Genomic DNA, 58,628 nt, shown 5'->3' on the forward strand with positions numbered 1-58,628 from the left:
CACTGACGTTCCGTTTCTCATCCCTCACGGTTTGTCTACAACAAATCTGATAAAATCAGCAAAGATATCAGGGAAACATGAGCTTGAGTCACAAGACAAGCATAACGCCCTCCCTCCCTCACTCCCTCTCTCTCCCCCTTCCTCCCTCCCTCTCTCTTTCTTTTTCTCCTCTCTCACACACACTCTCTCTGTCTTCATTTGGATCATATCTTTGAAGATCCATTTTATATGTTGAAAGTCAGTCTATTCTGTTTTTAATCTACCACTATTTATTACATTTCCTATTTTATAAAATTTACTAATTTCATTGTTGGCATAATTATGCTTTTCCTATGTCATTTCTTCTATACAACAACTTTCTTAATCATTGTGGAAATAAGTTATTGGCTTACTCAATTATATACAGGAATAGTAAATATCTAACTAGAAAAAGTAAATAATATAACTTCTATTACTATTTTTAACTTAATTTCTTAAAATACAATAAAATCAACAAATGTCATTATATTTTGTATTTTCAACAATTAAATAGTATTCCTCTTTTAAAAAGATGTACCATAAATTTTGTCTCCTTGTATTACTAGAGACTGACTGTAAATTTCCAACCTGCATAATTGATCTGTGAAATAAGGAGACTCTTGTTATTAAATCCAATTAAAGTAGTAATTTTTGTTGAATTGCTAAAAATGTTTTTGAAATTTACTTAAGCATCAAACATCAACAACAGAATATATCTTTACATTATATAATAATAATTCATGTATGACAACATTGAAATATACAGACATTTTAATGTGCTGTTTAGAATTCTCTTAAACAATTATATCAGTTACATGAACTTAACTTGTTCAGTCTAAATACTGGATGTTCAAATATGAAGATAATGAACTATATTTTCTACATTTAATGGCTAGAATGTTTCATTTAATAAAAATTTAAGTTGGAAATTTTTCAAGTTAACTCATATATATCAGATAACATGAAATATATATTAGTTATATATATGTGTGTGTGTAAAACATATAAATTGAACTGAGTGAGAAGACAGTTAAAAAGCTGAAATAATGTACAGAAATAATTTAAAATACCATTTAAAGTATTAATAGTTAAAGTGAGACAATGAACACAGAGTACTATGCTTAGTTCTCTTAAACCAAAATCTATACCATGGTCCTACAGAACAAAGAGAAGTCACAGCTTATGTCTCTCCCCCACATAGCTGAGCTCCTCAACACAACCCTGATGTTTAATATCAAAACATACAGTGAAACATTTTTTCATGTGTTTTCTAATATCATGCAACATCAAGGATCCTGACATATTCCTTACATTGTGTTAACAATACAGCTATAGATGGGAGGGTTTTTTGCTATAAAACTATTCAGATTATTCCAATATTTCCCAAAGGGATATTACCAATACGTTTTACCAGGAAAAAATTAACAACACTTATTCTATATTTATGACACATAACTTCAAAAATAGTCTGCAAAGTGTGGGAAAGCATAATGACTTTTGGGATAAATAATAATAGGACACTGATGTAAACAATTAGAAGATTACTTCCAGAAATCATATTTAATTGGTTGATTATATGACCCATATCCCAGGAGATTGCAAAACGTATCTGCAAGGAGTTAGCTAGGCATTTGTGAAGGGATGAGATCTAAGAACAAAAAACGGTTAATTTCTCACATTGATTTTTACATGGCAATGTTGAAACTAGGCTACATCCATATAAGTTACTCCATATTCTGTGAAACAGCAGTGGAATTCTTTAGTTTCTGCCTTGCCCTGAGAGACTCCATTTCACAAGCATTCATTACTCCATCTTGATGGTGGAGAACAATTGTGGCATAGTGACACAGAACTTGTGTTACCCTCAACACAAGGAGATATCAGTTTAAAAGAGGAAAGCAAAAGTACTGTAGAGTTCCACTGAAAACATAATGCAGGCCTTGAGCCTGACATACAGCCAAGGATTGAACTTATTTTCCTACCCTCGCCACCCAGGTGCTGGGACCATATGCGGGACCACCATGTATTGTTCAGTGTATGTATCCACAGTTTGTCATGGTTGCTTTTACATAAATATTAACTAAATGATAGTTCATTCTATTTTTACTGAGAATTTGTGGTAAATGATATATTTTGAGATTCTTCAAGTATTTTACTGATATGACATTTTTAAAGGAAAACATGATACATTATGTCACCAAGTTTCCCCCAAATCAGATGTCTTTTTTGTTCCACTTTCATTTTTATAGTACAAGATTGTGTTTTAAAGAGGCACACATTGTGTAATTTATAGAGACTGTAGGATAGTACTAAGTGAATCATTTATGCAAACATTGACACTATAAGTGATTGGATTATGTATCTGAGGTTTAAAATAAGACATTAAAACCCTATGAATGACCTGCCTGCACAGCACTGAGAAGTCTATTTGAACATTTTATTTCATAGTTAAAATACATATTCAGGTTATCAGTTATATTATGGTTACCGATTGCACATTTGCTTTGCCCTGAAAACTGTTTTCTATGAAACATATTTTTATTTAAATTAGAAACAAGCTTGTTTTACAGGCCAATCACAGTTTTCTCTCCCTCTACTCCTCCACTGCCTTCAACTAACCCTCTATCCCATCCCCTTTTTGCTCCCCAGGGAGGATGAGGCCTTCCATGGGGGATCTTGGAACTCTATCACATCATTTGGGTCAGCCCTAGGTCCTCCCCTGTGTGTCTAGGCTTGGAGAGTATCACTCTATGTGGAATGGGCTCCCAAAGTCCATTCTTTGCTAGGGACAAATACTTAACTACTACCAGAGACCTCATAGATTGCTGAGGTCTCCAAACTGACACCCACGTTCAGGGGGTTTGGAACAGAACTATGCTGGTTTTCCAGCTATCAGTCTGGGGTCCATGAGCTCCCCGTTGTTCAGGTCAGGTGTTTCTGTGGGTTTCTCCAGCCTGGTAATAACCTCTTTGCTCATCACTCCTCTTTGAAACTGGATTCTAGGAGTCCTGCTCAGTATTTAGCTGTGGGTGTCTGCTTCTGCTTAATTCAGTTTCTGGATGAAGGCTCTAGGATGGCATACAAGTTAGTCATCAGGTAGCCTCTCCACTATTGCTTAGATTGTTAGTTGATGTCATGCTTGTAGATATCTGAAAATTTCCCTAGTGCCATATTTCTCATTAAAACTATGGTTCACTCTATTATGATGTCTCTTATCTTGCTTTCTTCTATTTTTCCCCTACTCAAACTTCCTCCTCCCTTATGTCCTCCTCTCCTGTCCTCTCCCCTTCTCTTTCTCCCAGCTCTCTCTCCCCTACATTCATGCTCCCAATTTGCTCAGAAGATCTTGCTCTTTCCCCTTCTTGGGAGTACCATGTATGTCTCTCTTACGGTACTCCTTGATTCCTAGCATATCTGGCATTATGGATTGTGGGCTGGCAATTCTTCACTCTACGTCTAGAATCCACATATGAGTAAGTACATACCATGTTACGTCTTTTTGTGATTGGGTTACCTCACTCAGGATAGTTTCTTCTAATGCGATCTATTTGCCTGTGAATTTCAGGATTTCATTTTTTTTCTCGCTGAGTAATACTCCATTGTGTGAATGTATCACATTTTCTCTATTCATTCTTCAGTTGAGGGTTATGTACATTGCTTCCAGGTTCTGGCTATTACAAATAATGCTTCTTAGAACATAGTGAAACAGATGTCCTTGTATGAATGTGCATCTTTTGGGTATATGCCTAAGAGTGGAATTGCTGGATCTTGTGGTGGACTGATTCCCATTTTCCTGAGGAATCTCTATACTGATTCCCAAAGTGGCTGTGTAAGTTGGCACTCCCACCACCAGTGGAGGAGTGTTCCTCTTTCTCCACATCCTCTCCAGGATAAACTGTTGTTGGTATTTCCTCGTGTGGGCACCTAGTGCTATGATCGTTCCTCTTAGCACATTTTCAAAGTGTCCCATAAGTTTGGGTATGTTGTGTCTCTGTTCTTGTTGAATTATGGGAAGTAGTTAATTTTTTTTTATTTCTTCCTTGGCCCAGGAATGGTGCAAGTGTGCATTGCTCAATTTCCATGGGTTTATAGGGCTTCTAAAATTTGTTTTCTTGTTGAATTCTAACGTTAAACCATGGTGGGCCAATAGGATATTGGGGATTGTTCCATTGTTTGTATATGTTGAGGTTTACTATGTTGTAGATTATGTGGTCAATTTTAGAGAAGGTTCCATGTAGTGCTAAGAAGAAGTTATATTCTTTTGTGTTTGGATGGAATTTCTATAGATGTCTGTTAATCCCAATTGTGTCATAACTTCTATTAGTTCCTTTTGTTTCTTTGTTAAGTTTCTGTCTGGTAGTCCTGTTTAGTGATGAGAGTGGGGTACTAAATTCTCTCAGTATATGTTTGTGAAGTTTTATATGTGATTTAAGTTTTAGTAATGTTTCTTTTATCAATGTGGGTGCCTTCATTCAGAATTAAGACTTCATCTTGATGGACTTTTCCTATGATGAATACGAAATTACCTTCTTCATCCCTTTTTATTGATTTCATTTAGAAGCCTCATTTGTTACATATTGGAATTGCTGCACCATCTTGCTTCTGGGGTCCATTTGATTGGAAAATCTTTTCCAAACCCTTTACTCTGAGGTAAAACCTGTCTTTGACAATGAGATATGTTTCTTGTATGCTTCGGAAGGATGGATTCCATCTTCATGTCCATTCTGTTAGCCTGTGTCTTTTTATAGGCAAGTGAAGACCATTGACATTGAGGGATATTAACGACCATTAATTGCTAATTCTTGTTTGTTTTGGGTTTATTGGCGTTGGTAATACTGCGTGTGGATTCCCCCCTTTTTCTTTTGGTGTTTGGTATTGTGGGATTATTTATTGCCTATGTTTTTGTGAGTGTAGTTATCTTCCTTGGGTTGGAGTTTTCCTTCCAGTCCTTTCTGTAGGGCTGGATTTTTGTACATGTATTGATTAAACCTGGTTTTGTCATGAAATATCTTGTTTTTGTCATCTATAGTGCTTAAAAGCTTTGCTGGGTATAGTAGTTGGCCTGGCATCCTTGTTACTTTAGCATTTGTAGGACATCTATCCAGGACCTTCTGTCTTTCAGAGTTTCCATAGAGAAGTCAGGTGTATTTCTGACAGGCCTGCCTTTACATGTTACTTCACCTATTTCCTTTGCTGCTCTTAATATATTTTCTTTTTTATGTAACCCTGGTGTTTTGATTATTATGTGGTGAAGGGACTTCATTTTGTGGCCCAGTCTATTTGGTGTTCTGTAAGCTTCTTGTACTTTGATAGGCATATCTTTCTTTAAGTTGAAAAACTTGTCATCTGTTATTTTGTTGATTATGTTCCCTGTACCCTTGAGCTATATTTCGTCACCTTCTTCTATACATATTATTCTTAGGTTTGGCTTTTTCATGGTGTCCCATATTTCCTGTATATTTTGTGTTAGGATTTGTTGGATTTGAGGTTTTCTTTGGTTGATGACGGTGTTTCCTCTAGTGAGTCCTTTCTGCCAGAGTAAGTTCACTCTAGGTGCAGAGCAGACCCAGAAAGATTCAAGTACAGGAATGTAAGGAGTTGGGGCCCCAAGCAAAACCCATGCTTACCTCAAGCAAAGGGCAGAGGGACAAGACTGAAGTGTTGGAAAACTCAGGGAAAAAATATATTTTTATAGAGAAAGTCACTATGGGCTTAGAGACAAATCTGGTGCTAGGGTAACTCCCAAGAATCCACAAGGAGGATTTGAGCTAAACTCCTAGCAATAGTAGAAAAGATACCTGAACTGACCTACACATGTAATCAGATTGATGAATACTACAAGTATCGTCATAGGACCTCATCTAGTAGTTAATGGAATCAGGCACAGATATCCACAACCAAGAACCAGGCCAAGTTCTGGGAATTCAGGTGAAGAGAGGGAGGATGGAACATATTAACATGGAAGTTCAAGATCATGATGGAGAAATCTACAGAGAGCTGAACCAAGATCTTGGAACCTCGAAAATTCTAGACCTACAACTGTGGAGACTCCAAGGGACTGAACTAGGCCCTCCACATGTGGGAGACAGTTATGAAGCTTGAACTATCAGAGGGGCCTCTAAAAATAGACCATCATAAAAACCTGGTACATATTCCCTATGGTGGGATGCCATGCTCGGCCTTAACACATGTGAGAGGGGCTAGGTCCTTCCTTAACCTATTGCTCCAGACTGTGTTGACTCCTCATGGGAACCCTTACATGTAAGGAGGAGTGGACTGGGGGTCTGTTGGGGGGGAGACAAGAGGGGTTTAAGGAGGGGCGAGAGGGAGAACTGTGGTTGGAATGCAAAATGAAATAAAAAAGTAAAATAAAATAACTGTTTCTTTTATTTTATATACTACTTGTCATTGATATGGTCTTAGTTCATAAACATGAAATTTTATTATGCATCTTTTGCATTTCCTTTTAATGTGTATATGTGTAAGTGTGCTCCTGTGTGCACACACAAAAAATGTGGAGGATTGAGCACAAACTCCAGCAGTCAGCTCTCTCCACAACCACAGGGTTATGGGAATGGAACCCAAGTCATGAGAGCTAATGGAGAGCATATTTACATGCTAAGCCATTACTATCCTATAGTGCTTTAATAAAAGCATATTTTTTGTCCTTGGGGTCTCTTTCCAAACCTAGAGCTCCCTGACTTCACTCAGATATGATTACTGGTCCATGAGTCCCAGGGATTCACCTGTCTCTCCTTCCCAGATAATCAAAAGTCTCTTAGAAATTTATTACCAAAGATTTCTATAAACCTTGGGTTAGCTTGCCAATTGGTGTCATCCCTTTTTGCAAGCTAAGCAATAGTTTAGAGACCACCCAGAATGCCCATTCCTGATAATGAACTTGATGTCTATAACCATCCTGGACCCTTCATCCTGTGACTGATGGAAGCAGAGGCAAACACACAATCACTGAACTGAACCCAAGGAACCCAGCGACAGAGAGAGAGGAGCGATGAGCAAATTGGCAAAGAATGGGCTGGCAAAACCAGCCGAGAATGCTGATCCGAACAGGGGAGAGCTCTTGGACCACAGACCGACAGCGGGGAGGCCAGCATGGGACTGATCTGGACCCCCGAATGTGAGTGTCAGTGAGGAGGCCTGGGCAACCAACCTATGGGGTCCTGAGCAGTGGATCAGTGTTTATCCCTCGAATACTAACAGACATCGTGTGTCCATAACATAAAGAGGGATGCTCTCTCAGCCTGGACTTTAGGGGAGTGCCGGGACCCTACCCTGAGTGAAATGACAGACTCTAGATATCCACTTTGTGGAAGGAATTGGCAATAGGTTGGGAGGATGGAGGGGATGGTGTGGGGGTGCGGAAGGAGGGGAAGGATAGGGAACTGGGATTGACATGTAAAACAAGCTACTTAAAATTAAAATATAATAACAAAAAACAAAAAAACCTTGGGTTAGTTTTTAGTGACTTCCTGAGATACTTATTCCTGATCTCATATTTTATTTACTTGATGGTAAAATTGTATGTAAAAATATAAAGACACTGAATTATCCCTGCCAAGTTTGCTGCTGTGCTGTACTTTAGAGGTGATCTTCTCCAGGCCAGAAGCATCAGCCCCTTACAATCTCTTTATTTATCATGGATATGTAGCAAAGACTGAGTTCCCTGTCATGTCAGGCAGCATGGAACTCCAGCTTTCATGCTTGTGAACCCCATGGGCATTTGCATACACATGCAAACACCCCGACACAGGCGCATAGTAAAAAAAATAGATAAAATCCTTAAAAAGTGGTCCATTTGCATAGAAGATCATTTTTTCAAAGCTATGCTTCTTTATGTACATTCTGACTATCTCATTATACACAAAAGAGAATAAAAGTAAAGTAGAAACTGAGCCCTTTCTTTTCTGTTTTTTCTACTTTGAGAATATGAGATGATATATATTGATCATATTCTTCACCCTTCCCCAACCCTTACCAGACATCCAATTCCATCTTCTTTTCTCTCTTTAAAACAAAACAAAACCAAACACAGAAAACAGAAAAGCAGGGTCCAAACACTGCTGGCAACCAATAGGCCTGCCCAGAGCAGTAAGTGATAAAGCCAGTGTCACTCTGTTGATGAAAACAGACTTTCCCTGTCTTTGGAGGTTTGAAACAAAATGGTTTCCAAAGAGAGTATTTGCCAAATACCAGATTCATGAACCATTCCCTGTGCTTTTATGTTTTTATACATAAAATGTACAATATGTGCAGTATAATACATCCCAACCTAAAATAAGTATGAAACAGATTATATCATGAGACTGAAATACATTTCATGATAAAATTGTCATTAGAAAATTCTATGCACTATTTTATGATTTTCAGATCTGTTTTGTACACTGACCTTTGAATGGCAAAAAAAACATTGGTTAAATTGACTTAAAAAAACATAAGCATAAACTTTTCACACCCCAGAGTAGTATCCTTTTAAATAAGTACAGTGTATTTGTGGAAGTTGGTGGGTATGTACACATGTATACAGTAAATGAAAATTTTAAAATACACAAATGAGATTTATATGGCTACACATTAAGTTCAAAAATTTTTAAATGTTTTATAATTAAGTACAGTTTGACATTTCATTAAACTCAAGAACACTAATTTTAATTACCAAATATTTTGAAAAGAAATAAAAGACAAATCATAAAAGTTACTGTTAGCATATGATTTTGGGATAATAGTGCCTTACAGAAATTTGTGGAATTGCTTTATTCCTAAAATTCTAAACAAGTTGTAGAAATTTGCACAGTTACAGAAGGCTTCAGGTGTGAGACAGAGAAAAATTTTAACTGGATTGTGTACAACCAACAATTTATTCAAAGAATTTCCTATTTCTTTGGTTTAAAACAATTATACATTTTATAATATAGATGTACTCAGAAAAGAATTTAAAAGTGCTAGTTTTTATGGAAAAATGATATGGTGTTTTCTTAGAATAATTATTTGTGTTTTCTCTTAATTGCATCAGACTTTTGACCACTTAGAATCCTAAACCCAGCCAGGCAGTGGTGACGCACATATTTAATCCCAGCACTCAGGAGGCAGAGGCAGGCAGATCTCTGTGAGTTCGAGGCCGGGTGGACCCACAGCCTCCAAAACAATACAGAGAAACCCTGTCTCGTAAAAACAAAAAACAGAAAAACCAAAAAAAAAAACACAAAACAAAAAAAAAGAAACCTAAACCCTACCATCAGGACTCATCTAAATATCTATTTTGGTTAAATGAGTACTATATGTCTCTAGTTAAATAGAACTATCACATACAGGAGATACATATTTACATCAGAAAAATTAGTCTATCTATGGTTGCTAATACTGTCATCTAAATTTTCACCATGTCTAAAACTTTAGATTTCTATATCCTACATTATGTTTTATAAGTAAAAGCTAATTTAGCTCTAAAACAATGAGAAACTTTGAGAAATCCCAAGATGGGGATTTTAAAAAAGAGTTTTAATCTCCTTGTTCAAAAAAGTAACTTCCAAGAGTTTGGTGGCCTAGCACAAAAACACATTTTTTCCCTTAGATTTTGTTTCCTCTTCATAGAAACTGAAACATTCTTACAGGTAAAACAGAGATAAATTGAGAATATTTTTCTTTCCAGTTCAAACCCAAACTGCAAACAAATCCATTTCCTTACATTAATCATTATTGCCCAGGCTCTCAGTAAACCATCAGGCAATATACTCACAGCTCAAGTTACTAGGTGAGAAAATTACAGTAACATATAAAAGAATATTAGAAAATACACTTGAATGCAGAAGGTCTCTTGTAAGAGAGCTTTTTAAATGACTGCAAATCTTTAGGCAGGCTGTTTAGTTTTGACTTCCATTCACCACTGTTCCTATGCTGTTTCCCTTCTTTTTAGCATTTGCCCCTCACTGAAGTACTAGTTAATTTACCTCCCTATTATGTTGGCTGTTTCCTAGTTACTAGAAGCAAGCTCTGTAAGATCTGGGATCTCATGTGCGTTATTGTTTCCTATATGTCTACTGCCTAGAAACAAGTTTTATACATATTGGTGGGTTATTCATGAGTTCAGAAAAATCAGCGCTCCTTTGATGGCAGTAACCTTTTGGTGAAGTCCTTGAATGCCTGCTTGACTTGTTGGTTCCTTAGGGTGTAAATAAAGGGATTCAACATGGGAGCTACAGAGGTGTTGAGCACAGCAACCCCTTTGCTTAGTGCCACACCTTCTTTAGCAGATGTTTTCACATACATAAAAATGCAGCTTCCATATGAAATGGAAACCACAATCATGTGTGAAGAACAAGTGGAAAAGGCCTTTTTCCTTTGCTGTGCAGAAGGAATTTTCAGAATTGTTCTAAGGATGAGTGTGTAGGAGAGAATCACCAAGGCCAAAGTTACAATGAGAGTGAATACTGCTAAGAAAAACGCCATCAACTCTAGAATCTTTGTATCTGTGCAAGCAATCTGCAGCATGGGAGAAGAGTCACAGGTGAAGTGATCGATGATGTTAGAGTCACAGAATTCCAGCTGGAGGCCCATTATCACTGGGGGGAAAACAATGAGGAAGCCAGCTGACCAGGAGGCAATTACAAGTTGGTTGCAGACTTTGATGCTAATGATCGCTGTGTAGTGCAGAGGTTTGCAGATGGCCACATAGCGATCATAGGACATTGCAGCCAGTAGAAAAAATTCTGTCGCTCCCAGAAGGATCAAAAAAAATACTTGTGCCATGCAAGCATTATAGGAAATAGCTGTGTTCCCTGTAGCAATACTGATCAGAAACCTCGGGATGCAGACTGTGGTAAATGAGATTTCTAAGAAAGAGAAATTCCTGAGAAAGAAATACATGGGGGTTTTCAAGTGAACATTTGACAGTGTCAATGTAATGATAGTCATGTTTCCACTTACACTCAGTAGGTATGTGACCAGCAAAAAGGAGAATATCACAATTTGTAATTCTGGGTCATCTGTAAGTCCAAGAAGAATAAATTCTGTGATTGATGTCTTATTTGGCATGGCTCAGTTCTGAATTTGGGTAGATCTATGGATAAAAGGAATAATGTCAACACCTGATATGGTTTCTACGTCAAAAAAGGCTGTACTTAATACCTTGGGAAATAGCAAAAAGCTCTACACCAAAACTAAAAGTTTATATTGTGTCTTGTGAAGGAAAGAGTTTGTTTCATTGTTCTTGATGAACATTAAACATATTATCAAAATGCATACATTGTAATTTCAAAACCATAATGACCATAATTTACAGTTTATAGTTTTCACTAGGAAGCTTATTTCAAGACAAATCCAATCTTTTTTGTTCATTTAATGATCCATTTTGAATTTCTATTCTTTAACCTCCTGCCTCAATCCCATCTAGGAGTCTAGGTATGTGGTATTATACTCATAATAACTCTTGGCTGGTTTTGTTTTGGTTCTGTGAGAGTCTGGCTGAGATGGCTCTGTAACCAGAACTTACTGTGCAGCCAAGGTTAACCTCACACTTGTGCTTGTCCTCCCTCAGCCATCCTCGTACTGGGTCTACAGAAGTGCAGAACTGCATCCAGCATGCTAACCGATTAAGTTCTCAAGTTCGTAGAAAACCTTAAAACCTTAAACAGAAAATACTGTGGAGGGAAACTGATTGAAAACCTTCATTTTTATCATAACAAAAAACACATCCCATTAATGTCTCTCTGAAACGAACCCAAACACAACATCAGCATGTATTAATGAGCAAGGCCAAAGTATTCAGGCTGCATATATTGTGTCAGTAAGTTTTTGCATGACAACTTTCTCAAGCTCCACTTTGAAAAAGAATATGCTGATAAATTTCTTGTTTTTAAAAATTGTAACAAGGAAAGGAAATACACTATAAGGAAGATAACAAAGACACAAATGACATAGTAAGGCAGCATAAAATATAATAAGTATAATTATTGTGGAAAATATCAATATATTCTTCACTTTAAGCACAATACTCTTCCTACTAGGTACTATGCACAAGCCCAAGGTCACATTCTGGTGTCTACAAATAGAATAGCATTCCAATTTCATCATATTCAGTACTCCAATGTTCAAAACAGACATAAATTCTATTTGGCACATGAAAGAATAAAATTTTTAGCTGCATAACCACTCTGCAACCTATTAATGCTGGTACCCATATTCTGTAGTTTGTTTTAGTTCCCTGAGCTCAGATCTGCATCCACGCATCAAGTCTTCCACATTAATCAGTTTAACAGATTTTTACACCATTAGTAACATGTGCTAATAAAATGAGAATCCAGTATTGAGGATTTTAGAATTTCAATGACCCAGGTACTCAGCTTCTGAATGATATTCTCTGGAATCATGTGAATGTGCTAGACTGACACCAGCTCTAAGAAGCAAAACTCCAGCTTAGTGCTTCTCAGGAAAACCATGAAAGGAATCTGAGTTAAGGGACTGCAAGGAGGCTGCAGATGGCCATGAAAGGGTTTCCTGTGTCTCTGACCATTAGGGCTATAACAGTAATATCAATGAGATTCACCTGAGAAAATGTGTTTGACTCATTTCTTCGGTTGGTGTTATGCATTTCTAAACAGTTCTCAGATTTAGGGAAGACATAGGCAGAAAAAAAGTTGCAATATTTAACAAAATGGCATCACCATGTTTGCCAAAAAGATTTACTAGAAAGGGTTCTGATTTAGGAAATATGAGTAACAGTGCTGACAAAGGAAAATATACTCACTTTTAAGTTAGTCTGAGCATAGTATAAATCTAGTTCTCTCATTGTCTAAAATTTAATTAAAAACAGTGATTTAAGTAGGCAAAGGTTGTTTCATTTTGGTCAAATTAAATATTTCTATAAAGTGACTCCTTTATTAAAATGTAAACATTTTGTCTAGACGTCGTACATGAAAATCTACCCACTTCTCAATGCGAAGTCTGATCTTTAAGAATAAGAAATATCTAACAGTATACAACATTGACTGCATAACTTTTCTAATTTTGTTCAGCAATGCAGAAAAAAGCAACAGATACATTATATATGTTCTGAATAGAGTGTTAGAAGAGTTAGTCCTGGAGGGAAACATACGAGGAACATCCCTTGAGACAGAAAAACTAATTAATTTGGGCAACATTTCAATTAAATTCCTTTGAGAACCATTAATACAAGAAGAGTGGGAGGAAGGTTGGGAGGGAGAACTGTGGTGGGAATGTAAAATTAAATCAATAATAAAAAATGGGAAAAATAGAAATCTATGTATAATGTCAGTCTTTACATGAACCATATGTAACAACTATTGTTTGGTGATTAATTGTTTCAAATTATATTTCCAATTACTATTTATTTTTTAGTTACTTAATTTTTTGGCAATTTTAGGTCTTTTTGTTTCCATATGAAATTTGAGACTTTTCAATTTATGTTAAGAATTACATTGGAAATTCGATGGGGATTGTATTGTTTTTTTTTTTTTTTTGGCAAACTAACCATTTTTTTTTTGCAATATTAATCCTTCCAACCTCTGAGCATAAGGAATTCTTTACATCTTCAGCTTTTTCTTCAGTGTCTTAAAGTTCTCATTACATAAGTCTTCTACTTCCTTTGTGAGATTTATTCCAAGATATTATTGACGATATTATGGGTGGGATTTTTCCCCCTTTGATTTCTTTCTATGTTTGTCATTAACATACAGGAAGACTACTGCTTTTATCTGTCAGTATTATGTCTTGCTAGTTTTCTGAACATGTTCATCAACTTCAGGAGATTTTGTTCCTTGTATCACAAATTTTCCAGAACTTACATCATGAAGGGATTTTGGATTTTGTTAAACTATGTAGTTTCCATCATTGAGTCCACTTATGTGGGCAGAAAGGTTGGGAGAACCAAATCAGGAAGGACTAAAGCAGTGTGGTTCATTTAGAACATGACAGGGCTGATGCTTCCAAGAGTGTCTACACAAACCTACACAAACCCAAGACAATCAACATTATAGGTAGATGGGGCAGGGACTGAGAAGGCTGCCTTTAGTCGAGGAGGTATTGACAGTTGATAGCTTATAATATAAAGACAGTCAGTTTTCTTTGAAGTTGTGGCCCTTAGTAGGTTGATCACACTTCAGTGGATGACTTCACCCTCATGAATATATGGGCATCACAAATTGGATGCCTTGGATTATTTTTTAAAAGAGAAACAAAGTTAGAGATGATGGCGGGACAGATTAGGAGAAGTTAGGAGGAGGAGTGGGAATGAATATGGTCAAATTGCATTATAGTCATTTATAAAATTCAAAGAATTAATATAATATGTTAAAATGAAGTTGGCTGTGAAATGCTATAATAAAATCTATTATTTTTAACTACTTTAAAAAGTGGAATGTTCGTAATCGTGTTCATTCATCAATACCCTCCCCTCAACGCTCAAGGATCTAGGAGGAAGAGAAAGTGGAAAGATTGAAGAGTCAGAGGTTATTGGTGACACCAAGGAAACAGTGTCTTCCTGACACGTAAGGACTGACAGAGACTGTGGCAATACAGACAGCACCTGTATAGGCTCAACACAGATGGGATCCTAGCAAAAAGAGAGGGGAGCAGACATTGGTTCCTTCCGCTAGCCATGAAGCTATCTGCAATTCACATCCAGTTGCAAAGAAAAATTATATTTTTCCAGAAGAGTTTCACTAGATATATTAAATACACCTCAGGGCAAGACTCATGCACAGGAGTAGTTGAACAAAACAAAACAAACTCAAAGATATTTTTGTAGACTTTTTGTCTCATTTTGCTTCCCTGGGAGTCCAGGGAAGCAGGTGTTCCTCCGGCAGCATCAGGTAAACAGGCCGGCTTCCCGGCCTGTGTTCCAGTGCCTGCAGATCGCCTGGGAACTGCACAGAGCTCCCAATCCCGGCAGGAGCCAAGCACCCCAGACTCCAGATCTTCTCTCCCACCAATGAGACCAGGAAACCAGAGGAGGCTGGGAGTCCAGGGGAGTAGCTGTTCCAGATCAGGTACAACAGGACCCAGCATAGGGTCCAGGGGAACAGGTAGGAGGCTAAGCGCCCCAGATTCCTGTTCTTCTCCACCCACGGGACCAACATTTGGACAAGGAATAGAAGAACCACCAGATTACTGGACTTGCTAGCACCCATCAAAAGGGAACTCTGGTCCCCAGACCAGTAAGGGGCTCTTTCTGCACCCACTAGAAGAAGAGATGGGAAAGAGACAATACAAAAACACACTCAGCAAGAGAAAAACAAATATGACACCGCCAGATTCTAGAGACTCCACACCAGCAAGACCCCAACATTCCAATGCGAATGAAGCAGAAGTGAACGACCTTAAAAGCAGTTTCATGAAAATGATAGAGGCCCTGAGTGAGGTAACCCAGTCACAAAAAGAGAAACATGGCATGTCTCTCACATATGGATTTTAGACATAGATCTGGGGAGTGCCAGCCTACAATCCTATGGCCAGAGAGTCTAGGAAACAGAAACTTCATTTAGTGGCTGATTGAAGACGAGGCAGACTCCCTTGGTTAAGTACTGAGCTGAACTCAAGAAAGCCAGTAACAGAGAGGGAGGACTGATGATCAAAGGGATTAAGACTGGGCTGGTTTAAGCCCCAGAAACAGCTGACCAGACAAAGGTTAACTCTTGAATCCCAGGCATCAGCCTGGGAATCCAGCCTGGGACTGATCAAGACCCCCTGAATCTGGGTGTCCGTGAGGAGGCCTAGGTAATCTATTGAGCCTTGGGCAGCAGATCAGTACCCATCCCAAGTATACACATGGACTTTGGACTCCCATAGAACAATGTGAGGTGCACTCTCACCCTGAACTCTTGGGGAAGGGTCTAGGCCCTGCCCTGTATGAAATGACAGACTATGGACACCCCCATGGAGGGCCTCACCCTCCCTGGGGGAATGAGGGGATAACGGGCGGGGGGGGGAGTTGGGAGGAGGGAATGGGAGGAGGGGAGGGAAAGGGAGAGGGACCTGGAACTGACTTGTGAAGCAACCTTGTCTCTTATCTAAATTTAAACTGGAAAATAAAATTAAAAAAATGAAAAAAAAAGAAAGATAAAGAACATAAAATTAGAGATTGAAATGTTCAACGAGATATTAGGGGAAATAACAAAATATATTGCATGATAAAAATTTAGGAAAAATTAGAAATATGTGTATGAACTTTTATCAATAAAAAAGAAAAAATAGTCTTCGTAAAACACTAAATTAACCAAAAGTCATTCCACTGTGTTTTTTTTAAGTCATAGGACTTAGCTTCCTGTCTTCACTCAACAGGTAGGGAATGCATTTTTCACTTGCCAGTCACTCCTCTTCTTCAGTCACTGAGCTGACAGCTTGAAGCACATTCTAAAGTCTGTTGACACTGCTTTGAATATTGTTTCTTCACTATGGCCTACTTCCTCTTTTTCTGGAACATCTAGTTATATGCATATTAGAGATTTCCTCAGTTCCACACAGAACAGAATAAACAATAGTTCATATATGACTTCTTCATTTCAGCATTCTTATTTATCTAAAAATTATTTCATGCCAGCCACATCAGTCATCATAAATTTATCTTATCAACACTTTCAATTGTTTCATACTTTCATACTTCAAAGCCTTTAAATAAAGCATATACTACATAACTTTTTCTTGTCATGGTAGAATTAAATTTTAGAAATTTCCCAAAAGACTTTTCATCCTCAGAAAGAAATTATCTTACCATGCTATAGGATTCTAGAGCAGTAGTGATGTCAGTATCTGTGAAAAGCTCTCTGGAATCTCCTGTAACAAACTTATTCTTCCATCAGTCTGAGCTCATTTTAATAATAGATTTCTTAATAAAGAATGAAAATATTTCCTGTTTTGATTTTCAGTAATTTGTTCTTACATGTAACTTCAGAGTAAATCTTCCCTGTAGTTTAAGTTATATGCCTACAAAATTTCAGATTGATTTCTTGATTTTGTTTACTTACTTACATTCTGTAAGTTACTTTTTGAAAAGTTAGTTATGCCATGTTTTCTATCCAGGCTATTAGGATTTAGATATCAATGTGCTGAGTTTATTTAGAGACTGTAAGAATAAAATAGGGTGAACTCCCACAAAATACATTTTTGGTCAGAATATGATAATATTGACATAGGTAAATATAATAATTATCACCTTCTTGAATATTTTTAAATTGATAATTAAGAAGTCCATCTATGCTCGAAGTTTTAAGAACCTTGTCTCGTAAAACTAAAAAAAAGAATCCTAAAGTATTTTTGAAGAAAATTGAAATTGTATTATAGGTCATAGACTCCATTTATCATCAACATCACAAGATTCCCTATAGATAATAGGACACTTTGTTATTCTGCTTTTAGAATTAATGATGAAAACAGTCAATTAGTATATTTTCCAAAAAACTCCCCAAGGTTTTATACCAGGTCTGAATAAAAACATCATTCATTATTAAAGAATGGATATGGAGACAAAGTCATGTTTATTGAAGATGGAATGAAGCAGTGACTACAATTCTTCAATTACAACAAAGAGGAGCACACTACTGTTGGGGAAGACATTAATTATTTCATTTGCAGGGAAAACAAGACAATGGATTTAAGGATGTCACACCAAGTATTCTGATTAAAGAGTGGGAAACAATTATTTTGTAAATGAGCTGGATTTTAATCTGAACAAGTTCTCCATTGAAACTATTGAGGCAAAGAAAAAAGTACAGCTTAGAAAAAATAATCATTTTGGAAGAATTATTCATATTGAACTTTTAGGTAAAAATAAAATTCTACAATGCATCAGCAAAAAAACTCTGTTGAACTCAAGAACAGTGAGTGTTTTCAGTGTTTGTCATGCTGCATACAAACAGGTTGTATTATCAACAGTTCTGGCTTAAACATAGATTATACCATGTAAAACCAGCATTAGAGAAATTCAGACAACATCCTTGTAACTCATCGCTAAACTTTCTCTGTATGTGTCTGAAAGCTGGTTATTCTTGTTTATCCTGAGAGCTTTATACATCGTAAGTAACTCGCAGTGATTTTACTCAAAATTTATGGTATATATTGCTTTTTTTTAAAAGTTAGGAAATATAATAGTTAATGTTGGAGGCAGTGCTGAATGTAAATTATTTCTTACAGAAAGTTACTCAAGTTGAACTGTAAAATAATTGAGAAGAAATGTTTTCCATTTAATGCCAAAGGCTTATTTGCTGATTCAAGTAAGTTTGAATCTAAACCTCATAAAGTGGTTTTTCTGGCCACACCAGTTCTATTTGGTAGTATCAAGGAACTCTGAAATTAACTGTGGCAGCAAGCTCAAGGCCTGCATTGGTTCAGTCAAGGTAGAAGCCCAGTTCTGAAATAAAAGATGACCATAGCGTCCCATTCCTAAGCAAGAAACCATTTGCAATTGATAGTCACTGACCAGGAAAAAAGTAGTTTTCTACAGTGGAGTCTCAGTGAATACATCAACCACATTCCATGGCAAGCCTCACGTCCAAGAGTAGCTGGGCAACACAAAACAAACTTCATGGCTTTTTTGAGAGCTTTTTGATTCATTTTGTTATATGTTTATCTTTCTTGTTTTTTTGTTTGTTTTGATTTTGATTTTTGCATGGAGTTTTGGTTTTTTATTTAATTTTGCTTTTTGGCAGGGGAAGAGAGAAAGAGACACGTAATTTTTGGTGGGTAGGGAAATGGGGAGAATCTGGGAGAGTTGGGATAGGGGGAACATGATCAAAATATATTAAAATAATAATAGTAATAATAATATACAGAAAATGCTTGACTTGTGGAGACAAAGAAGGTTATTTAAATAAAATGTATAGTACTCAAACTAGCCTAAAATATTACTTAGGAATCAGTAGGAGTGGGAATTGCATTTTCAAAATATGGGGAAAATGGAAAATGGAGAAAAATACTTATCACAAAAAATAATACAGGAATTCTGAGTATTAAATAAAGCTGAAAAAAATCAGATGAGTATCTGGGAACTGGGATAAGGTGAAGGTTGTTATGCTTGAAGTTCTAACCAACGAATAAATGTGAAAACATATTTGGGGTGAAGCTGCATTTCCATTGCATTGCTGGATTCTTCATACTACCTTCAAATCTTTAGAGGAGAGAGTCTATCAATTCATATCTTTTACTTTCCTCTAGGCTGGAAGGATTTATAAGACTTCTAGACATGAGAAACCACACATTGGTGACAACATTAATACTTCTAGGATTGACAGAAGACCGAAAGTGGCAAATTGTAATCTTCCTTTTCCTATTGATAACGTATCTGCTGAGCATCACTGGAAACCTTACCATTATTCTTCTGACCCTGCTCGATTCCCAACTCAAAACACCCATGTATTTCTTCCTTCAGAAATTTTCCTTCTTAGAAATCTCACTGACATCTACCTGCATCCCTAGATTCCTGGTAAGCATAGTGACCATGGATAAAACTATTTCCATCGAGGCTTGTTTCACACAATTATTTTCAGCCTTAGTCTTTGGGATAGCACAGTTTTTCTTGTTGGCTGTCATGTCCTATGACCGCTACGTGGCCATTTGTAAACCCCTTCATTATACAACCATCATGAACACCAGAGTGTGTACTTTGCTATTTGGCACTTGTTGTTTAATTGCTTTGTTGGCAATCTGCCCTGGAGTTATTGTAAGTCTGCAAATGGAATTTTGTGATAATATTATTGAACATTTTATATGCGACTACTCTCCCATCTTGCAGCTTTCCTGCGATGACACAAGGTTCATGCAACTGATCAATTTTGTTTTTGCCATCATTATTCTCCTGATTACCTTGGTACTAGTTATATCCTCTTATGGAAAAATCATAAGTACGATTCTGAGGTTCCCTTCTGCCCAGCAGAAGAAGAAGGCCTTCTCTACCTGTTCCTCCCATATGATTGTCATCTCCATCTCTTATGGAAGCTGCATTTTTATGTATGTCAAACCTTCTGCAGAAGAGAGGATAGCTTTCAACAAGGGGATTGCCATACTTACTATTTCAATTGCTCCAGTACTAAATCCTTTCATATATACTTTAAGAAATAAGCAAGTAAAAGAAGCCCTGAAGGATGTCATTAAAAAATTTACCTCAGCTACTTCAAAATAGTAGTTCTGGATTGATCTAAGTGTGCTAGTAAGATTATTGAAAATTATAGGCCATATCAGCTACTGTTTTGACATCTCTATTTTGCATTTATGTTGTAGTAGTCTCTGAAGTGATGATATCTATATTCACGTTTTCACCTGTGTCTTGCTGGAATCACTTCATTTAATGCTAGAAATTGTATGGGGACTTCATTTGTCTATGATTTTCTAGCAAATATGTGGTTGAAAATAATTATTTAGGAACTGTTTTAATAATAACTTACTTTAGTCTACAAATATCTTGTAACAGTTTCTTCTGATATGTTACCAAAACATATTGTATTTTTGGAAACAAAAAGATTTTCAGGACAGGATTTCTCTGTGTAGCCCTGGCTGTCCTGGAACTCACTTTGTAGATCAGGCTGGCCTTGAACTCACAGAGATCTGCCTGCCTCTGCCTCCCAAGTGTGCTGGAATTAAAGGCATGTGCCACCACCACCTGGCACTTTCTTATTCTTTATCTCTGGTTTTCTTAATAGTGACTGCCAGTAATTTTCTTTCTTTCTTTTTTATAGGTCATCTACAATGTTTTTAGTTTTTCTTTTTATTCTTTTTATCTCAAGAAAACATTTAACAATCTATCTTTGCAAACCAGAATATTATTTATATTTGTCATTAATCATTTCCTTATGACATATTCCATACTTCTCATTTGGAAGATTTCTGATTTTTCTGTAATAATGAAACCAATAAAACATAAAATCATCAACATGCCCCCATGTTCAATATCTGTTCTTAGCCCCATATTTGTGTCTGTTCTCTCTGACAGATTCCAGTCAATCACCACCACTATTCATCACAGAGTGTACATTTATACTTTACTTTTTAGATTGACTGTTACAGACACGTGATAAAAACTGACGCATTTGTTTAACAAACCAGAATCTACATGAGAAGAAAACTAGCTAGACATTTTTCTTATTAAGAACAAAATACATGTTCTCTAAACTTGAGCAATATATCTTTATATCAGATCCTCAATGGTCTTTTATTCCAGTTTGGTATACTTTTCAATACTCATAATATGTCACTAAGGATTTTCAAAACCAGAGGAAATAATTTGAAATTTGTACTGTTATGGGAAGCCCACTAGTGATAACCACTCAAATACAGTTTATAGCCAATTGAAAACGTTATTTCTAATGCTGGGAGTACACGCAGGTATATGGGTCCTAAGTGAATAACAAATTGTCCAGCACATGGGGGTTTTGAAGGCAGCTATCATATCCTGGCATCTCACTCTGCAGCTGGGGTAGCATAAGCAACCAATCATAAGCAACCAATTTGACAGAAACTGAGAGGTTAGATGGAATGGACTCTGCACAAGAAGTTAAGATAAGCATTTAGCTAGAAGGGAGGTTTGTACAAGCCAGAAATTTAACAAAAACTAACACAAATTAGCTAGGACATATTGACCTTGGGTTCCTAGAATAGAGCTAGGTAGTTTTCCCCATAAGGAAGATCAAATTCTAGTTAACCCCTAATTGACTTTGGCAAGAATACAGGATGGAGGAACCACTGCACTATCTTGTTTTGTCACAATATTCTGTACTCCTTAACAAAAATTTCCTAATACAGTATCCTTACAGACAATTCTATTTATACTGGAATCTAATGGCAATGTGTACTTTGAAAGCACAAGATACAGCTCTTGAACAGCCTTTTAATACCAGGGAGAATCTAAATGTATATGCATGCAGTATATCCTAAGAATTTGACTTACATAGAATATTTTGGCAGGTGAACAATAATTTACAAGGGTGCTCCAAGGGTACTAATTATTTACTGAAGCTGTTTGCATATTATTTGCTTGTTTAGTGATTGGTTCCTAATCAGTGTTTTTTTAAGCCCAAGGACAATTTTAATAGAACTTAAAATTAAAATCTCTAGGGCAGACAAACTATAAATTTTATCATCTACCAAGGGTAATGGAGAAAAACTTTATCCCAGTGACAAAAGGACAAACATGGTATGTACTGACTCATATATGGATTTTAGACATAAATCAAAGGATTATCAATCTATAATCCATACCTCCAGAGAAGCTAAGAAACAAGGAGGACCCTAAGAGAGAAAAACATAGAAGGAGAAATGGAAAAGATCTCCTAAGCAAAGTCGGAGCACGTGTGGAGGGGAGAGGGAATAGGAGAAAGAGAAGGGGAGAAGAGGTGGGTAGAGGAGGACATGAGGGATCAGGAAGATTGAGTCAGGGGGAGAATAGAGGAGAGCAATGAAAGAGATAACATGATAGAGGGAGCCATTATAGGATTAGAGAGAAGTCTGGCACTAGGAAAATGTCCAGAGACCTACAAGGATAACCCCAACTAACAATCTAAGCAATAGTGGAGAGGCTACCTTGAATGCCCTCCTCCTATAATGAGACTGACAACTATCTTATATGCCATCCTAAAGCCTTCATCCAGTAGCTGATGGGAGCAGAAGCAGACATCCACAGCTGAACACTGAGCTGAACTCCTGGAATCCAGTTGCAGAGAGGGAGGAGTGATGAGCAAAGGGGTCAAGACCAAACTAGAGAAACTCACAGAAACAGCTGACCTGAACAAGGGGGGAAGTCATGGATGCCAGACTGGATCAGCATAGGAATGATCCAGATCTCCTGAAGGTGGGTGTCAGTTAGGAGGCCTGGGCAATCTATGGGGCCTCTGGTAGTGGATCAGTATTTATCCCTAGTATACGAATGGACTTTGGGAGCCCATTCAAACATAGAGGGATACTCTCAGCCTAGACACATGGGGGAGGTCCTAGGCACTGCTGCAAATGATATGGCAGACTTTGAAGATCCCCCCATGGAGGTTCTCACCCTCCCTGGGGAGGAAAAAGAGGATGGGATAGGGGATTCGTGGGGGAGCAGTCACAAAAAGACAAAATATTTTGTACTCAGTCATATATGGATGTTGCACATGGAGCAGGGGATTGCCAGCCTAGATTCCCACTGCCAGAGAGTCTGGGAAGCCGGGAGATCCCTAAGAGAGATGTGAATTGTAACCCAGGAAAGGGTTCTGGGAGGAGATCTCCTAATATAATTGGGAGCAGGGGGGAGGGGAGGGGAGATGGTGATGGGAGAAGGAGAAAGGAAGAAGAGGAGGGGAGAGGAGGACACAGGAGAGCAGAAGGTTGAGCCAGGGCAAAAATAGAGGAGAGAAGAATGGGAGATACCATAATAGAGGGAGCCATTATAAGTTGAAGGAGAGATCTGGCACTAGTGAGAACTTCACAAATCTATAAAATGACACCAACTGGCATTAAGGCTACATTAAATGCCCTCCCCTGATAATGAGATTGATGACTATCTGATATGCCACCCTATAACCCTCATTCAGTGGCAGACAGAAGGAGAGGCAGACACCCACAGCTGAGAAACAAACTGAACTCCTGGAACCCAGTTGCAAACAGGAGTGATGAGCAAAGGAATCAAGATCAGGCTGGCAAAACCCACAGAGGCTGCTGACCTAAACAAGGGAGAGCCCATGGACCACAGACTGATGACTGAGAGACCAGAATGGGACTGATCCAGATACCTCCCCCCAGAACCTGGGTGTCAGAGAAGTGACCTCAGCAATTTATGGAACCTTGGAGAGTAACTCAGTATTTATTCCTGGCATACAAATGGACTCTGGGAACCCAATCCATATGCAGATATGCTCTCTCAGCCTGGACACATGGGGGAGGGCCAAGCCCTTGCCCTGGATTATATGACAGACTCTGAAAATCCCTCTTGGAAGGCCTTACCCTTCCTGAGGAGCAAAACGGAGATGGAGTGGGATGGGGGGATGGGACAAATGGAGGGCTGAGGGAGGAGGGGAGGGAAAGGGACCTGAGAGTAATATGTGTAAAAAGTTAAATAAAATAAGAAAAAATGTAGGATTCTGTCATGACCCTCTAGAGACCTAGAAATGGATTTGTACGACTGAAGTGAATTAATCCATTTTTCACAGGAGTGATTACCTATCCTGCATTCTCCACCCCCAATCTACCGGAGCTCTTTTACCACTGCTCTCTGTTACCAATTGAACGAAAATGAGGTTCTTGTTATGCAGCCACTAGATTTGGGTCAATGTTCACAGACTTCAGGAACATCAACTAAAACAAAGCCATTTTGTTTGTGTTTTTTAAAGATTCATGCATTATGTACATTGTCCTGCTCTTGATATATCCCTGTGGGCCTGAAGAGGGCACAAGATCTCATTACAGATGGTTGTGAGACACCATGGAGTAGCTGGGAATTGAACTATGGCCCTCTGGATAAACAGCCAGTGCTCTCAACCGCTGAGACATCTCTCCAAACGCCAAAACATTTGTTTTATAAATTACTTGGAACACCAATGCAGCCACATAACGTTCAACCTACAATATGTCCTGCCTCTGTGATGTGCTTGGGCAAGGGTGGACAACCAATGACTAGTTTAACTTAAGTCCCAAACCAGGAAAGTAAGCTGGTCCCTGACACTGCCCAGAGCACCAGGAACACAGGCTTGATGACCCAGAGACCTAGGATGGCATCACACAAAATTGGAGGGGGGAAAACATCACTCTATAGTTTGCTGCCTAGAGATTGGTGCCTAGCAGAGTTGTCATCAGAGAGGCATCATCCAGCAACTGATGAAAGTAAATGCCGATCCATTGTCAAACAGTAGGTGGACCTCTGGCAGTTCTGAAAAAGGGGAGAAAGTACACTAGGAACCTGAGGGGCCAAGAACACCTAGAAAAACGCAGAGAATAAAGTAACCTGAGCTCATGGGGGCTCACAGAGACTGAATCAATCACCAGGGAGCATTCATTGGACTGACCTATGCCCTCTGCATACATGTTACATTTGTGTAGCTTAGTCCTCTTAGAGGACACCTAACAGTGGGAGCTGTGTCTCTCTGACTCTATTACTGACTTTTGGGACCAGACTCCTCATACTGGGTTGCCTTGTGCAGTCTTAGTACATGGGGAAGTGCTTAGTCTTACTGCAAGTTTATATGTCATGCATTGTTCATATTCATGGGCAAACTGCCCTGTCCTGAACAGAAAAGAAGGAGAAGTAGATGAGGGGAAGAGCAGATGGGGTGAGGGGTGGAAGAAGAGAAGGAAGGAGAATTTGTGGCCTGGATGTAAAATAAATAAATGAAATAATAAAGATGCTTTCTTTATTCCATCGTATATTTTTAGCTTCTTTGTCAAAGATCAGATGTTTATACGTATGTGGGTTAATATCTGGGTTTTCAATTCGATTCCATTGGTCTACCTGTCTATTTTTGTGCCAATACCAAGCTGTTTTCGGGACTATAGCTCTATAATAGAGCTTGAGGTCAGGGATGGTGATGCCTCCGGACGTTGCCTTGTTGAACAGGGTTGTTTTGGCTATCCTGGGTCTTTTGTTTTTCCATACAAAATTGATTATTGTTCTTTCAAGGTCTGTGAAGAATTGTGCTGTGATTTTAATGGAGATTGCATTGAATCTGTAGATTGCTTTTGGCAGGATTGCCATTTTTACTACATTGATCCTACCTATCCAAGACCATGGGAGATCTTTCCATTTTCTGAGGGCTTCTTTAATTTCTTTCTATAAAGACTCAATGTTCTTGAGATACAGGTCTTTCACTTGTTTGGTTAGCGTTACCCCAAGGTATTTTATGTTGTTTGTGGCAATTGTAAAGGGTGAAGTTTCTCTGATTTCTTTTTCAGCCCTTTTATCATCTGTATATAGTAGGGCTACTGATTTTCTTGAGTTGATCTTGTAGCCTGCCACTTTTCTGAAGGTGTTAATCAGCTGTAAGAGTTCCCTGGTAGAGTTCTTTGGGTCATTGATATAACCTATCATATCTTCTGCAAATGGTGAAAGTTTGACCTCTTCCTAGACAATTTGTGTCCCCTTGATCCCCCTTTGTTGTCGTATGGCAATAGCTAGAACTTCAAGTACCATCTTGAAAAGGTATGGAAAGAGTGGACAGCCTTGTTTTGTTCCTGATTTTAGAGGAATTGCGTTGAGTTTCTGTCCATTTAATTTGATGTTGGCTGTTGGTTTACTGTATATAGATTTTATTATGTTTACGTACATCCCTGTTATCCCAGATCTCTCCAAGACCTTTATCATGAAGGGGTGTTGGATTTTGTCAAAGGCTTTTTCAGCATCTAGTGAGATGATCATGTGATTTTTGTTTTTCAGCTTGTTTATGGTGGATTACGTTGATGGATTTTCGTATGTTGAACCATGCCTTCATCCCTGGGATGAAACCTACTTGATCGTGGTGAATGATTGTTTTGATGTGTTCTTGGATGCGATTTGCCAGTATTTTATTGAGTATTTTTGCATCAATGTTCATGAGGGATATTGGTCTGAAGTTCTCTTTCTTAGTTGTATCTTTGTGTGGCTTGGGGATCAAGGTTATTGAAGCCTCATAGAAAGAGTTTGGCAAAGACCCTTCTGCTTCTTTTGTGTGGAAAACTTTGAGAAGAATTGGTATAAGCTATTCTTTGAATTTCTGGTAGAATTCTGCACTGAGGCCATCTGGACCTGGACTTTTTTTGGTTGGGAGACTTTTGATGACTGCTTCTATTTCCATAGGGGTTATAGGCCTATTTAAATTGCTTATCTATTCTTGATTTAGTTTTGGCAAATGATAGCTATCCAGGAAGTCATCCATTTCCTTTAAATTTTCGAATTTTGTGGAGTACAGGTTTTCAAAGTATGACCTAATAATTCTCTGGATTCCCTCAGAGTCTGTTGTTATGTCCCCCTTTTCATTTCTGATTTTGTTAATTTGCGTGTTCACTCTCCGCTGTTTGGTAAGTTTGGACAAAGGTTTGTCTATCTTGTTGATTTTCTCAAAGAACCAACTCTTCGTTGCATTGATTCTTTGTATTGTTTTCCTGGTTTCTACTTTATTGATTTCAGCCCTCAATTTGATTATTTCCTGGCGTCTACTCCTTCTGGGGGAGTTTGCTTCTTTTTGTTCTAGAGCTATCACCTTTGCTGTTATAACTGTTGTCCAGTTTCTTAATGTGGGCGCTTAGTGCTATGAACTTCCCCCGTAGCACTGCTTTCAAAGTGTCCCATAGGTTTGGGTATGTTGTATCTTCATTCTCATTGAATTCGAGGAAGTCTTTAATTTCTTTTTTTATTTCCTCTTTGACCCAGGGATGGTGCAGTTGAGCATTATTCAATTTCCTTGAGTTTGTAGGTTTTCTGCAATTTGTGTTGTTGTTGAATTCTAATTTTAAAGCATAGTGGTCTGATAAGATGCATGGAGTTATTCCAATTTTTTGTAGCTGCTGAGATTTGATATGTTGCCAAGTATGTGGTCATTTTTGAGAAGGATCCATGTGGTGCTGAGAAGAAGGTATATTCTTATTTATGTGGATGGAATGTTCTATAGATGTCTGTTAATCCCAGTTGGCTCATTACTTCTATTAGAGCCTTTGCTTTTTTGTTGAGTTTCTGTCTGGTATTCCTGTCAAGTGGTGAGAGTGGTGTGTTGAAATCTCCCACTATAACTGTGTGGGGCTTTAGATGAGATTTAAGTTCTAATAATGTTTCTTTTACGAATGTGGATGCCTTTGTATTTGGGGCATAGATGTTCAGGATAGACACTTCATCTTGGTGGGTTTCACCTGTGATGAGTATGTAATGACCTCCTTCATCTCTTTTGATTGATTTTATTTTAAAGTCTAATTTGTTGGATATTAGGATTGCTACCCCTGCTTGTTTCTTGGGTCCATTTGATTGGAAAATCTTTTCCCAACCTTTAACTCTCAGGTAATGTCTGTTTGAGGGTGAGGTGTGTTTCTTGTATGCAGCAGAAGAAGGGTTCTGTCTTTGAATCCATTCGGCTAGTCTGTGTCTTTTTATGTGTGAGTTAAGGCCATTAATATTGAGGGATATTAATGACTATTGATTGCTCATCCTTCTTCGATTTGCAATGTTGTTGTTGGTAGAATTATGTGTGGAATTTCACCCCTTTGTTCTTTTGGCTGTTGGTAGAGATGGATTCTCTAATGCCTATGTTTTTCTGGTTGTAGTTAGCTTCCTTGGGTTGGAGTTTTCCTTCCAAAATTTTCTGTAGGGCTGGGTTAGTGGATACATATTGCTTGAATCTAGTTTTGTCATGGAATATGTTTTTTTCTCCGTCTATAATGATTGAGAGCTTTCCCAGGTATAGTAGTCTGGGCTGGCATCCATGGTCTCTTAGTGTAGGTAGAATATCTATCCAGGACCTTCTGGCTTTCAGAGTTTCCATGGAGAAGTCAGGTGTAATTCTGATAGGTCTGCCTTTATGTGTTACTTGGCCTTTTTCCTTAGCTGCTCTTAATATTCTTTCTTTATTCTGTGTGTTTGGGGTATTGATTATTATGTTCGAGGGGATTTTTTTTGTGGTCCACTCTATTTGGTGTTCTGTAGGCTTCTTGTACCTTCATTGGCATGTCTTTCTTAAGGTTGGGAAAGTTTTCTTCTATGATTTTGTTGAATATGTTTTCTGCCCCTTTGAGGTGGATTTCTTCTCCTTCTTCTATAGGTACAGGAAATTTTCAGAAATGTAGGAATGATACAAAGTCCTTTGGAATTCTGCACTTGAAATACTATTGAATATATTTCACTAATTATGTAAGTATTGATGTTAATACATTAAACTATATTACCTAAATAATAAAATTATTTTTAAAAGTATTTAACGAATTGCTTAGCATTAAATATTGTGATTATATTATCTCTTGTACTTAAGGTCATAGCATTTAACCTGTACGTAACATTCAAGTGTTTGGTTTTTTTCTGATGCTAATAATTTTACACTATTAATCCAGAAAATATTTTCTATTAAGGTATTTGTTCAGACTTCTGAACTATCCTGTTATGATTGCTTCCTCTTATATATAACAGCACATTCTGACTGCCAATGTTAAAGTAATAGATTGTGTTTATCAGTTAATTAGCTGAGATAAATATTTTTAAAAGAAAAGTTATTTAGTCTTAGAGAATACTTTATATTTTGATTAATAAGTCCTTTGATTTCAATTTACTGAGTTTAGAAAATATATTTTAAACAACTCTTAGTTTTAATTGTATTTACTTTCTTAATAATCTTGTAGTTTGCTCCTTTAACTTTTCAAAAAAGGTATTATTACTGTTATTATCATTATGAGTATTACTGTGTGTGCCTGACACGAGTGTAAGTGTAGGAGCACAAATGCTATGACCCATATACATGATCAGAGTCAGTATTCTCCCTTTAGTTCACTTGCTCACACTCATGTTCAACAGATTGTGGGGCCAGCATTTTATACACTTCCCCAAACAATCTCAGTGGACACAGTAATTCTTTAATTCAAACAGGCAATTAAATATATACATATATGTATATAAATGTATATAAGAAACACAAAAAAGCATAGCTAAAACAATCCTAAGTAACAAAAGAACTTCTGGAGGTATCACAATCCCTTATTTCAAGTTGTACTACAGGACTATAGTAATAAAAAAAAAAGGTTGGCCCTGGCACAGAAATCAACACATAAATAAATGAAATCAAGATTAAGATCCAGACATAAATCCAAACACATATAGACAACTGTTTTTTATAAAGAAGCCAGACATTCACACTGGAAAAATTACAGCCTCTTCAATGAACTGTGCTGGACATACTAGATGTGTGCATGAAGAAATATGCAAATAATTCTTTGTATACCAGCTCCAAATGGATGAAAGACCTCAAAATAAAACCAGATACACTGAATGTAACAGAAGAGAAAATGGGGAATGCCCTTGAACTCATTGGCACAGGAAAAGACTTTCTGAACAGAAAACCCCTAGAGCAGGCACTAAAATCAACAATTAATATATGGGATCTCATGAAACTGAAAGTTGTCTGTACATATAAGGACATGATCATTTGTATCTCAACCTACAGAAGGAGATAAGAATTTACAAACTATATATATGATAGAAGGATATATCCAGAATATAAAGAACTCAGAAACTACATATCATGAAAACATCCCAATTAAAAATGGGGTACAGATCTACCCAGAGAATTGTCAAAAACAAGGACTCAAATGCCTGGGTTCCAAAAGAAACGTTCAATATCCTTAGCCATCAGGAAATGCAAAACAAAATATCTTACACTCTTCAGAATGTTTAAGGTCAATAAAATAAATGGCAGTTCATGCTGGCAAGGATATGGAGTAAAGGTAACACTCATCCACTGCTGGTAGGAGTGTAAACAGCCACTATGAAAATCATTGTGGCATATCCTTAGGAAGCGACTAGATCTGCCTCAAGATTCAGCTATACCAGTCTTTGGAAAATTGACAAACAATGCATTACCCTTCTACAGAGAAACTTGCTCTACCATGGTCATTTTTGCTTTATAAATAGTAGTTAGAAGTTGAAACAAATCTAGACTCCCCCCCAGAAGAAGGAATAAAGAAAATATGGTATGTTTACACAGTAAAATATTAATCTACTCTTTAAAAAATGAATTTGCAGGAATTTGGATAGAAATAGAAAAAGATCATCCCGAGTCAGGTAACCGAGAAAGACAAATATGGTACACATTTGCTTGTATGTTGATATTAGCTATACAGTCAAAGATAACCAGACTAAAATCCATAGAAACACAGAGGTGGATTTCTAGCTCTCACTAGAAAAGGGAAATAAAATAGATAGTTATAGATGGATTGGGAGGGGTTAAACAGAAGTATCAATGGAATGGGGAGGAAAGAAGGGAGGGAATAAGAGGAGACTGAGCTAAAGCTAAGGCCTTTTGAGGGTAGCATGAAAATTTAATACAATAGAAGTTTCCTAAAATATATACATATATGAAGGCAAACTAAACAGTATCACCAAATAAGGAGGGAGACAGAGCCCCAGTTCGCTATTTCTTGTCACCAAAGGGAGCTTCCAGTACCAGGACTGGATTACATCTAATTGAAATGTCCAATGGGATCCCATGGGAAACCCCCAGCAACCCAGGCTGTAGAAAATCTAAAGGTTGCTCTCCACAAACCGCTGGCAAGACTCCACAGCTGAAGACAACACCTACATAACTCATTGAACATGGAGAAGTTGAGCTGCTGACTATATAAAGCCTTTATCCTTACACGCTAGCATTTTTGGAACAGGAAAGTTTATTTTGAATGCTACTAAAGAAAAAACATAACAACTCAGCCACAATAGTTTATCTGCAATGGTGACCGACCTGTCCATAAAATATGCTACTGCAGTGGTGGCACAACCCTGTGGTGTCACCAACCAACATCTGGTTTTACCTAAAGTCGGCTTTGCAACACTACTTTGTTTGACCAAATATCTGAGACAAGATAGCCCAGGCATTTTGTACAGTCAAATATTGTTTTTATACTAAAAGAATGTAAGAATAAAATTATGCCTGATAACATTCTGTTAAACTCATAGATCAGTGCCTTGCTCAACCCTCATCAGAGAAGCTTTCTCCTGCAGTAGATGGGAAGAAATAACATCAAGCACATTATTCAGAGAATAACAGAACTTGGAACATTCAGGTCTAAATGGGACGTTTCCATCAAATTCCTTCCCCTAGGCCTTGGGGAACCCTGAAGATCCAGAGGAGGATGCAGAACTCCGAGAAAAAAGGCCCTCAAAATCAGCAAGATTAATACACATATGAACTCACAGAGACTAAGGCAGTATGTACATTTTGCTTGAATTTGGTTGTGATTATTTAATCAGCTCTTTCATTTTTTTACATTGTACTATTATTTACTCTGTCATTTAAACTTAAATATATTGGTTATACTTCTCTACAGTGTTTCTGTAATTTATAGAAAAGCTATGAGGGTTAACAAGACTTACACTTTAGCATGAAATTCATGACTTCCTAATTAAACTTTTAGATTTAGATTTATTACACTGGCATCATTACCCTTAGTGTAAAATAAGCAATCTAATATTTAGTGAATTATGTTTGATTCCCTATGCAAAACTGTTTACTAATTTAACAGATCATGCATAATTAGTTACAATTAACTAAAAGTTTAAATTGAAAGAATTAAATTGAAATTAAATCTCTTACAAGTTGCTCAGGTCAGTTTCCATTGGTGAGTTGTATTCTCTATTACTATTAAAATCTTACAAGCAAATTGTTGTTATATAGTTTCCATCATATCTCTTGTATCAATAATTATTGCATATGAAAGGGATGTGACTAGGAATATGGATGCTATAATTTTTTATTGGGTATACACCTACTCATGTGCATTTTAATTTTTATATTGTTATTTTTATTTCTAGAACTCTAGTGAGATCACAAAGAGAAATGAAGAACCATACAATACAGATAGAGTTTATTCTTCTTGGACTGACAAATAATTCTCAGTTACAGATTGTAATTTTTTTGACTTTTTTACTAAATTACTTGCTGAGTAAGCTAGGAAATTTAACTATCATTGCCCTCACTCTGCTAGATCCCCACCTCAAGACACCAATGTATTTTTTTCCTCCGTAATTTCTCTTTATTGGAATCTTTATTCACAACTACCTGCATTCCCAGATTCCTAATCACCATTGTAACCAAGGAAAAGACAATTTCTTACAATGGTTGTACATGTCAATTGTTCTTTTACATATTCTTGGGGGCCACAGAGTTTTTCCTCTTGGCTACCATGTCCTATGACCGCTATATTGCCATCTGCAAGCCTTTGCACTATACATCCATCATGAGCAACAAAGTTTGTCATCAGCTCGTCCTGGGTTCTTGGGTAACTGGATTCTTGGTTATTTTCCCACCACTGATTATTGGCCTTGACTTGGATTTCTGTGCTTCAAATGTCATTGACCATTTCTTTTGTGATGTTTCTCCTGTCCTACAACTTTCTTGCTCAGACACTCATATGCTAGAACTAACTGCCTTCATCCTTGCTCTCATGACACTCATTGTCACATTAGTAGTAGTAGTCCTTTCTTATGCTCACATTATCAAGACTATTGTGAAATTTCCCTTCAGCTCAGCAAAAGAAAAAGGCCTTTTCCACTTGTTCTTCTCATATGATTGTTGTTTCCCTCACTTATGGGAGTTGTATATTTATCTACATAAAGCCATCAGCAAATGAAAGAGTTGCTTTGAGCAAAGGAATAGCTGTACTCAACACTTCAGTTGCCCCTTTGTTGAACCCATTTATTTATACTCTGAGGAACAAGCAGGTTAAACAAGCCTTTGGAGCAGTACTTAGAAGAATATTTTCTGCTTCAGAAAGGTAATAGCATTTAGTTAAATGACTAACCTAAAGCAGTAAACTAATTCGAGTTTTTTTAAGTTAGTGAATATCTAGAATTCAATTATTTATGTAATTTTAACTTGTCCAAGGTTAAAATTTATTTAACATGTTCCTTTTATTGTACTTTTATTCAAGATGAAAGTCTTTCTATGGTAGAAATATAAAATCCAAATTGTTTTGACTTAAAAGCACATATTAATTAAAAACCACAAATAATTGAATGACCATTATTTAAAGAAATGTACTTTATCTCTTTACTCTTTAAAAGCCTTTGATAAGTGTTATTTTGTAATTATTATAAATGATAAAAGTGATCCAAGAAACCTTACTCCTTAAAAATAATCCTATTTTTAAACAAGAAAGCACCATTTTCTGTTAATTGAATCATGTAGTTCTTGGTATATGCCATTTTATTATCAGTATTAGATAAAGTTTAAATTGCATAGAGAACAAAATATTATTTAGTACATAGAGAGGTGACTTCACATGGTCTTTTGAGGTTTGGTACCATTGTTGAAAGCAGTATTTTGGCCACCAAGACTGATGCTAACCTGGTTTACAAAGGTATCTCACCAATCTCACAATCACAAAGGCCAATAGTCTGAAGGTGAGCTCAGGCTAGTGATAAAAGCTGGGCATGATTCAGATTGGTATAGGTGCTTGCCATACTGTATCTCAGTGTGGTGTGGGTCAGTTCTGGAGAATAAGGCTTTCCTCACTGACATGAAAATATCTGTGCTGTCCAAGACAAGGAGAGAGGCTGCAGAGTTTCCTGGTCACCAACGCTAATACTATGTTGGGCTGTACCAAAGTCTAATATCCACAACAACCTGGGCAAACACTCGAATGCGAATCATTCTATAAGTTCATTAAGAGACAAGGATTACAAAGACCCAAGCCAAAATAAATATGTCCCTGTGAGCTTAAAGATTCAACTAGTTAAAGCACCCAATTGAAAACTCTGATGTAAGAATGAAAACCTCAAGGTTTTCTTTGAAGAAGAACAGTAAGGAGGCATGGTTCTGAATTCCAAAGCACAGTCCTCAGGAACTTTCATTCCTTGCTCTATAGCAAGTGGTGTCTTGTTTTTGTCTCTTTTGCCCAATGTTGAGGGAAGGACGATCGGAAAATTCATTAAGGAAATTCAGGCCTAGAGGAATTATTTTATTCACACTGATACAGGGTTTCATCATGCCAGGAATGTCCTGTCTCAAATATAAGGCCTAGACTTAATCCCTTCTCTTCCATAAACAACATCTCTCTCATGTGCCTAGATTTGGAAGAGGGTTAGATGTTTTAAGTTTGCCCCATGCTATTTTAATTGCTACTTTTTGCTTCTGTAATCCAAGTCACTTATTCTCCGTGTGGTTTCCATATCTCTTGTGAAAGAGTTGGATATATGAACATCTGTACAATTTGCTGTGCCTGTCAGAAGGCAGTCCTGGAGAATTTTGCAATCTATGTCTTTATTTATTCGGGGTTCCAAGTATTAATTGCTGTTATAAATTTGCTTCCGCATATGGACCCTTTAGTCAGAAAACTTATGTATTTGTTCATTCTGAGAACAGTTTTGCAGACTCAGCCTTATAATCGTTGTTAGTAATAACTTTCAACCTAAGAAAAATATTCTTAGATCTGGGAAGATGATCAACAAATTTCCCTACAGCTGAGAGTGGTGGTAGTCTTTATTGCATCTTTCTTCTGGGTAAATTATTCAAATCATTAACTCTAATTCTAAGTATGACTCAAAAATACTATTTTTCTATTTTTTTTATCATCTAACTCTTCTGATTTGGATTGTTTAACTCTTATTGGATTCATACATGTTCTTGTTGCTGAATACCTTAGTATAATGGAGATCATTTGAAGGAAACAAAGCTAAATAAAATAATTTTCATGATATTTGCATAGTTAAGGATCTGACACAAGCATTTGAGCCAAATGAGACCTGGAAGAACCAAAGAAATACAGATTAGGAAAGAAAATGTTATACACTACAAGAGAACAATGACTACATAGTCCTACTCATCTATACCAAAGAAGCCAGAACCACAGGAAAAATTATTTCTTTGCCCCATACGATGTTGCCACACACTGTATGAGTTATTTCAAGTTACTGTGGTAAGAAAGACTGCATGAAAACTGAAAAAAATAAAGACTGCATTAAAAAATGATTCCTAATGATACTCAGTCATACTCACTGGTGCCTGTCCCAGTTGTCATCAGAGGCTTCACTCAGCAACTGACAGAAACAGAGACCTACAGCCAAACATTAAGTGAACCTCTGGGAATCCTGCAGCAGATGAGAGAGAACCAGAGCGGGCAAGGACACCACAGAATCAACTATCTTGGGCTCATAGGCGCTCACAGAGAATGAATCAACAATCAGGGAACCTGTACAGGTCTGAGCTAGATCCTCTGCATATATGTCATGTTTGTGTAGCTTGGTCTTCTTACGGGATTCCTAACAGTGGGAGTGTACGTTGCCTTTGATTCCTTTGATGGCTTTTCAGAACCGTTTTCCTCATGCTGAGCTGCCTCAACTAGTCTTCTACTTGATGTGTCCTGTTTAGTTGATATCAATGGGAGGCCTGCCCTTTTCTAAATAAAATTGGAATAGTGGATTGTGGTGGCAGAGGGAAGGGTGTCGCTGAGAGGAGAGGAAGGAGGAGCAACACCAGTTGCGTTGTAAAGAAAATCAGTACTAATTTTTTTTTTGGTTTTTTTGAGACAGGGTTTCTCTGTATTGTTTCGGAGGCTATCGGTCCAGCCCGGCCTCGAACTCACAGAGATCCGCCTGCCTCTGCCTCCCGAGTGCTGGGATTAAAGGCGTGCGCCACCAACGCCCAGCCAGTACTAATTTTTAAAAGAAAATATATTGGAGCTTTTGGCAGAAAACTTTTTTTAGCCTATTTTTATTTATGCAGAGTACGTTATATTTAAATTAAGAAAGAATATACTTAAAGACACAGAACTATACAAATGTTAATTCTTTCTCAAAAAATAATATCTGAATCTACCATAAAATAAACACTTGTAAAATTTTTTAAGAAAAAGAAAGACTCCATGAAATTCCTCCAGTAATGAATGATTTAGACATGAAAAAAATATTAGCAACAGTAGGAAAAGCAAGCATCTATTTTCTGTACAATACACTTATTAGAAGATACCCAGCCTCCTGTTTCAGTTATGCTGAAAATGTATCTTCCTACATGTGACAACCCCAGCCACTAATATTTAAGTGATATATTTGCACTATATTTCATTTGTTTGAGTACCATCGGAGTATGATTGACAGCAATAAAATACTATTAAGCATGGCTCTTGGGTAAAGTAAAGGGCTAATCTTCACTCTCGGGCCAGCTGGACAGCTCACTGGGTAAACGTGCTTGCTATGAAGCCGGATGATGACCTGAGTTTGATAACAGGAGCCTAACTAACCCTGGAGGGAATGTACTCCTCAAAGCTGTCTGCAGTCTTCACACCTACACTGTGGCGTGCACACCAACATTCTCTGCAAACAATAATGATTGAATAAACCTCTAGAAAAAGCTATATACATTTGATGCATCTTCGCAGACATTTGAAGGTTTTTGATATGCATTAGAAGTAGCTTTACTTCATTTAGTGGTTTTATTCCTGTAGATGTTTACCTAACAGAAAATTTACAAATTATGTATAACACCATCTCTTATTTATGCCTGAAAAATATCTGAATTCCAAAGAATTGTAACTGGTGTCAATATTTCAGTATTGTAAATGGTAACTACAGAGTGTGTGCCTGTATGTATCAACATGAACATACATACAGACACACACACAATGAAACATGAATGAATGAATGGTAAATGGGTACAAAGGCCATTTTAAAAATAGAGCTATTAATGATGCAGTTATAATATCTTTTGATATGCATTCAGAATTCACAACAGAATCCTCAAGACATACCTGTGTACACATTACATCATCCTTCACAAGAGTTGAGATGTGCAAGCAAATTTGGTGTTCATTGAGGAGTTAGTGAATGAATAAAATGTGTCATATCTATTGGATATTACTGCGTATTATTCAATATAAAGCAATAGGGAAATATTGCCCAATGATATAGCACAGATGAACTTGGAAGACACTACGAAATCGAGTAGGTAGGCCTGCTCTAGAATGTTTCTCCATAAACATACAATAATGAAAATATTCAAACCCAGAGAGTAGAATGATGGTTGTGTATATGGATGGAGTGTTGGTGGAATGTGGATCCGCTATTTAAATTTTCAATCATGACAGATGAATAATTTCTAGATAGATATGCTGTGTAACACTATGCTTATAGTTGACCCTATTATATTGTACATTTTTTGTGAGAGGAGTAGATTTACTGCTAAGCATATAAACCAAATTTTAAAAAACTAATAACAAAAAAAGATGTAATCGTGAGTTTGGTTTGCAAGCTATGATATGAGAGAAGACAATAAAGAAATGCTTCACATGTTTCATAGCAATTGCAAAAAAACTAATAACAAAAAATGAAAAGAAGAAATTTTGCAGCAGTAGCTGTTTATTATCTTGACTCTGCTAATTCTTACATGGATGTTTACATTCATCAGATCATGTACAATTATGTCATAACTTTGTAGACTTTCTTATATATCATTTATGCCTCAATGCAGCTGTTAAAAAGTGTGAGCAATTTAAAAGTGAGAGCATTGCAGTCTATATGGAACTATTTATTTTGTAACATATTGTTTACCTCTCATGCTTGATGAAGAAAAGTAACAGTTATGAAAATATTGTACAAAAAATACAGTAAGTAGCCAAGACCAAATAGAGCCATGTAAAAGAATCTCCCATACCAAAGACTCATGGTGCATTGTGAAAGAGTGTGTAGAAAGATTGTAGAAACCAGACAATTGGATAGTTTTCTGTGAGATCAGAAAATAATCTCATGTAGTCTCACCAACATGATAACCAAAATTGAGCTCAACAAGGATGATACCAATGGGTATGTCAAAGTGGATGGGCAAAAATCAGGAGGCTTCAACTGGAAGCAATTTAGTAAAGCTAGGCACAGGAGAGGTGGTAATCCCTGGAGATGAGCACACCAATTAGTGGTGACTAATGTTCATCCCTGAAAACGTAATACAAGTAAAGTTATACAGGTTGAGCAGGTTACAACTAGGAATATTGGATGCATACAATAAAAATTGTGAGAAAATAGACAACAAACTTACATAAGCATGGAGAGGGGAATATGGAAGGTTTGGGAGGGAGGAAAGAGAAGAAAGAAGTGTAATTTATTATAACCTAAAGGCAAAATGCAAACAATAAAGAACAGGAAGCAAGAGAAGCTGCAAGAGCAATGCACAGCAATTCCTGGTGCATGGAAGCCGCTCTTCCCGCCTCCTCAATGGAGCAGGAATTCCTGCATCTTCCATGTCTTCCTTACATTTCCAGCCATTGTGTTCGTCTCCACTCGTGTTTAGTTTCAAAGTTTATTTGTTAACCAATATTTTTTACATATTGCAATGAACAAATGTTGTCAAAATTAGACTGAGACTCCTGAAATGAAGACAAGAAAATTAGCAAGGAGACAGTTGAGATATAGATGACTGTCACTTCCTTTGGTAAGAGAAGATTCCAGAGAGGCTTAGTCCAGAGACATAGGTTGGTCCCTCTTTTAAGAAGTTTTTTTTGGTATAAAAACATGTTATTTCCCATTTATTAGAGTAATAGCTATAATTGGAAAATTTGGCAAGCAGGAAATTATTTTTCTAATATATTTAATTGAAATAGAATCATATCACCTTCACTACTCCCTTTCTACCCTATCAGAAAAATAGTCAATGAAATTATTCTTAAAGCCATACTTCATTTTTTCTTTTTAAACCACTACAAATAATGATTAGACTCACAAAAAATATAAAAACTTCTACAAACAATAACCTGAAAAAGTAAATATTTTTCTTGTGATTTGCTATCATGACCATAGATAGTGTTCTATTTTATAACTTTAACTAAGTTGTAAATTAAGTTTCATGCTCTGTAAATAAATGAATATCCCTTTTCCATTTAGCATTTTACTTTGTTTTCCTTTGCCTTTTTTCTTTTTTGAGAACTTCATATTTTCAATGTACTGAATATAAGTAGGATATTTCCATATCATATTACTAAATATCTTAAATGTCTCATTTAAGAAATGATAAAAACAGCTATTAAAATACAGTATATTCATTCTCTATCACCACCACAGTAAAAAGTCATGGTATACACGTATACACAAACAGACACGTAAACATAAATATATATATTTGTATAACATACATGAATTAACAAGGAGGTTTGATGTCTTAATCTTTGCAAAAATATGCATGATATAATGATATATGTACTACTTGAAATATATAAGCTATAATTCAAAATTACTTCATTTCTAATTTTAATCATATAAAGTTGGAAGCCATCCCATAATGATTTTACTCATAAATTCATTAAGTGAATTGTAATATGATTACAGTTAGTGCTTTAAGAGTAGCATGCACTGTCCTTTTCTGAGATGAACAAAAATAAGTACATGTTCACTAGTTTTATGGTCCAATGTATCATTTTCAGTCTATATCAGATCGGCATTTTTGATACAAGTACCTTTCTCACAAGATCCTTAAATGCTTGTTTCACCTGTTGGTTCCTTAAAGTGTAGATAAAAGGATTCAGCATGGGGGCTACAGAGGTGTTGAGCATAGCCACCCCCTTTGTCAAAGCAACTCCAGCCTTCGCAGATGTTTTCACATACATGAAGATGCAGCTTCCGTAGGATATGGAGACAACAATCATGTGTGAGGAGCAGGTTGAGAAGGCCTTTTTCCTTTGTTTTGTTGAAGGAAATTTCAGAATAGTTCTGAGGATATAGATGTAAGAGATAGTTATCAGTATCAGCGTGGTCATAAGTGTGATCAAAGCCAATATAAAACTCATGAGCTCTAGAGTGCTTGTGTCTGTGCAGGAGATTTGGAGCAAAGGAGCAGAGTCACAGGTGAAGTGGTCAATAATGTTGGAGTTACAGAAATCTAGCTCTAAGCCCATGGCCAGCGGTGGAAAAATTACCAAGAAACCAGCCAGCCAAGAGCTGATGATGAGCTGGTGGCAAATCTTGTTACTGATGATGGTTGTATAGTGGAGGGGCTTGCAGATAGCCACATAGCGATCATAGGACATGGATGCCAGAAGGAAAAACTCTGTTGAGCCAAGGAAAATAAAGAAAAATAGTTGGGCAGCACAAGCATTGTAAGAGATTGATTTGTCTCCAGTTAGGATGCTGACCAAAAACCTAGGGTTACAGACAGAAGTAAATGAAATTTCCAAGAAGGAGAAATTCCTGAGGAAGAAATACATGGGGGTCTTGAGGTGGGGATCCAGCAGAGTGAGTGTGATGATAGTTAGATTTCCAGTAATGCTCAGCACATATGTGAGAAGCAGAAAAAAGAAAATCACAACCTGAATCTCAGGGTCATCTGTCAGACCCAGGAGGATGAAGTACGTCACTGACGTTCCGTTTCTCATCCCTCACGGTTTGTCTACAACAAATCTGATAAAATCAGCAAAGATATCAGGGAAACATGAACTTGAGTCACAAGACAAGCATAACGCCCTCCCTCCCTCACTCCCTCTCTCTCCTCCCCTTCCTCCCTGCCTCTCTTTTTCTTTTTCTCCTCTCTCACACACACTCTCTCTGTCTTCATTTGAATCATATCTTTGAAGATCCATTTTATATGTTGAAAGTCAGTCTATTCTGTTTTTAATCTACCACTATTTATTACATTTCCTATTTTATAAAATTTACTAATTTCATTGTTGGCATAATTATGCTTTTCCTATGTCATCTCTTCTATACAACTTTCTTAATCATTGTGGAAATAAGTTATTGGCTTACTCAATTATATGCAGGAATAGTAAATATCAAACTAGAAAAAGTAAATAATATAACTTCTATTACTATTTTTAACTTAATTTCTTAAAATACAATAAAATCAACAAATGTCATTATATTTTGTATTTTCAACAATTAAATAGTATTCCTCTTTTAAAAAGATGTACCATAAATTTTGTCTCCTTGTATTACTAGAGACTGACTGTAAATTTCCAACCTGCATTCTTGATCTGTGAAATAAGGAGACTCTTGTTATTAAATCCAATTAAGGTAGTAATTTTTGTTGAATTGCTAAAAATGTTTCTGAAATTTACTTAAGCATCAAACATCAACAACAGAATATATCTTTACATTATATAATAATAATTCATGAATGACAACATTGAAATATACAGACATTTTAATGGGCTGTTTAGAATTCTCTTAAATTATTAAATTATATCAGTTACATGAACTTAACTTGTTCAGTCTAAATACTGGATGTTCAAATATGAAGATAATGAACTATATTTTCTACATTTAATGGCTAGAGTGTTTCATTTAATAAAAATTTAAGTTGGAAATTTTTCAAGTTAACTTATATATATTAGATAATTTGAAATATATATTAGTTATATATATATGTGTGTGTAAAACAGATATAAATTGAACTGAGTGAGAAGACAGTTAAAAAACTGAAATATTGTACAGAAATAATTTAAAATACACTTAAAGTATTAATAGTTAAAGTGAGACAATGAACACAGAGTACTATGCTTACTTCTCTTAAACCAAAATCTATACCATGGTCCTACAGAACAAAGAGAAATCACAGCTTATGTCTCTCCCCCACATAGCTGAGCTCCTCAACACAACCCTGATGTTTAATATCAAAACATGCAGTGAAACATTTTTTTCATGTGTTTTCTAATATCATGCAACACCTAGGGTCCTGACATATTACTTACATTGTGTTAAAAATATATCTATAAATGGGAGGTTTTTTTGCTATAAAACGATTCAGATTATTCCAATATTTCCCAAAGGGATATTACCAATATATTTTCCCAGGAAAAAATTAACAACACTTATTCTATATTTACAACACATAACTTCAAAAATAGTCTGCAAAGTGTGGAAAAGCATAATGACTTTTGGGATAAATAATAATAGGGCACTGATGTAAACAAGTAGAAGATTACTTCCAGCAATCATATTTAATTGGTTGATTATATGACCTATATCCCAGGAGATTGCAAAACGTACCTGCAAGGAGTTAGCTAGGCATTTGTGAAGGGATGAGATCTAACAACAAAATACGGTTAATTTCTCACATTGATTTATACATGTCAATGTTGAAACTAGGCTACATCCATAGAGTTACTCCATATTCTGTGAAACAGCAGTGGAATTCTTTAGTTTCTGCCTTGCCCTGAGGGACTCCATTTCACAAGCAGTCATTACTCCATCTTGATGGTGGAGAACAATTGTGGCATAGTGACACAGAACTTGTGTTACCCTCAACACAAGGAGATATCAGTTTAAAAGAGGAAAGCAAAAGTACTGTAGAGTTCCACTGAACAAATACTGCAGGCCTTGAGCCTGATATACAGCCAAGGATTGAACTTATTTTCCTACCCTCGCCACCCAGGTGCTGGGACCATATGCGGGACCACCATGTATTGTTCAGTGTATGTATCCACAGTTTGTCATGGTTGCTTTTACATAAATATTAACTAAATGATAGTTCATTCTATTTTTATTGAGAATTTGTGGTAAATGATATATTTTGAGATTCTTCAAGTATTTTAATGATCTCACATTTTTAAAGGAGAACATGACACATTATGTCACCTAGTTTCCCTCAAATCAGATGTCTTTTTTGTTCCACTTTCATTTTTATACTATGAAATTGTGTTTTAAACATGCACACATTGTGTAATTTATGGAGACTGTAGGTTACTACTAAGTGAATCATTTTTGCAAACATTGACACTATAAGTGATTGGATTATGTATCTGAGGTTTAAAATAAGACATTAAAACCCTATGAATGACCTGCCTACACAGCACTGAGAAGTCTATTTGAACATTTTATTTCATAGTTAAAATACATATTCAGGTTATCAGTTATATTATGGTTACCGATTGCACATTTGCTTTGCCCTGAAAACTGTTTTCTATGAAACATAATTTTATTTAAATTAGAAACAAGCTTGTTTTACAGGCCAATCACAGTTCCCTCTCCCTCTACTCCTCCACTGCCTTCAACTAACCCTCTATCCCATCCCCTTTTTGCTCCCCAGGGAGGATGAGGCCTTCTATGGGGGATCTTGGAACTCTATCACATCATTTGGGTCAGGCCTAGGCCCTCCCCTGTGTGTTAGGCTTGGAGAGTATCACTCTGTGTAGAATGGGCTCCCAAAGTCCATTCTTTGCCAGGGAAAAATATTTAACTTCTACCAGAGGCCTCATAGATTGCTGAGGCCTCCAAACTGACACCCACGTTCAGGGGTTTTGGAACAGACCTATGCTGGTTTTCCACCTATCAGTCTGGGGTTCGTGAGCTCCCCTTTGTTCTGGTCATGTGTTTCTGTGCGTTTCTCCAGCCTGGTATTAACCCCTTTGCTCATCACTCCTCTCCAAAACTGGATTCTAGGAGTCCTGCTCAGTATCTAGTTGTGGGTGTCTGCTTCTGCTTCATTCAGTTTCTGGATGAAGGCTCTAGGATGGCATACAAGGTAGTCATCAGGTAGCCTCTCCACCATTGCTTACATTGTTAGTTGGTGTCATCCTTGTAGATATCTGAAAATTTCCCTAGTGCCATATTTCTCATTAAAACGATGGTTCCCTCTATTATGGTGTCTCTTATCTTACTTTCTTCTATTTTTCCCCGAGTCAACCTTCCTCCTCCCTCATGTCCTCCTCTCCTGTCCTCTCCCCTTCTCTTTCTCCCAGATTTCTCTCCCCTCCATCCATGCTCCCAATTTGCTTGGAAGGTCTTGCTCTTTCCCCTTCTTGGGAGTACCATGTATGTCTCTCTTACGGTACTCCTTGATTCCTAGCTTCTCTGGCAGTGAGGATTGTGGGCTGGTAATCCTTCGCTCTATGTCTAGAATCCACATATGAGTAATTACATACCATGTTACCTCTTTTAGTGACTGGGTTACCTCACTCAGGATGGTTTCTTCTAATGCCATCCATTTGCCTGCGAATTTCAGGATTCCATTTTTTTCCGCTGAGTAATACTACATTGTGTGAATGTATCATATTTTCTGTATCCATTCTTCAGCTGAGGGTTATGTACATTGCTTCCAGGTTCTGGCTATTACAAATAATGCTTCTACAAATATAGTGAAACAGATGTCCTTGTATGAATGTGCATCTCTTGGGTATATGCCTAAGAGTGGAATTGCTGGATCTTGTGGTGGACTGATTCCCATTTTCCTGAGGAATCTCCATACTGATTCCCAAAGTGGCTGTGTAAGTTGGCACTCCTACCAGCAGTGGAGGAGTGTTCTTCTTTCTCCACGTCCTCTCCAGCATAAACTGTTGTTGGTATTTCCTCGAGTGGGCACCTAGTGCTATTAATGTTCCTCTTAGCACATTTTCAAAGTGTCCCATAAGTTTGGGTATGTTGTGTCTCTTTCTTGTTGAATTTCAGGAAGTAGTTAATTTCTTTTTTTTTATTTCTTCCTTGACCCAGGAATGGTGAAATTGTGCATTGTTCAATTTCCATGAGTTCATAGGGTTTCTGAAATTTGTTTTGTTGTTGAATTCTAACTTTAAACCATGGTGGTCCAATAGGATATAGGGGATTTTTCCATTGTTTTGTATCTGTTGAGGTTTGCTATGTTGCAGACTATGTGGTCAATTTTAGAGAAGGTTCCATGTGGTGCTAAGAAGAAGTTATATTCTTTTTTGTTTGGATGGAATGTCCTATAGATATCTGTTAATGCCAATTGTGTCATAACTTCTATTAGTTCCTTTTGTTTCTTTGTTAATTTTCTGTCTGTTAGTCCTGTTTAGTGATGAGAGTGGGGTACTAAATTCTCTCAGTATATGTTTGTGAAGTTTTATGTGTGATTTGAGTTTTAGTAATGTTTCTTTTATGAATGTGGGTGCCTTCATTCAGAATTAAGACTTCATCTTGATGGACTTTTCCTATGATGAATACGAAATTACCTTCTTCATCCCTTTTTATTGATTTCATTTTGAAGCCTCATTTGTTAGATATTGGAATTGATACACCATCTTGCTTCTGGGGTCCATTTGTTTGGAAAATCTTTTCCAAACCCTATACTCTGAGGTAAAACCTGTCTTTGACAATGAGATATATTTCTTGTATGCAGCAGAAGGATGGATTCCATCTTCATGTAAATTCTATTAGCCTGTGTCTTTTTATAGGCAAGTGAAGACCATTGACATTGAGGGATATTTACGACCATTGATTGCTAATTCTTGTTTGTTTTGGGTTTGTTGGCATTGGTGATATTGTGTGTGGATTCCCCCTTTTTCTTTTGGTGTTTGGTATTGTGGGATTATTTATTGGCTATGTTTTGTGAGTGTAGTTATCTTCCTTGGGTTGGAGTTTTCCTTCCAGTCCTTTCTGTAGGGCTTGATTTTTGCACATGTACTGTTTAAACATGATTTTGTCATGGAATATATCTTCTTTTTGCCATCTATAGTGCTTAAAAGCTTTGCTGGGTACAGTAGTTGGGCTGGCATACTTGTTACTTTAGCATTTATAGGACATCTATCCAGGACCTTCTGTCTTTCAGAGTATCCATAGAGAAGTCAGGTGTATTTTTGATCGGTCTGCCTTTACATGTTACATCACCTATTTCCTTTGCTGCTCTTAATATATTTTCTTTTTTATGTAAGCATGGTGTTTTGATTATTATGTGGTGAGGGGACTTCTTTTTATGGCCCAGTCTATTGGGTGTTCTGTAAGCTTCTTGTATTTTGATAGGCATATCTTTCTTTCAGTTGAAGACTTTGTCTTCTATTATTTTGTTGATTATGTTTTCTGTACCCTTGAGCTGTATTTCTCCACCTTCGTTTCTACATATTATCATTAGGTTTGGCTTTTTCATGGTGTCCCATATTTCCTGTATATTTTGTGTTAGGGATTTGTTGGATTTGAGATTTTCTTTGGTTGATGACTGTATTTCCTCTAGTGAGGCCTTTCTGCAGGGTAAGTTCACTCTAGGTGCAGAGCAGACCCAGAAAAATTCAAGTACAGGAATGTAAGGAGTTGGGGCCCCAAGCAGAACCCATGCTTACCTCAAGCAGAGGGCAGAGGACCAAGACTGAAGTGTTGGAAGACTCAGGCAAAAAATATATTTTCATAGAGAAAGTCACTATGGGTTTAGAGACAAATCTGGTGCTAGGGTAACTCCCAAGCATCCACAAGGAGGACCCCAACTAAAACTCCTAGCAATAGTAGAAAAGATACCTGAACTGACCTACCCATGTAATCAGATTGATGAATACTACAAGTATCATCATAGGACCTCATCTAGTAGTTAATGGAATCTGGCACAGAGATCCACAATCAAGAACCAGGCCAAGTTCTGGGAATTCAGGTGAAGAGAGGCAGGATGGAACATATTAACAAGGAAGTTCAAGATCATGATGGAGAAATCTACAGAGACAGGTGAACCAAGTTCTTGGGAACTCAAAAATGCTAGACCTACAACTGTGGAGACTCCAAGGGACTGAACTAGGCCCTCCACATGTGGGAGACAGTTATGAAGCTTGAACTATCAGAGGGTCCTCTGGCAATAGACCATCATAAACACCTGGTACATGAGCTAGCTTGTTGGAGCCTATTCCCTATGGTGGGATGCCATTCTCGGTCTTAATGCATGTGAGAGTGGCTAGGTCCTTCCTTAACCTATTGCTCCAGACTGTGTTGACTCCTCATGGGAACCCTTACATGCAAGGAGGAGTGGACTGGGGGTCTGTTGGGGGGGAGACGAGAGGGGTTTGATGAGGGGTGAGAGGGAGAACTGTAGTTAGAATGTAAAATGAAATAAAAAAGAAAACTAAATTAACTGTTTCTTTTATTTTATATACTATTTGTCATTGATATGTTCTTAGTTCATAAACATGAAATTTTATTATGCATCTTTTGCATTTCCTTTTAATGTGTATATGTGTAAGTGTGCTCCTGTGTGCACACACAAAAAATGTGGAGGATTGAGCACAAACTCCAGCAGTCAGCTCTCTCCTCAACCACTGGGTTATGGGAATGGAACCCAAGTCATGAGAGCTAATGGAGAGCATATTTACATGCTAAGCCATTACTATCCTATAGTGCTTTAATAAAAGCATATTCTTTGTCCTTGTGTTCTCTCTCCAAACCTAGAGCTCCCTGACTTCACTCAGATATGATTACTGGTCCATGAGTCCCAGGGATTCAACTGTCTATCCTTCCCAGATAATCAAAAGACTCTTAGAAATTTATTACCAATTGGTTTCATCCCTTTCCAGGCCAGATGCATCAGCCTCTTAAAATCTCTTTATTTATCATGGATATGTAGCAAAGACTGAGTTCCCAGTCATGTCAGGCAGCCTGGAACTCCAGCTTTCATGCTGGTGAACACCCTGGGCATTTGCGTACACATCCAAACACCCTGACATAGGCACATAGTAAAAAAAATAGATAATATCCTTAAAAGTGGTCCATTTGCATAGAAGAACATGTTTTCAAAGCTATGCTTCTTTATGTACATTCTGACTATCTCATTATACACAAAAGAGAATAAAAGTAAAGTAGAAACTGAGCCCTTTCTTTTCTATGTTTTTTCTGCTTTGAGAATATGAGATGATATATATTGATCATATTCTTCACCCTTCCCCAACTCTTACCAGACCATCCCCCTTCTTACCCATCCAATTCCATCTTCTTTTCTCTCTTTAAAACAAAACAAAACCAAACACAGAAAACAGAAAAGCCGAGTCCAAACACTGCTGGCAACCAATAGGCCTGCCCAGAGCAGTAATAAAGCCAGTGTCACTCTGTTGATGAAAACAGACTTTCCCTGTCTGTGGAGGTTTGAAACAAAATGGTTTCCAAAGAGAGTATTTGCCAAATACCAGATTCATGAACCATTCCCTGTGCTTTTATGCTTTTATACATAAAATGTACAATATATGCAGTATAATAATGCATCCCTAGCCAGGCGAAGGTGGCGCATGCCTTTAATCCCAGCACTCGGGAGGCAAAGGCAGGCGGATCCCTGTGAGTTCGAGGCCAGGCTGGACCGACAGCCTCCAAAACAACACAGAGAAACCCTATCTCATAAAACCAAAAAAAAAATAATATTGCATCCCTACCTAAAATAAGTATGAAACAGATTATATTATGAGACTGAAATACATTTAATTATAAAATTGTCACTAGAAAATTCTATGCATTATTTTATGATTTTCTGTCCTTTGATTGGCAAAAAAAGACATTGGGTTAATTTACTTAAAAAACATAAGCATAAACTTTTCACACCCCAGAGTAGTATCCTTTTAAATAAGTACAGTGTATATGTATAAATGGGTGGGTGGGTATGTACACATGTATACAGTAAATGAAAATTTTAAAATCCACAAATGAGATTTATATGGCTACACATTAAGTTCAAAAACAAATTTTAAATGTTTATAATTAAGTACAGTTTGAGATTTCATTAAACTCAAGAGCACTAATTTTAAATACCAAATATTTTGAAAAGAAATAAAAGATAAATCATAAAAGTTACTGTTAGCATATGATTTTGGGATAAAAGTGTCTTATAGAAATTGTGGAATTGTTTTATACCTAAAATTCTAAACAAGTTATAGCAAGTTGCACAGTTACAGAAGACTTCAGGTGTGAGACAGAGAAAAATTTTAACTGGATTGTGTACAACCAACAATTTATTCAAAGAATTTCCTATTTCTTTGGTTTAAAACAATTAACTCTTTTATAATATAGATGTACTCAGAAAAAAATTTAAAAGTGCTAGGTTTTATGGAAAAAAGATTTGGTGTTTTGTTAGGACAATTATTTGTGTTTTCTCTTAATTCTATCAGACTTTTGACCACTTAGAAACCTAAACCCAGCCAGGCGGTGGTGGCACAAGCCTCTAATCCCAGCACTCGGGATGGCAGAGGCAGGCGGAGCTCTATACTCTATACTCTATAAGGAAGATAACAAAGACATAAATGACATAGTAAGGCAGCATAAAATATAATAAGTATAATTACTGTGGAAAATATCAATATATTCTTTACTTTATGCACAATACTCTTCCAACTAGGTACTATGCACAAGTCCAAGGTCACATTCTGGTGTCTACAAATAGAGTAGCATTCCAATGTCATCATATTCAGTATTCCAATGTTCAAAACTGACATAAATTCTATTTGGCACATGAAAGAATAAAATTTTTAGCTGCATAACCACTCTGCAACCTATTAATGCTGGTACCCATATTCTGTAGTTTGTTTTAGTTCTCTGAGCTCAGATCTGCATCCACGCATCAAGTCTTCCACATTAATCAGTTTAACAAATTTTTACACCATTAGTAACATTTGCCAATAAAATTGGAATCCAGTATTGAGGATTTTAGAGTTTCAATGACCCAGGTACTCAGCCTCTGAAGGATATTCTCTGGAATCATGTGAATGTGCTAGACTGACACCAGCTCCTAAGAAGCAAAATCTCCAGCTTAGTGCTTCTCAGGAAAACCATGAAAGGAATCTGAGTTAAGGGACTGCAAGGAGGCTGCAGATGGCCATGAGAGGGTTTCCTGTGTCTCTGACCATTAGGGCTATAACAGTAATATCAATGAGATTCACCTGAGAAAATGTGTTTGACTCATTTCTTCGGTTGGTGTTATGCATTTCTAAACAATTCTCAGATTTAGGGAAGACATAGGCAGAAAAAAAGTTGCAATATTTAACAAAATGGCATCACCATGTTTGCCAAAAAGATTTACTATAAAGGTTCTGATTTAGGAAATATGAGTAACATTGCTGACAAAGGAAAATACTTACTTTTAAGTTAGTCTGAGCACAGTTTAAATCTACTTTTCTCATTGTCTAAAATTTAATTTAAACAGTGATTTTAGTAGGCAAAGGCTGTTTCATTTTTAAAATAATTTTTGTCAAATTAAATATTTCTATAAAGTGACTCCTTTATTAAAATGTAAACATTTTGTCTAGATGTCATTCATGAAAATCTACCCACTTCTCAATGTGAAGACTGATCTTTAAGAAAGAGAAATATCTAACAGTATACACCATTGACTACATAACTCTTCTAATATTGTTCAGCAATGCAGAAAAAGGCAACAGATACATTATATATGTTTATGAATAGAATGTTAGAAGAGTTAGTCCTGGAGGGAAACATAAGAGGCACATCCCTTGAGACAGAAAAACTAATTATTTTGGGCAACATTTCAATTAAATTACTTTGAGAACCATTAATACAAGAAGAGTGGGAGGAAGGTTGGGAGAGAAAACTGGGGTGGGAATGTAAAATTAAATCAATAAATAAAAAAATGGGAAAAATAGAAATTTATGTATAATGTCAGTCTTTACATGAACCATATGTAACAACTATTGTTTGGTGATTAATTGTTTCAAATTATATTTCCAATTACTATTTATTTTTTATTTACTTAATTTTTTGGCAATTTTAGGTCTTTTTGTTTCCATATGAATTTTGAGATTGTTTTCAATTTATGTTATGTATTACATTGGATATTCGATGGGGATTGTATTTTTTTGGGAAAATAAACATTTTTTGCAATATTAATCCTTCAAACATCCGAGCAGAACAGAATAAGCAATAGTTCATATATAACTTCTTCATTTCAGCATTCTTATTTATCTAAAAATTATTTCATACCACATCAGTCATCATAGAATTTATCTTATCAACACTTTCAATTATTTCATACTTTCATCCTTCAAAAGCTATAAATAAAGTATATACTACATAATTTTTTCTTGTCAGGGTAGAATTAAATTTGAGAAATTTCCCAATGGACTTTTCATCCTCAGAAAGAAATTATCTTACCATGCTATAGGATTCTCAAGCAGTTAGTGATGTCAGTATCTGTGAAAAGCTCTCTGGAATCTCCTGTAGCAAACTTATTCTTCCATCAGTCTGAACTCCTTTTACTAATAGATTTCTTAATAAAGAATGAAAATATTTCCCGTTTTGATTTTCAGTAATTTGTTCTTACATTTAACTTCAGGGTAAATCTTCCCTGTAGTTTAAGTTATATGCCTACAAAATTTCAGATTGATTTCTTGATTTTGTTTACTTACTTACATTCTGTATGTTACTTTTTGAGAAGTTAGTTATGCCATGTTTTCTATCCAGGCTATTAGGATTTAGATATAAATGTGCTGAGTTTATTTGGAGACTGTAAGAATAAAATAGGGTGAACTCCCACAAAATACATTTTTGGTCAGGACATGATAATATTGACATAGGTGTACATAATAATTATCACCTTCTTCAATATTTTTTTCTTCAATATTTTTAAATTGATAAAAAGAAGTCCATCTATGCTCAGAAGTTTTAAGAACTCTGTCTCATAAAACAAACAAAAAAAAAGAATCCTAAAGTATTTCTGAAGAAAATTGAAATTGTATTATAGGTCATAGACTCCATTCATTATCAGCATCACAAGATTCTCTATAGATAATAGGACACTTTGTTATTCTTCTTTTAGAATTAATGATGAAAACAGTCAATTAGTGTATTTTCCAAAAAACTCCCCAAGGTTTTATACCAGGTCTGAATAAAAACATCATTCATCATTAAAGAATGGATATGGAGACAAAGTCATGTTTATTGAAGATGTAATGAAGTAGTGACTACAATTCTTCAATTACAACAAAGAGGAGCACACTACTGTTTGGGAAGACATTAATTATTTCATTTGCAGGGAAAACAGAACAATGGATTTAAGGATGTCACATCATGTATTCTGACTAAAGAGTGAGAAACAAAATTATTTTGTAAATGAGCTGGATTTTAATCTGAACAAGTTCTCCATTGAAACTGATGAGGCAAAGAAAAAAGTATGGGTTAAATAAAATAATAATTTTGGAAGAATTATTCATATTGAACTTTTAGGTAAAAAAATTCTACAATGCATCTGCAAAAAAAAAACACTGTTGAACTCAAGAACAGTGAGTGTTTTCAGTGTTTGTCATGCTGCATACAAAGATGTTGTATTATCAACAGTTCTGTCTTAAACATAGATTATACCATGTAAATCCAGCATTAGAGAAATTCAGACAACATGCTTGTAACTCATCGCTAAACTTTCTCTATATGTATCTGAAAGCTGGTTATTCTTGTTTATCCTGAGAGCTTTATACACCGTAAGTAACTCACAGTGACTTTTACTCAAATTATTGGTATATATTTCTTTATATTTAAAAGTTAGGAAATATAATATTTAATGTTGGAGGCAGTGCTGAATGTAAATTATTTCTTACAGAAAGTTACTCAAGTTGAACTGTAAAATAATTGAGAAGAAATGTTTTACATTTAATGCCAAAGGCTTATTTGCTGATTCAAGTAAATTTGAATCTAAACCTCATAAAGTTGTCTTTCCGGCCACACCAGTTCTATTTGGTACTATCAAGGAACTCTGAAATTAACTGTGGGAGCAAGCACAAGGCCTGCTTTGGTTCAGTCACGGTGGAAGACTAGTTCTGAAAGAAAAGATGACCATAGCGTCCCATTCCTAAGCAAGAAACCATTTGCAATTGACAGTCACTGACCAGGAAAAAAGTAGTTTTCTACAGTGGAGTCTCAGTGAATACATCAACCACACTCCATGGCAAGCCTCACATCCAAGAGTAGGTGGGCAACACAAAACAAACTTCATGGCTTTTTTGAGAGCTTTTTGATTCATTTTGTTATATGTTTATCTTTCTTGGTTTTTTTTTGTTTGTTTTGATTTTGATTTTTGCAACGAGTTTAGCTTTTGTATTTAATTTGGCTTTTTGGCAGGGGAAATGAGAGAGACATAATATTTGGTGGGTAGGGAAATGGGGAGGATCTGGGAGAGTTGGGATAGGGGGAACATGATCAAAATATATTAAAATAATAATAGTAATAATAATATACAGAAAATGCTTGACTTGTGGAGACAAAGAAGGTTATTTAAATAAAATGTATAGTACTCAAACTAGCCTAAAATATTACTTAGGCATCAGTAGGAGTGGGAATTGTATTTTCAAAATATGGGGAAAATGGAAAATGGAGAAAAATACTTATCACAAAAAATAATACAGGAATTCTATCTGAGTATTAAATAAAGCTGAAAAAAATCAGATGAGTATCTGGGAACTGGGACTAGGTGAGGGTTGTTGTGCTTGTAGTTCTAACCAACGAGTAAATGTGAAAACATATTTGGGGTGAAGCTGCATTTCCATTGCATTGCTGGATTCTTCATATTACCTTCAAATCTTTAGAGGAGAGAGCCTATCAATTCATATCTATTACTTTTCTCTAGGCTGGAAGGATTTATAAGACTTTTAGACATGAGAAACCACACATTGGTGACAACATTCATACTTCTAGGATTGACAGAAGACCGAAAGTGGCAAATTGTAATCTTCCTTTTCCTATTGATAACGTATCTGCTGAGCATCACTGGAAACCTTACCATTATTCTTCTGACCCTGTTGGATTCCCAACTCAAAACACCCATGTATTTCTTCCTTCAGAAGTTTTCCTTCTTAGAAATCTCACTGACATCTACCTGCATCCCTAGATTCCTTGTAAGCATAGTGACCATGGATAAAACTATTTCCATCGAGGCTTGTCTCACACAATTATTTGCTGCCTTTGTCTTTGGGATAGCACAGTTTTTCTTGTTGGCTGTCATGTCCTATGACCGCTACGTGGCCATTTGTAAACCCCTACATTATACAACCATCATGAACCCCAGAGTGTGTACTTTGCTATTTGGCACTTGCTGTTTAATTGCTTTGTTGGCAATCTGCCCTGGAGTCATTGTAAGTCTGCGAATGGAATTTTGTAATAATATTATTGAACACTTTTTATGCGACTACGCTCCCATCTTGCAGCTTTCCTGTGATGATACAAGGTTCATGCAACTGATCAATTTTGTTTTTGCCATCATTATTCTCCTGATTACCTTGGCACTAGTTATATCCTCTTATGGAAAAATCATAAGTACGATTCTGAGGTTCCCTTCTGCCCAGCAGAAGAAGAAGGCCTTCTCTACCTGTTCCTCCCATATGATTGTCATCTCCATCTCTTATGGAAGCTGCATTTTTATGTATGTCAAACCTTCTGCAGAAGAGAGGATAGCTTTCAACAAGGGGATTGCCATACTTACTACTTCAATTGCACCTGTACTAAATCCTTTCATATATACTTTAAGAAATAAGCAAGTCAAAGAAGCCCTGAAGGATGTCATTAAAAAATTTACCTCAGCTACTTCAAAATAGTGGTTCTGGATTGTTCTAAGTGTCCTAGTAAGATTATTGAAAATTATAGGCCACATCAGCTACTATTTTGACATCTCTATTTTGCATTTATGTTGGAGTAGTATCTGAAGTGATGATATCTATATGCATGTTTTCACCTGTGTCTTCCTGGAATCACTTCATTTAATGCTAGGAATTGTTTGGTTTCCAAAATATCCCACTATGAATTTCCTATGGGGACTTCATTTGTCTATGATTTTCTAGCAAATATGTGCTTAAAAATAATCATTTAGGAACTGTTTTAATAATAACTTACTTTAGTCTACAAATATCTAGGAACAGTTTCTTCTGATATGCTACCGAAACATATTGTATTTTTGGAAACAAAAAGATTTTCAGGACAGGATTTCTCTGTGTAACCCTGGCGTTTCTTGAACTCACTTTGTAGATCAGGCTGGCCTTGAACTCACAGAAATCTGCCTGCCTCTGCCTCCCAAGTGCTGGAATTAAAGGCATGTGCCACCACCACCTGGCTCTTTCTTATTCTTTATCTCTTCTTTTCTTAATAGTGACTGCTAGTAATTTTCTTTCTTTCTTTTTTATAGGTCATCTACAATTATTTTAGTTTTTATTTTTATTCTTTTTATCTCAAGAAAGCATTTAACAATCTATCTTTGCAAACCAGAATATTATTTATAGTTGTCATTAATACATATCCTTATGACATATTCCATACTTCTCATTTGGAAGATTTCTGATTTTTCTGTAATAATGAAACCAATAAAACATTAAACCATCAACATGCCAACATGTTCAATATCTGTTCTTAGCCCCATATTTGTGTCTGTTCTCTCTGACAGATTCCAGTCAATCACCACCACTATTCATCACAGAGTGTACATTTATACTTTACTTTTTAGATTGACTGTTGCAGACATGTGAAAAAAACTGAAGCATGTGTTTAACAAACCAGAATCTACATGAGAAGAAAACTAGCTAGACATTTTTCTTATTAAGAACAAAATACATGTTCTCTAAACTTGAGTAATATATTTTTATATTGTTTCCTCAATGGTCTTTTATTCCAGTTTGGTATACTTTTCACTACTGATTATTGTTGGGAAGTCTTATGTCAATAAAGCACTGTTGAGCCAATAGGAATCTAGATAGGTGGGACTAGGAGTCCAGGAGGACTCTGGGAAGAAGAAACACAAGAGATTCGAGATGTAACCGCCATGGGGTAGGAAGCCAGGAACTATTCTCCGGTAAGAGAAATATATAGATTAACAATTATGGGGTAATTACTTAAGTCAGAGCTAGCCAGTAAGAAACACGCAAGGCCAACAGCTTCATAATGAATATAGCCTCCTGTGTGTTTATTTGGGACTGATGGGGCTCTAGAACCAGGCTGGTGGGAAGGCTTCTCTCAAAGGAAATAGATTCCCTTTACAGAATGGTGTCAGAGCAGGATTGAATTTCCACGTAGAATGACAAAAGATTTAAAGGAATTTTAGAAACAGAAGAACGGAGAGAAGCACAGATTTTTGATAACAGCATTTTTCTCAGGTGTTTTGCTAGCGACAAGCCGAGATTCATACGGCTCACTTACCGGAGTCTTCCTGACTCTGCATAAAAAAAACAAAAACAAAAACAAACAAACAAAAAAAACCAGCCAGCAAGGTTGTTTTAAGAGACTCTGCTAATGATTAAAAGGTGTGTATGTACAGCTGGAAGTGGCAGCTTTTGCTGGATGTCAGCATGGACTGAGGCGGTAAGCTGGAATCATGCTTATGCCAGCCATCTTGGAAATGGCAGTTTAAAACAGCCGCGGTTTTACAGATAAGACACGTGGCCAGAAAAACTTAAAGATTTACAGTAAAGTCAGACTTGGATGAACAAAACCTCTAAAGGTTTACAGTTTGTTTAAAAATATACGTGAGATTGAGAGAGAAAATGAAACGGCAAAGTGGTAAATAAATACAAAAGCCGGCGTTGTGGTGGCGCACGCCAGTAGGATTTACTCCAGAGGCAAAGTAAAATAAATAAAGTAATAATAGATAAATAAATAAGCCACGTAAAGATGCAAAATACACAGAGAGTCTGGATACTGTATGCTATTGTGTTTTTCAGTTTTTTGATTGCTCAGGAAGGAACAGCTGCTAAAGTACACTTGATTATAAATGCTGCTGAATTAATCCAACTTCTATCTTTTGAAAGTGCCTTGACTTCAAAATTTAAGTATAAGGATATGTTACTTGGGAAAGGAGATTTTGCTTATATTTCTACAGAAAATGAAAAGCTGAGGATTCCTTCCAGGCTTCTGTGGTTTGACGAACCAAGATCCCAGAAGCAGTGGACCAGGTGTTTCAACAACTGAAACAGCTAAGATGATGCAGCTTTACAGACCATGAAAATATGGACTTATACAGGTTTCTGAGTTTTGTCATGATCCCCATGGTATGAACAGCGCCCCCTTCCAGCACGAAGCAGTTTGGAATGAGCGACGTCCTAATTCCCATCTTGTTTATAAATCTTTGTTTTCATTTAAATGGGATTGTTTATAATTGGTTAATGATCACAACCAATCTCTTCTTAAAGGAAAAAGGGGATTATGGTATGGAAATGAGTACTTTGTATTGGTATGGTTTTTCAAGGTCAATTTTGAGATGTGTGTATTTCTCCTCTTGATTAAGTATTGTGCTTATACTGTTCTTTTGAAACATAATGCATAATTGAATACAGACTATAGATAGTTACTTATAATAGTCAGAACTTATAGTTAGGTAAGTTAGGTTTTCTAGATAGAAAGAGATGTATTTGAGACAGATAGATAGTCTTCAAACCTTTCAAAGACCTTCAGAAAATGGCATTTAAAAAGGTTTAGGGTTTTTCTTGGCAATGAGAAATGTCTGCTCCTGGCAGCACCAATTACGTATGAGATGGGCATCGAAGAAACTCATTATGGAGTTTGCTTTCAACATGGCAAGATTAGACATTTGGGCAAGAAACTGCTCTTGCTCTTGCTCTGTTTGACTGTTGTTGTATAATCTGGACATGCAGGACCCACAGGAAAGTGACTGCTGAACTCAGTCTTACAGGGTTCCTGCTTCATTGAAGAGTCTACGGGACTTTATGCAGGACACAGAAAAATGACAGCTGATGCAGATGGACAGTTTGAAATTTCCTGCTTTGCTGAGAAATCTTCTGGACACATTGTGGCCTACGGGCTGAAGATGAATGCCCCAATGTTACAGAGAAACTTCGCGTGACTGTCCAGGCAGTAAGATGTCTCTGTCAATCCTAGTGTTTATATATTATCCTTCTGTGGTCTTTGATGGAGTTGAAGACAGATAGTTATAATTATAGTTTTCCTTAGTTATGATAAAAGATAAGCTACATAAAGGACTTTGGACTCACAAGAATGAGATAGATGATATTTTCTTTAAATCTTGCTAAATGTTGATAGACAAAATATTGTAACTATGTTCTTATTTGATAACTGTTCTGTTATATACAATTTGACTGTGTTAAAGTTAAGACCTTTCTTTTTGTTTAAACAGAAAAGAGGAGATGTTGGGAAGTTTTATGTCAATAAAGCACTGTTGAGCCAATAGGAATCTAGATAGGTGGGACTAGGAGTCCAGGAGGACTCTGGGAAGAAGAAACACAAGAGATTCGAGATGTAGCCGCCATGGGGTAGGAAGCCCGGAACTATTCTTTGGTAAGAGAAATATATAGATTAACAATTATGGGATAATTACTTAAGTCAGAGCTAGCCAGTAAGAAACACGCAAGGCCAACAG

At 36.6% G+C, this 58,628-nt stretch overlaps 6 protein-coding genes across 6 annotated transcripts in view; 3 read left to right on the forward strand and 3 right to left on the reverse strand.

Annotated features, from left to right (window-relative positions):
- The window catches only part of LOC121143243 (olfactory receptor 6C76-like), a 966-nt gene extending 921 nt beyond the window's left edge, over window positions 1-45 (reverse strand). Inside the window, exon 1 of the mRNA XM_040754650.1 lies at window positions 1-45. This exon is cut by the window's left edge and continues 921 nt beyond it. Within this exon, the coding sequence (XP_040610584.1) occupies window positions 1-21 (21 nt within the window). The 5' untranslated portion in view covers window positions 22-45.
- Window positions 46-10,128: 10,083 nt separating this feature from the next.
- On the reverse strand, window positions 10,129-11,067 carry LOC101837717 (olfactory receptor 6C65). The gene has a single exon (XM_005079676.2). The coding sequence runs from the start codon at window positions 11,065-11,067 to the stop codon at window positions 10,129-10,131; it is 939 nt and encodes a 312-aa protein (XP_005079733.2).
- An 8,158-nt stretch (window positions 11,068-19,225) lies between these two features.
- Window positions 19,226-20,161, forward strand: LOC101837984 (olfactory receptor 6C74-like). The gene has a single exon (XM_040754314.1). It carries the CDS (start codon window positions 19,226-19,228, stop codon window positions 20,159-20,161), a length of 936 nt encoding a protein of 311 aa, XP_040610248.1.
- A 12,319-nt stretch (window positions 20,162-32,480) lies between these two features.
- LOC121143075 (olfactory receptor 6C70-like) lies at window positions 32,481-33,433 on the forward strand. Its single transcript, XM_040754276.1, is given in 3 exon segments — window positions 32,481-32,666; window positions 32,668-33,168; window positions 33,170-33,433. Coding segments are annotated over 3 exon segments (939 nt in total). The 5' UTR covers window positions 32,481-32,492.
- Window positions 33,434-40,062: 6,629 nt separating this feature from the next.
- LOC121143076 (olfactory receptor 6C76) lies at window positions 40,063-41,028 on the reverse strand. Its single transcript, XM_040754277.1, has one exon. It carries the CDS (start codon window positions 41,002-41,004, stop codon window positions 40,063-40,065), a length of 942 nt encoding a protein of 313 aa, XP_040610211.1. The 5' UTR covers window positions 41,005-41,028.
- Window positions 41,029-53,910: 12,882 nt separating this feature from the next.
- LOC121143077 (olfactory receptor 6C74-like) lies at window positions 53,911-54,846 on the forward strand. The gene has a single exon (XM_040754278.1). The coding sequence runs from the start codon at window positions 53,911-53,913 to the stop codon at window positions 54,844-54,846; it is 936 nt and encodes a 311-aa protein (XP_040610212.1).
- The last annotated feature ends 3,782 nt before the right edge of the window (window positions 54,847-58,628 follow it).

Source organism: Mesocricetus auratus, unplaced genomic scaffold (genome assembly GCF_017639785.1).
Source record: "Mesocricetus auratus isolate SY011 unplaced genomic scaffold, BCM_Maur_2.0 Super-Scaffold_100011, whole genome shotgun sequence".
Classification (NCBI taxonomy): domain Eukaryota; kingdom Metazoa; phylum Chordata; class Mammalia; order Rodentia; family Cricetidae; genus Mesocricetus; species Mesocricetus auratus.

Bases quoted from the DNA above. Each gene is read 5' to 3' on its own strand.
- LOC121143076 (XM_040754277.1), bottom strand. From the start codon at position 41,004: ATGAGAAACGGAACGTCAGTGACGTACTTCATCCTCCTGGGTCTGACA.
- LOC121143077 (XM_040754278.1), top strand. From the start codon at position 53,911: ATGAGAAACCACACATTGGTGACAACATTCATACTTCTAGGATTGACA.
- LOC101837984 (XM_040754314.1), top strand. From the start codon at position 19,226: ATGAGAAACCACACATTGGTGACAACATTAATACTTCTAGGATTGACA.
- LOC101837717 (XM_005079676.2), bottom strand. From the start codon at position 11,067: ATGCCAAATAAGACATCAATCACAGAATTTATTCTTCTTGGACTTACA.